Source organism: Diadema antillarum, unplaced genomic scaffold (genome assembly GCF_040938485.1).
Source record: "Diadema antillarum isolate AM-2024a unplaced genomic scaffold, OU_Dant_1.0 seq00000709_RagTag, whole genome shotgun sequence".
In the NCBI taxonomy this organism is placed as follows: Eukaryota; Metazoa; Echinodermata; class Echinoidea; order Diadematoida; family Diadematidae; genus Diadema; species Diadema antillarum.
The window spans coordinates 368,955-441,043 of NW_027271613.1; the positions used below are offsets into that span (position 1 = coordinate 368,955).

General features: G+C 38.7%; 1 protein-coding gene and 3 long non-coding RNA genes across 4 annotated transcripts; all 4 read right to left on the reverse strand.

Annotated features, from left to right (window-relative positions):
- Positions 1 to 17,241: 17,241 nt before the first annotated feature.
- Positions 17,242 to 20,842, reverse strand: LOC139737850 (uncharacterized). Its single transcript, XM_071648523.1, has 4 exons — positions 20,643 to 20,842; positions 20,104 to 20,259; positions 18,850 to 19,017; positions 17,242 to 17,536 (listed from the first exon to the last, which is right to left on the reverse strand). The coding sequence occupies exons 2-4, from the start codon at positions 20,191 to 20,193 to the stop codon at positions 17,360 to 17,362; spliced, it is 435 nt and encodes a 144-aa protein (XP_071504624.1). The 5' UTR covers positions 20,194 to 20,259; positions 20,643 to 20,842; the 3' UTR covers positions 17,242 to 17,359.
- Positions 20,843 to 22,837: 1,995 nt separating this feature from the next.
- On the reverse strand, positions 22,838 to 28,696 carry LOC139737851 (uncharacterized). The gene is made up of 4 exons (XR_011711403.1): positions 28,672 to 28,696; positions 27,747 to 27,914; positions 27,180 to 27,332; positions 22,838 to 22,994 (listed from the first exon to the last, which is right to left on the reverse strand). It is a non-coding gene; the product is annotated as an uncharacterized lncRNA (long non-coding RNA).
- A 1,921-nt stretch (positions 28,697 to 30,617) lies between these two features.
- Positions 30,618 to 32,129, reverse strand: LOC139737852 (uncharacterized). Its single transcript, XR_011711404.1, has 3 exons — positions 32,105 to 32,129; positions 31,179 to 31,346; positions 30,618 to 30,764 (listed from the first exon to the last, which is right to left on the reverse strand). It is a non-coding gene; the product is annotated as an uncharacterized lncRNA (long non-coding RNA).
- A 1,909-nt stretch (positions 32,130 to 34,038) lies between these two features.
- On the reverse strand, positions 34,039 to 35,549 carry LOC139737853 (uncharacterized). The gene is made up of 3 exons (XR_011711405.1): positions 35,525 to 35,549; positions 34,600 to 34,767; positions 34,039 to 34,185 (listed from the first exon to the last, which is right to left on the reverse strand). It is a non-coding gene; the product is annotated as an uncharacterized lncRNA (long non-coding RNA).
- Between the last annotated feature and the right edge of the window lie 36,540 nt (positions 35,550 to 72,089).

Sequence of the window (72,089 nt, forward strand, 5' to 3'; positions counted from 1 at the left end):
AATTGTTTACTATGCGCTTGTTTTTAAAGGCGATCATTTTAAACCGAAACGTCTCAAAGAGGAGGGGCAAATCCATTCATTTTGTACAAGAGAGAGAGACAGAGACGCATCGAACCGTGCGGCAACGCATCGATAATTCATTGCTGTGCAAAATCCCGTTTTTCCAGGATAATTCGTGATCTCGGAAAAGAAGGAGTGTGCCACACTGAAGGTATGTTACAAATGCACCTTACAATGTACATCACTTTTTGTCCTAAATGCAAAGATTTCCAGAGTGCATGCATAAGCATTTTATCATGTTGATATGGAAACATTACAAGGATACAAAAACGTTAGTAATAAGAGAAATATGAAAACGCGCTATAATTCATTATTTTCTTTTTCGACAGTGCTATCATTACATAAAAGGGGTCTCCGAAATACATCTAGGATATATCATTAATCCATGTACATACATATTTTTTTTTTTTGTGCGTGTCTCGAAATGAAAGAGGAAATCGTATAATCAACTACAAAGGCTTTACATCATCGCCTAATCTCATTCGAGTTATGAAATCTTTATCGACAACAGTGTTGTAAAAAAAACATACAAAATCAAGCATTTCTTTTCCGTCATTGTCTCTTGTCATCTCGACGATAATACACTGGTAATGGCCTGCTATGTTGACTGCCCTTAGCTCAAGTGTCTCAAGGTTTGGCTTGGTGCAGATGCTCTTGGCGTAGGCCTGTGATGCAGCAGGCGAGATACTAGGCCCTACAATGTGGCGTACTTTAAGCCCAGCTATAATTATATGCATGATCGTTAAAGAGTGAAAATAATGCGAAATCGTACGTGAAGAGCACAAAGTTGTGATTGCATGATTGACTGTTTTCATCCTGAAGTCAAATACCACAAGATCCCCTTATCCAAATCGTTTAGTAAGTCACGGATTTGTTTCAGTTATGCAGTATCGTAGGAGGTACGTGTATGTATCCCATGCGTGTGTTTGCGTTTATCATAACGTATGGTCATGATCGAACTCCAGATTCTGCATGTTTGACATGGTATAAGATGAGTTTGGAGTAGGCCTTGGCTGCACGAGACCGGGATCTTTGATGTAACTCGACGTTTTCATAACTTGACTTTTTCCACCCATAACTTCAGTACGCACAGATGAAACTGCCGCAATAAAGTCTTCCGTTAAACTTTGCACTTTAATATTCATGCATAGTGAAATTTCTCTACTATGCAAAACAAATATCTGCTCTTTGGTCATTTTTTAGTTATTATCCTGGAGAAAAAAGAAAACAATTGACGCTTTGTAAGATACCATTGCTCTTGATGCTGATTCGGCGAGAGCGAAGTAGAAATCTTCTGTGATCCTGGCATCCTCTAGCTCCAGAGTGTTGAGGTTTGGCATGGTGCAGGTGATTTCTGCAAAGGCCCTTGATGCAGCAACAGGAGTTGTCGATAATTCTATTGATAGCTATGTAGCATCACAAGAGGATGTAGAAATATCCGAACAGTGAAAGTATTAGCATTCTGTTATTTAAGGGCAGGGATATCATGTACACATAAAACATCTAAAAAGCAATCATAAATCATTCCTAAAATATCTGGAACTGTTTGATAAAGATTATAAACCCCGTAAGATACTAGCACATTATTTCCTCGGTTCACTGTCCGTACAAAATTTTTCCCCTAATCCATAGGAAACGAATTCCGATGTCAGTTGCTTTGTACCCTTTCAATCAAACTGAGTTGAATGATTTCTGAGACACATTCCCCTACTCTCCTGAAGGACAAAGTGATGTAAAATTGGAGAAGCACAAACAAACAAACAAACAAACAAACAAACAAACAAACTTGAAATACTGATCCATGTCCCGCCTCCGAAGGAGAAGAATAAGCCTGAAGCCTGTAGGATCTGATACATGCCCGCTCAAGAGTCTTGAAATGTGGCGTTGCGCAGATGAACTGGACTAAGGCCTGCCATGTCGCAGTCGAGATGTCGGATCCTTCTAGTTGACACAGTGATAGGAACCGCGCAGAACAGTAGCGTGGAATCTCCCAAGTCTAAATACACCAAAAAAATGTTATAAGTACACTTAATATGCCATAATAATTGTCAGAATTTTGCTCTTTCCGAGCACTATTCAAGTCAATATCATACACAATAAATAGGGCCTACAGTGTATATACATGTACTCTGCCCTCGTGAAATTCTATGTTACTATTGATCAAGATGAATTAAAACTGCACCTTGACTAATCAATGATTGTGCATTTGGTAATATTCCCATTTCATTTTGATTCCTTTGATAACGTGAACTATTAGTTAGTATACATTACAATGGAAAAGATAAATAAATACGTCGCGTGAACTTAGTTGTACAAATGTGACCCGCGACAACGGTTTCAGGCAAAAGTCGCAAGAGCAAATTCCCTCCTAGGAGGGGTACAAAGATTTTGACCATTATTTTTGTCGATTTAGTTTTTTTGCAGAAATCGAATCTTTGGTATGTTTTCTACATCTACATTAAATTTCATAGCATAAGACTAAGTTTTTCCTATCGAAAATGGAATTTTAAGCACCCTATGTTGGATCGCACTCGTCAGTTTCGAGCTTCTTTCGAATGCCGCGCCAATATCCCCAGTGTTGCTACGGCGCACGGTCTCGCATGCGATTGGCTGGTGCGTCGCATACATTTACATAATTCGGCTTTCGGAGACACCAGTTGCAGCGTGTGGGGAATGCTTTGTCCACGCGTGCACGATTACATGCTCCATTGTTCTTGCTATAGTGGTTTATACGCTCGCTCGCTCGCTCTGTAGTGCGTGCTCTTCGTGTGGCTTTCTGTCCAAACTATTCTACCGCAATGTTCGACAACGGAAGTGAAACAAAAATCGTGTAGCATGACATAATCGTGTGAAAAGAAAACTAAATATTCTCAAATGTGTCTACTTGTACATGTAGTAAAGATTATGACAGCAGACTGACTCAATGGAAGGCAGATAAGAGGAAAGGAGCAGTCACATGTGACCAATTATATTCAAATACTACACGTCAAAATCGCACCAAACTAACGAGTTGTGTTTTTTTTTTTATTTAAGCATGACCCTTGCCAGCACTAGCAATTCTGCTTTCAAAAGGGTCGCCAATGATAAAGACAAATTAACCACAATGAAAACGCGATTTGTAAATGTGTGGATTCGCCACCGCTCCTGTTACATATGCACATTGCACAGTCATGGCGTGTGGATGCCATTGCGTATACGTGCACCATACACGTCATGTACATGTACACCATACGTGCAATTATCGTATTCGCCATCTTGAAAGATGTACTGGTAAACAAACCCGAGCGAAACGCATTGTTTTTCGGCTCCATACGCTGAGCTCCGAGGAAGGTGCCCGGGAAATTTGACTCTCTCAGGGAGCCAATCAGAAGGCGATGTGGTTGCTAAAGGCGGGGCTTAACATCGATTGGCACCATCGTACGGATGGGTGATTCTCCCCTCGCATCGCCGCTCGGACATTGTCCTTGAGAAAGAGGTGAATCTTCAAAGCCTGTTTTCTCGCAATTTTGTGGGGCTAACAACTTAAAAAGTGCATTTTATTTCTCTTTCTATGCCCACTTATGGTGCCGAAGAATACAAGTGTTTTATATCAATGCAAAGCTTAGGAAATGAGCAATGTGATTCAGTGAAAAAATGAATTTTCAAAATTCCCGACTTTTGCCTGAAACCGTTGTCGCCGGTCACAAATGCACATTAAAGGGGCATTCCAGACGATTTTCATAATTTCACATCATGTAGTATATAAATCAAAAGCTCCATGTATAAATTTGTGTAATTTATTGTGGTTCTTGAGCAGAGAAACAATACTTTGACAAAAATTAAACAAATTACAATGAACAAGGATGATGACACAGGGGGCTCACATATATCATAAATGTAGCAGGATTCCATTACACTACCGCTTGCCTGCGAGTTCACCTGTGTATAATCTATGCATGCCTTCTTTTGTTCTACTTACTTGAGCCCCAACTCATGCATTCTTATGGTGACCGTGCCATGTCATCATTCTTGTTTATTGCTATTTGTTATAATTTAGAAAATATATATATTTTTTATTACAAAACTTTTTTTTGGTATTTGTATGGTTTATTGATTTTCATGATAACATACAATACAAATTACCAATTATGATGAACATATGGAACAAAAATATAAATGCGTTTTATGTCTTATTGATGATGTTATTTTAATTGTTATTTATATTTCGAAAATATTCTTATTCGTTATCTATATTATAATAAAATCTGAGTTACAGTTGTTAAAATGTAAAAATCTGAAAATCATCCAGAGATCTCCTTAATAAACGAAATTGCACTCACAAAAACAGCAGAATACTACATACCGAGTTGATCATGATGGTTGTAACAACAATCTACCAGTCATGCATCTTTAAGGATACTTGATTTTCGTGAGCGACTTTGTTGAGAAGAAAACTATAATTTTCAGTGGTATAAAAATTGTTCATATCATTATTGCATTTATAATTATCATTTTAATTGTGTTATCATTATCATATCCCAGGTTATGCAATGCATTGTGAAATAATTCAATTTTTATGGTTTAAATGGTATTGAAGTCAGCAATGTGGATAATAATGTGAGCAATAATCTTATGTTTCCCCCTCAATTTTATATCACTTCCGCTTGATGTTGTGTCGGTATCATATTCTTTACTTTAAGTTCTCATGCTTTTGGGCATTGAAATTATTTTCGCACAATCTACATTATTACTTCCTTGCCCCCTCTTCTCCATCTTGCCATGATATTCTCTATACCCGTACATATCTCCTTACCTTTTGTGCAATACTCTCACAAATCCCACTTTTTTTTTTGATGCTCAGGTCTGATGTGTATAATTTCTTCTTTTTTTCACGCACGCTTATACTATCAGTGTCATTTTTATTTCATTCTTATGTGTCTGATGTAAAGCAATTGTCGAGCCTTCGAGCTGCTTGATTGTTATTTTATTCCTGTGTTATATTTGAATTGAGTAATCATTGTACGATGTTGCTATGTATGCTATATGCAATAATCAGCAATCAACTTTTGGGTCATTACATCAATGCCCTACCCCTTCGCAGTAATATGTGACTGTCACCGAGACCATCCTATTGTGAAACAGGATGTTACTGTTCTATAGAATGTTGATAACATTCCAATTTTTGTTTTTCTTGGAGAAGTAATTGGTAAGCAGCCTTATCATATCTTTTTTTCTTGATTTGAATGTACAATATTGGACGTGTACTGAACATTTCCTTGTAAAGTAACTAACATCAAGCAAACACACATAAAAAATAACATACCATTGGTCTTGATGCCGATGTTGTGAGGGAGACAGAGATACTGTCTGCTATGATGACGCCCTCCAGCTCCAGATCCCAGAGGTTTGGCATGGTGGAGATACTCTGAGTGTAGGCCTGTAATACAGTAGCCGAGATAGAAGGTCCTCCACAGTGTCTGATTGACTCCAGCTATTGTAGAATTGTAGGTAATATCAAACAGGTTTTGATTATGAATTAATTCGTCTTCTTAGTCGGAAGGAAGCTGACATAGCCAGCACGAGATACCCACAAAATACATAAAATGCATAGATGCAATTCATATACCAACATAGTCCAGCTACAGATTCTGCGTTAGTTTGGAGTAGGCTTTGGCTGTACCGGTCAAACACTACTTGCACTGATGTAAAGTCATAGAAGGTTTTAAAATCAATGAAAAAAAATATAGGTGAAAACAAAATCAAGTATGAAACGTGACATTGTCTCTCAAGTCTTTGCGAAATCTATGTACAAAAAAGTTCAACTCAAAGCGAAACGGTATCCCTTACGGAAAAGTCCTGTGGTACTCCTGTGGTAATTACCACAGGACGGTACCACAGGACAGTACCACAGGAAAGTACCACAGGACAGTACCACAGGAATTGTCCTGTGGTATTTTGGGACATACCACAGGACAGTACCACAGGAATTCCTGTGGTATTTTGGGACGTACCACAGGGCAGTACCACAGGAAAGTACCACAGGACCGGTACCACAGAACAGTACCACAGGACAGTACCACAGGAATTCCTGTGGTATTTTGGGACGTACCACAGGGCAGTACCACAGGAATTCCTGTGGTATTTTGGGACGTACCACAGGGCAGTACCACAGGACTAGTACCACAGAACAGTACCACAGGAACTGTCCTGTGGTATTTTGGGACAGTACCACAGGACAGTACCACAGGTCGATCATTACCACACAGCATTACCACGGGGCAGTACCACACAGCATTTCCATGGTACCACAGGAGAGTACCACACAGGACAGATCGAAAAAAAAAATCTGGGAGACTTTTAGCCACATTTCACGGAATATTCCTGATAGGTGAGTGATGGATTTCAGGACAAACATGGCCCTACTTAATAACCTGTCCTACTCCTAACATATAACCACAAACGAGAGTCTAATGGCCAAGTGCCAATCTAGTCCTATAATAGATCTATATAGTCATATTCTATTCCTAGGTAGCCATCGACCCTATCAGTACATATATGGGTCAGAATTTTGAACGATGTATAATTGAGCCAAAACAAGGCAAAATTTAAAAAGTAGGAAATTCTCCAAATTATCCATCTTACCTGAAAGCGTATAACTCAAGCTTTAATATGAACCCAATTATACTAGGATATTCCCACAGGAACACGTTTTTATTCACCGCTGAAGTTTACCATGTCCAGAGCAGCGAACGTCCGTGAGGAATAGTACAGCACATACACTTGAATACCATTTAACATAGTTTTCAAAGATCTGATTCAGTTCAAAATCCTAACAAAATATCTTAAGGGACATGTGTACGTGCTTGCAGAATATTAAGCTTGTACTCTTAACTTGTACGTAATGGTAGACAACTGATGATTTAACTAAATTCGTCGTTTCTGTTGAAATATTGCTCTTCCGCTAAACACTTTCTCCACTTTACGCGCATTTTACAGAAACTCAATATTTTGTACCTCTTATTTCACTATCCCATACTTCAATCCCCACTCCCAAATAATAACATACCTTTTTAAGATGTATCTGATCGAGGCAGTCTCTATAACCCAACGAACATAGCATAGTTTTCATCACGGAGGTTCGCAAGTAGCTCACGGACGTTCGGAACAAACAAGATGCAGCTCTTTTGAGTTGGAAACGCATTCTACTCACAACAAACAGCAATTTCATGTCGAGAACAAACTCCTCTGCAAAATCCAGAACAGATATTACCAATTCTCAATTATATAAGCTTGTTTATCTTCTCATACTGAGGAATCAAAGAAAACAATTTTTCCATCTCTCGTAAATGAACGTACAAACGTACGTGTAATCTCAGTGACGTATTCCATCCTTGAGAACGAATATATTTATCAAAATTTCGTTATCATGAAGTAAAGATTCAGGTCCTAAATTTGTTACCTAAAGTCTACAATGCAAAGTTTGCTTATAACGAACATGGTCACAGCTAAAATTATGACAAAGAATCAACATAGAAAGACAACAGAAATGTGCTCCGTTATAGAAATACGAAGTTTAGCTGGGGAGGGCAAACGAATACGTTGGGAAGAAATCCCTCTATGTTTGCTCCTTGTGTTACACACAGTTACCGAGGAGAATTTGTATTATTATATTAGTCAGAAATGATAATAGGTTCAATACTGCGAAGTTTCGTCATAACAAGACACAATAAGTCCATATTACTTGGATGGATGTTTGTGACTTCGATATTATACAATATGGTTTCTTATAACAAACATTTTGTAGCGCGTCATTTCGGAGGCTCGTTATTCATACAGTTTGTCAATACGAAAATTGATAGAGTTCGTATAATTATGAAGCTTTTTTTATTCGGTAAATGATAGGAATCTCCGAAGGTTAATCGAAAGGTTTATTCATTGGAACATGACAAATCATGTTCGCTTATCCAAATGTGGAGAAACAAGTTAACAACTAAAATCCTCCAAATTTCAAAACCTCATAATAACCGTTTTCACCTAAACGAATATCAGGCCCTTTCCACTTTTAGAAGAACGGACCTAAAATAATGATCCTTAATATTTATTTTTCGGACTAACAAACTTTCGGAATAAGAAATTTTTTGATAACAAACCTCCTTAATTAACTACAACCTTTATTTTCCCATTTTCGGAATAACAAACCTTTGGACATCGGAAAAACGGATCTTAGGAAGAGCGAACGTATCAAAGTGCAACCTTAAACCTATTTTAAATCATTACTTTTTTTAACATGTGTTTTCAAAGTAAGCACAAAAGCACAAACAAAATGACGATCTTTCTGTCTCTTAAATGTAAAATGAAAAACAAAATCTTGGAAAGAATTACAAATGAACATTGCTTTTCATTGATGAGTATAAAACAACACCATGTGATGATAAGCGGAGGATTTGTTTGTTTTCATCAGACAATAATTGTATACTGCATTATTTTTGTTCGCTTGTGACGGCATTTCGATGAATAAAAAAACATCAACAAACAAACAAACAAAAACTTCTCCAGAGGAATTTGGTACAACGGGAGTGCACTGGCAATTCTTTTCTCTTTGTGTTGGAGCTCGATCCCTTCTCTGTTTCTCAGTCATTTTTATTCAACTGCTTCCACGTCCTTTTGAAACTTTTCCATTTTTTATTCAACACATGCCCATTACAGACTTCTTCCGTCATTATCCTGCATGTGATTACGTAGCACTTTTTGGATTTGTTTTGGCTTGTTTTGTTTTGTTTCTGTTTTCTGTTTGGTCGCAGCATGTCCAGGCTATCGAGGGAATGAGATAAAAATCGTCATGAAGAGAAAAATAAGAATGAATTAAGGCATTTAATATCATGACAGTTACAGCGAACGTCCGTTATGGAGGCCAAAACTGGATGTGTTCTGTTTGAGACGGCAGCTACCATACTCAAAAGATAAACACTTGGTGCACCTGTCACTAAAAAGTGGCACTGATCCTCTTTCTCCTACTATGTAATCCATTGACTTATTCTACCAACGAACATCCGTGACCAAAACGTTTTCCTTTTGTTATTACAAGTAAATTGAGTGCTGAACATTATTCACTTTTGGGTATGAGCGGCTCGGTGATTTGGTAATATTTTCAACTAACATTAACTTTATTCGCAGTGATATATTTGTAATTATCAGCAATTTCCTTTCTCGGACAGAACGTCCGTGAGCGAAACTTTCAGAACCTGTAACAGTACAAATTGTCTCCAGATCCTCATTAGAAAGAAATCTAAATGCACAGAAATTACAGATTACGCAAAATTACATTTTCCTATAACTTTGTTTTCAGTGTTTAGCTGTTTTTGTATAATTAGAGGGAAAACAAGCGTAAAATTGTGAGTAAATTTTCAACTGTTTCTTCATCATGATCACATAACGCCTTAAAAATTCTGAAACTACTGCCCTAAACTCATTGGTTACTTTATAAAACTTTATTTGTGGCTATTGGAGCTAAAAGTTTTAAAGAATACGGGACACTTTCGGGACAAGTTATCCCTATCGAAGGGATTGCATACGTCACGGACGTTCGCTGGAATTGTCACGGACGTTCGTTCTACTGATAGGGTCATGTTCCCGGACGGATAACTAATCGGCAGAGAGTACCTAGCCTTCCTAACTCTTTCAAAAATTTTAAAAGGTATTGTCAATGCAAATTATAAGAAATTTGACATCCTTACAACATATGTATTGCTCAGAGGGGGATCAGGAGGTGAATTTTCAGAGAAAATATTAATTATTTGCATGGTTTTCGGTGAATTGCATGGTCAAAAACTGCGGACAAGCCTCAGTCCGCTCCAAAAATAACATACAGCTCCTCGGCTAGAGAGCCAAAAGTAAAATGCACCTTCGTCATCAAAGCAAGATGGTGTCCCACTCGAAAACGTTTTAATCATCACGGACGTTCTTTTTTTCTCGGAGGTTCGTCTAAAAATATAATTTCGGTTCCTATTTGACAAAGGATGGACAGAAACTCAAAACAAACATATTATCGTGTGGCTAGATCTTAGTTGATTACGACTCAGAACAATATCACCAATAGCGTTTATTGGGATACGATCTTTATTAGAAAATAGCGGAAGCACGTCCGTGACGAAAATTGAGTATAATTTTGCATAAAAGAATATTACGTCCCATGTACAGCCAGCAGACGTACAATTTTTGCAGGATATGTGCCATAGGTGGAACACCAAATTTTCGTATACATTACAGTTGGGACAACAAAGTAGAATTTGCAGCAGCGATAGAAATAAAAGCACCACGGACGTTCGTCTGTTTGGGACTTTGATATTTCAATTGTTCTCTGTGATTTTATACGTGCTCATAAAGTTCTTATAATTTTGTGGTTCATACCCATGATATGTCAGATCCAGAACATAGTCAGATATTAGATGCCACGTACGCTTAAAAATGCACATCATTAGTTTGAAAAACAGAAATTATTGTGAAAATAGCGTTTTTACCGTATTTTTACGCTTTAAGTCCTTGTCAAATGAAAAATATCAGGCAAAAGTCAACCAAACCATATATTTCCTGAAAGGAAATTTACCAATCTTTGAGATGACATGAAAAAATCTGGTTTCTTAGATCATCCTGCCGTGTTGTAAGGGAAAGAATGTCATAAGGTGCGAAAATTGGCATTTGTACATCGTTCAAAATTCTCACCCATATATATGGCCGTCTATCCGTAAAGCATTAAGGCATGGTTACTAACTCGATTATACTTTATTATCAAGATATGAAATTACACTTTCATAACAATATCTATGATATTGGGAATAACATAACATAATTAGACAATCTTTCATAAAGTTCAAAGTAACTTCCATCATTAATACTTTGATTTTTTAAGACATATATGTATTTTCTAAAATCTAGAGTGCTTTTTATGAATATTCATGAGCTATGTAAAAATTTGTACCACAGGAGTACCACAGGAGTACCACAGGAGTACCACAGAAGTCCTTATGAAATTTCTCATGCTTTACATCAGCACTTTCACTAAATAGGTAATACTGTAGGAGTATAGGACAGGATAAGTAATGGCAAATCAATTGTTATAATTCACAGCATAACTCATCTATCAATTAATTGAGGAATATTAATATGTGCTTTTTTGTTTGTATTTTTGTTATAAATTTCAGTTGATTCTGCCTTACAATTTTCCTGTGTGGTACTCCTGTGTGGTACTGCTGTTTGATATTCTCCTGATGTGATAGTCCTCTGGTACAAAATGTTAAGAAAAAAAAGAATATGCTGTAGCATTTTTCTGTGGTACTTACGAATTTAATTTGCTGTGTGGTACTTCTGTGTGGAATAGCACCATATTATGATTTTCCTGTGGGATTTTGGACAGTTCCTGTGGTACACTCATGTGGTATACATCGAAAATTACCACAGGAATTCCTGTCGTACTGTCCTGTGGTACGTTCCAAAATTCCACAGGACAATTCGTGTGGTACTGTCCTGTGGTACGTCCCAAAATACCACAGGACAAGTCATGTGGTACTGTCCTGTGGTACTATCCTGTGGTACTTTCCTGTGGTATTGTCCTGTGGTACTGCCCTGTGGTACGTCCCAAAATACCACAGGACAAGTCATGTGGTACTGTCCTGTGGTACTATTCTGTGGTACTGTCCTGTGGTACATCCCCAAATACCACAGGACAAGTCGTGTGGTACTGTCCTGTGGTACTATCCTGTGGTACTGCCCTGTAGTACGTCCCAAAATACCACAGGACAAGTCGTGTGGTACTGTCCTGTGGTACTATCCTGTGGTACTTTCCTGTGGTACTGCCCTGTGGTACTGTCCTGTGGTACGTCCCAAAATACCACAGGACAAGTCGTGAGGTACTGTCCTGTGGTAATATCCTGTGGTACTGTCCTGTGGTATGTCCCAAAATACCACAGGACAATTCCTGTGGTACTGTCCTGTGGTATGTCCCAAAATACCACAGGACAATTCCTGTGGTACTGTCCTGTGGTATGTCCCAAAATACCACAGGACAAGTCGTGTGGTACTGTCCTGTGGTACTTTCCTGTGGTACTGCCCTGTGGTACTGTCCTGTGGTACGTCCCAAAATACCACAGGACAAGTCGTGAGGTACTGTCCTGTGGTAATATCATGTGGTACTGTCCTGTGGTACTGTCCTGTGGTATGTCCAAAAATACCACAGGACAATTCCTGTGGTACTGTCCTGTGGTATGTCCCAAAATATCACAGGACAAGTCGTGTGGTACTGTCCTGTGGTACTTTCCTGTGGTACTGCCCTGTGGTACTGTCCTGTGGTACGTCCCAAAATACCACAGGACGAGTCGTGTGGTACTCTCCTGTGGTACTATCCTTTGGTACTCTCCTGTGGTACTATCCTTTGGTACTTTCCTGTGGTACTATCCTGTGGTACTTTTCTGTGGTACTGTCCTGTGGTACTGTCCTGTGGTACTGTCCTGTGGTACGTCCCAAAATACCACAGGACAAGTCGTGTGGTACTGTCCTGTGGTACTATCCTGTGGTACTTTTCTGTGGTACTGTCCTGTGGTACTGTCCTGTGGTACTGCCCTGTGGTACTGTCATGTGGTACGTCCCAAAATACCACAGGACAAGTCGTGAGGTACTGTCCTGTGGTACTATCCTGTGGTACTGTCCTGTGGTACATCCCAAAATACCACAGGACAATTCCTGTGGTACTGTCCTGTGGTACTATCCTGTGGAATTCCTGTTGTACTCTCCTGTGGTACGTCCCAAAAGACAATTCATGTGGTACTGTCCTGTGGTACTGTTGTGTGGTATACGTCCCAAAATACCACAGGGACAATTTGTGTGTATACTGTCTTGTAGTACTGTCCTGTGGAACTTTCCTGTGGTAATGTCCTGTGGTACATTCCTGTGGTAATGTCCTGTGGTACTGCCCTGTGGTACATCCCAGAGTACCACACGAGCCTGTGACACAGTACCACACAGTTCCTGTGTTAACATATATTTGTGTGGTACATTGTGTGGTACCAACCAGTACCACAGGGAGTACCACATGAGCCTGTAAAACAGTACCACACAGTTCCTGTGGTAACATTTATTTATGTGGTACATTGTGTGGTACTGACAAGTATATACAGGGAGTACCCTACAAGCCTGTGGTACAGTACCACACAATTCCTGTGGTAACATTACAAGTGTGTGGTACATTGTGTGGTACCGACAAGTACCACAGGGAGTACCACAGGACTTTTTTGTTAGGGATTATTTGCGATCTCCATTATTCAGAGCGGAACTGATTGCTGGCAGTGGAACCTATACCAACCAAGAATGGGGTTATAACTATTGGACACTTTTGAGGCATTTGATAATCGGCTATTTGAATTTCGAAGCAATATCCACTACCTTCATTACTTAACACAATTATGTGACATGCAGACTGCTGGTGAATAAGTAATAACGCAAAAGAAAGTTGCGTGGTTAACATTTTTACATTTACGATATGATTATGGGGTTATGCCAGTTGCTCCTATTCAAGTTTCAATAGAGATTAACATTGGAATAACTCTTTAGTGTACCAGTAAACCCCATCCATTTATGCCGTCATTTTATAGAAACCTTCGGTTTAGGTTCGAATGATTAGAATCCTTCTGTATTAATGACAACTTTATAATCTCATTCGTTTTCCATTCTATTCAAATCGGTCAACGTGAATCTCTCCTCTTTGACCCACTATGGTATACGATAGTACACTGACAAAATAAAGAAAACAAACTAAAGTACCCTTGCTCCAGATGCTGATGCCTTGAGGGCGAGAAAGAAATTATCCGCTATTTTGACCTCCTCTAGCTCCAGAGTCGTAAGGTTTGGCATGGTGCAAATACTCTTGGCATAGGCTTCTGATGCAGCAGCCGATATGCCAGGTCCTTCATAGTGTTTGATTGATTCCAGCTGTGCAGTACAGAAAGAGGGAGAGAAATAAATGAAATTATAAGGGAAGACTACACTGTCAGTGTGAATATACCTCGATGTTATCATCCCTTCTCCCCCCCCCCCCCCACACACACACAGACAAACACGAACAACAACAAACACACAAAGAAAGAGTTCATACTATGGAATAAGGATCCCGACCGATCGGCATGGAGACTTTTGACAATTTTCATTCTAAAGACATCATGTAACATTGTGATCACGTAACTGTAAAATTGAAGAAAACAACAACCAAAACCACGAGTAAAAATCCATGAATTCAGATTCTTAATTCTTGGCATGTAAAAGGCACCTCTTTACACAAACATTAGCCGCACCCAGAGATAGATCATGAAATGAACACTTATGGATTTTAACTGTGGAGCGAAGGGGCGGGGAGGGAGATATGTGAAATAGAGATGAAAATGGGTGCTGTTCGTTATTCCGAAAGTTCGCTATTCCGAAGGCTCGTTAATCCGAAACACGCAAATTCCCCATACCTAGTGGTTCGTTAATCCGAAAATGAAAAAGGGTTCGTTAATTCGTATATTTGTGGCGTTATTCCGAAGGTTCGTTGAAATTCGGAATAACGAACCTTCGGAAATAACGAGCTGTAACCATGAAAACACCCATCCCTTCAGTAAGTAGATAAGATGACACTGCCTCAATAATCTCTTCCGTTTAATTTTGCACATAAATTCTTCCATAGGTTTCTGTAAAAAAAAAGACAAAGAGAAATTAATCCTATGAAATAAACCACTACCATCCACATTTGGTCAGAATAGTAGATGCATCATTTACCTAAGGAATGACGCCTAATGGTATAAAAGAAAGGCCACTATTTTTGATTCATGGGATGTATGAAACTATGACAGCATCGACTGATCGATTTTCATAAGGACTTACCACCATCATCTTTGCTTTGTAGAATAGATGTGACATTAGCAGTGGTAACGTAGCAATTGCACCTATATAATGACATTATCCAACACGTTGATTTATATGTGCTAAGATTTCTACGGGATAATTATTGAGACACTATGCCAGTATGCCATCGAACAAATCGACTTTCGTATAAGTTCACGAAGGAGCCGTTGCTTTATACCTCAGCATGTTACAACTTTAATTATTGAAAATCTCAGTTTCTCTTTCAACGACTTGTTATTATTTTTGTGTTTTAATTACAGGCAACTGTTTCATGCATTGTGTAGTTTAAAATTGGGGAAATCAAATATTTGCTCCGCTCTTGGTTATTATCCTGGAGAAAAAAAGAAAAGAAAAAACATTTTAAGATACCCTTGCCCCTGATGCTGATGCCTTGAGGGAAAGAAAGAAATTGTCGGCTATGTTGACTTCCTCTAGCTCCAGAGTCTTAAGGTTTGGCATGGTGCAAATACTCTTGGCATAGGCCTCTGATGCAGTAGCCGATATGCCAGGTCCTTCATAGTGTTTGATTGATTCCAGCTGTGCAGTACAGAAAGAGGATGAAAAATAAGATAAAATAGTAAGGGAAGACTCTACTGTCAGTGTGGATATAATACCTCGATGTTTTCATCCCTTCTCCCCCTCCCACACACATAAACACGAACAACAACAAACACACAAAGAATACATACTATGGAATAAGGATCCCGACCGATCGGCATGGAGAGTTTTAACAATTGTCATTCTAAAGACATCATGTAACATTGTGGTCACATAACTGTAAGTTTGAAGAAAACAACAAACTAAACCTCAAGTAAAAATCTATGAATTCAGATCCTTAATGCTTGGCATGTAAAAGACGTCTCTTTACACAAACCTACGCGGCACCAAGAGGTAGAGCATGAAGTGAACACTTATGGATTTTAGCTGTGGAGCGAGGGGGAGGGGGGTGATGTGAAACATAAATGGAAACACCCATCTCTTAAGTAAGTGATAAGATGACATTCCATTCAATTTTGCACATAAAATCTTCACCAAGTTTCTGTAAAAAAAACAGAGAAATTTAATCCTATTGCACAAACATCTATACCATAAACATTGGTCAAAGTAGTATTATGTATATAACGAGTGACGCCTAAAGGTATAAAGGAAAGGCGGTTATTTGTGTCCGATGGGATGTATGAAACTATGACATTATCGACTGATCGACTTTCATACGGACTAACCACCATCACCATTGCTTTGTTGAATTGATGTGACATTTAGAGGGGTAATAATGAAGCAATGACTCTTATGCAAGTGGTTGATCTATGTGGTGGGATTTTTACGGGATAGTAATGTGAGCCTATGCCAGTGGAAGCACCCAATCGATTTTCATTAGAGCTTACCATGGAAATCATTGTCCATGATAGATTAAGTATTATAGAATGGGTTCAAGAATGTAGCCAATTGGAAGCGCTGAAATGAGTCACGTGTGCGTGCATTATTTTCTTCAGGTAAGCACTAAGAAGAGTCTTCTCTTCCACCTCCCTGGCCTGACGTACGTCACAATGTTTTACACTAGCAGTGCGCACGCAATCAGTTGTTACAAGTGCGTCACGCGCTACTATACGCGCTGTCAATCATGTAAACAACTTTTAGTTCGGGCCGCGGGCTGCCACAACAGCCGGCGGCCTTTCTTGTGCATAACAGTACGTGGCGTACGTATACTCTTATACGTACGTACGTACAGTACTTATAGTGTGCGGGATTTCCGAGTGCGACGTGCGTAAATGTTTGGGACGAACATCTTCGGACATCTTGACTTTTGAGCGAGTGCTACATGTAGCTGACTGGTATTGACCCACAAAGGTATGTGAATAATGCTGTTAGTTTTCGACCCATTTTATAAAACTAATGATGCACAGGATTATTTCGTGGCGTTAGTGAAGGTGCGGCTGACTCTCGAGTATTGACAGCGGTTGCAAACATTGATGCACTCGGCTGCGCCTCGTGCATGTCGCACCATTGTCAATACTCTCGAGCGCGCCGCACCTTCACTAACACACTCTATCCTGTGCATCATTAGTATAATAACGCAAAAGAAAGTTGCGTGGTTAACATTTTTACATTTACGATATGATTATAATCATATGGGGTTATGCCAGTTGCTCCTATTCAAGTTTCAATAGAGATTAACATTGGAATAACTCTTTAGTGTACCAGTAAACCCCATCCATTTATGCCTTCATTTTATAGAAACCTTTGGTTTAGGTTCGAATGATTAGAATCCTTCTGTATTAATGACAACTTTATAATCTCATTCGTTTTCCATTCTATTCAAATCGGTCAACGTGAATCTCTCCTCTTTGACCCACTATGGTATACGATAGTACACTGACAAAATAAAGAAAACAAACTAAAGTACCCTTGCTCCAGATGCTGATGCCTTGAGGGCGAGAAAGAAATCGTCCGCTATTTTGACCTCCTCTAGCTCCAGAGTCGTAAGGTTTGGCATGGTGCAAATACTCTTGGCATAGGCTTCTGATGCAGCAGCCGATATGCCAGGTCCTTCATAGTGTTTGATTGATTCCAGCTGTGCAGTACAGAAAGAGGGAGAGAAATAAATGAAATTATAAGGGAAGACTATACTGTCAGTGTGAATATACCTCGATGTTATTATCCCTTCTCTCCCCCCCCCCCCCCCACACAGACAAACACGAACAACAACAAACACACAAAGAAAGAGTTCATACTATGGAATAAGGATCCCGACCGATCGGCATGGAGACTTTTAACAATTGTCATTCTAAAGACATCATGTAACACTGTGGTCACATAACTGTATGTTTGAAAAAAACAACAACCTAAACCACGAGTAAAAATCCATGAATTCAGATTCTTAATTCTTGGCATGTAAAAGGCACCTCTTTACACAAACATTAGCCGCATCCAGAGGTAGATTATGAAATGAACACTTATGGATTTTAGCTGTGGAGCGAAGGGGCGGGGAGGGAGATATGTGAAATAGAGATGAAAATGGGTGCTGTTCGTTCTTCCGAAAGTTCGCTATTCCGAAGGTTCGTTAATCCGAAACACGCAAATTCCCTATACCTAGTGATTCGTTAATCCGAAAATGAAAAAGGGTTCGCTAATTCGTACATTTGTGGCGTTATTCCGAAGGTTCGTTGAAATTCGGAATAACGAATCTTCGGAATAACGAGCTGTAACCATAAAAACACCCATCCCTTCAGTAAGTAGATAAGATGACACTGCTTCAATAATCTCTTCCGTTTAATTTTGCACATAAATTCTTCCATAGGTTTCTGTAAAAAAAAAGACAAAGAGAAATTAATCCTATGAAATAAACCACTACCATCCACATTTGGTCAGAATAGTAGATGCATCATTTACCTAAGGAATGACGCCTAATGGTATAAAAGAAAGGCCACTATTTTTGATTCATGGGATGTATGAAACTATGACAGCATCGACTGATCGATTTTCACAAGGACTTACCACCATCATCTTTGCTTTGTAGAATAGATGTGACATTAGCAGTGGTAACGTAGCAATTGCACCTATATAATGACATTATCCAACACGTTGATTTATATGTGCTAAGATTTCTACGGGATAATTATTGAGACACTATGCCAAAATGTCATCGAACAAATCGACTTTCGTATAAGTTCACGGAGGAACCGTTGCTTTATACCTCAGCATGTTACAACTTTAATTATTGAAACTCTTAGTTTCTCTTTCAACGACTTGTTATTATTTCTTTGTTTTAATTACAGGCAACCGTTTCATGCATTGTGTAGTTTAAAATTGGGGAAATCAAATATTTGCTCCGCTCTGGGTTATTATCCTGGAGAAAAAAAGAAAAGAAAAAACATTTTAAGATACCCTTGCCCCTGATGCTGATGCCTTGAGGGCAAGAAAGAAATCGTCCGCTATTTTGACCTCCTCTAGCTCCAGAGTCTTAAGGTTTGGCATGGTGCAAATACTCTTGGCATAGGCTTCTGATGCAGCAGCCGATATGCCAGGTCCTCCATAGTGTTTGATTGATTCCAGCTGTGCAGTACAGAAAGAGGATGAAAAATAAGATAAAATAGTAAGGGAAGACTCTACTGTCAGTGTGGATATAATACCTCGATGTTTTCATCCCTTCTCCCCCTCCCACACACATAAACACGAACAACAACAAACACACAAAGAATACATACTATGGAATAAGGATCCCGACCGATCGGCATGGAGAGTTTTAACAATTGTCATTCTAAAGACATCATGTAACAATGTGGTCACATAACTGTATGTTTGAAAAAAAAAACAACAAACTAAACCTCAAGTAAAAATCTATGAATTCAGATTCGTAATGCTTGGCATGTAAAAGACGTCTCTTTACACAAACCTACGCGGCACCAAGAGGTAGAGCATGAAGTGAACACTTATGGATTTTAGCTGTGGAGCGAGGGGGAGGGGGGTGATGTGAAACATAAATGGAAACACCCATCTCTTAAGTAAGTGATAAGATGACATTCCATTCAATTTTGCACATAAAATCTTCACCAAGTTTCTGTAAAAAAAAAACAGAGAAATTTAATCCTATTGCACAAACATCTATACCATAAACATTGGTCAAAGTAGTATTATGTATATAACGAGTGACGCCTAAAGGTATAAAGGAAAGGCGGTTATTTGTGTCCGATGGGATGTATGTAACTATGACATTATCGACTGATCGACTTTCATACGGACTAACCACCATCACCATTGCTTTGTTGAATTGATGTGACATTTAGAGGGGTAATAATGAAGCAATGACTCTTATGCAAGTGGTTGATCTATGTGGTGGGATTTTTACGGGATAGTAATGTGAGCCTATGCCAGTGGAAGCACCCAATCGATTTTCATTAGAGCTTACCATGGAAATCATTGTCCATGATAGATTAAACCTCAGCATGATATGGATTTAGTCATTGAAACTCGTTTCTCTTTCAATGACTGATTTTTAGTTTTTCTTCCTTTTTTACAGTCAACCTTATTCACGCATTATGCAATGTCCCTACTATGCAAAACAAATATTTGCTCTTTGGTCCACTTTCAGTTACTATCCTGGACAAAAAAGTTACAATTTTATAACGCATTGTAAGATACCATTGTTCCTGATGCTGATTCGGCGAGAGCGAGGTAGAAATCGTCTGTGATCCTGGCATCCTCTAGCTCCAGAGTGTTGAGGTTTGGCATGGTGCAGATAATTTCTGCAAAGGCTCTTGATGCAACAACCGGAGTTGTCGATAATTCTATTGAAAGCTATGTAGCATCACAAGAGGATGTAGAAGTATACGAACAGTGAAAGTATTAGTATTCTGTTATCAAAAAAAAAAAAATCATGTTCACTTAAAATATCTAAAGAGAAATCATAAATCTTTCCTAAAATATCTGGAACTCTTTGATAAAGATAATAAATCCCGAAATATAGTAGCACTTTATTTCTTCGCTTGACTGTCCATACAAAATTTGTCACCTAATTCATAAGAAACGAATTCTGATGTCAATTGCTGAACACGCTTTAAATCAAACTGAGTTGAATGATTTCTGAAACGCATTCCCCTACTCTCCTGAAGGACAAAGTGATGTAAAATTGGAGAAGCACAAACAAATAGACAGACAAAGAAACAAACAAACAAACAAACTTGAAATACTGATCCATGTCCCGCCTCCGAAGGAGAAGAATAAGCCTGAAGCCTGTAGGATCTGATACATGCCCGCTCAAGAGTTTTGAAATGTGGCGTCGCGCAGATGAACTGGACTAAGGCCTGCCATGTCGCAGTCGAGATGTCGGATCCTTCTAGTTGACACAGTGATAGGAACCATGCAGAACAGTAGCGTGGAATCTCCCAAGTCTAAATACACAAAACAAATGTTATAAGTACACTTAATTTGCCATAATAATTGTCAGAATTTTGCTTTTTCAGAGCACTATTCAAGTCAATATCATACACAATAAATAGGGCCTATAAACATGTACTCTACCCTCGTGAAATTCTGTTACTATTGATCAAGATGAATTAAAACTGCATCTTGACTAATCAATAATTATGCATTTGGTAATATTCCCATTTCACTTTGATTCCTTGGATAACGTGAACTATTAGTTAGTATACATTATACAATGGAAAAGATACATAAATACGTCGCGTGAACTTAGCTGTACAAAAGCACATTAAAGGGGCATTCCAGACGATTTTCATAATTTCACATCATGTAGTATATAAATCAAAAGCTCCATGTATAAATTTGTGTAATTTATTTTGGTTCTTGAGCAGAGAAACAATACTTTGACAAAAATTAAACAAATTACAATGAACAAGGATGATGACACAGGGGGCTCACATATATCATAAATGTAGCAGGATTCCATTACAATACCGCTTGCCTGCGAGTTCACCTGTGTATAATCTATGCATGCCTTCTTCTTTTGTTCTGCTTACTTGAGCCCCAACTCATGCATTCTTATGGTGACCGTGCCATTCTTGTTTCATTCATTCTTGTTTACTGCTATTTGGTATAATTTCGAATATATATATATTTTTTATTGCAACAACTTTTTTTTTGGTATTTGTATGGTTTATTGATTTTCATGATAACATACAATACAAATTACCAATTATGATGAACATAAGGAACAAAAATATAAATGCGTTTTATGTCTTATTGATGATGTTATTTTAACTGTTCTTTATATTTCGAAAATATTCTTATTCGTTATCTATATTATAATAAAATCTGAGTTACAGTTGTTAAAATGTAAAAATCTGAAAATCATCCAGAGATCTCCTTAATAAACGAAATTGCACTCACAAAAACAGCAGAATACTACATACCGAGTTGATCATGATGGCTGTAACAACAATCTACCAGTAATGGATCTTTAAGGATACTTGATTTTCGTGTGCGACTTTGTTGAGGAGAAAACTATAATTTTCAGTGGTATGAATATTGTTCATATTATTGTTGTATTTATAATTATCATTTTAATTGTGTTATCATTATCATATCCCAGGTTATGCAATGCATTGTGAAATAATTCAATTTTTATGGTTTAAATGGTATTGAAGTCAGCAATGTGGATAATAATGTGAGCAATAATCTTATGTTTCCCCCTCAATTTTATATCACTTCCGCTTGATGTTGTGTCGATATCATATTCTTTACTTTTAGTTCTCATGCTTTTGGGCATTGAAATTATTTTCGCACAATCTACATTATTACTTCCTTGCCCGCTCTTCTCCATCTTGCCATGATATTCTCTATACCCGTACATATCTCCTTACCTTTTGTGCAATACTCTCACAAATCCCACTTTTTTTTTTTGGGTGCTCAGGTCTGATGTGTATAATTTCTTCTTTTTTTTCACGCATGCTTATACTATCAGTGTCAATTTTATTTCATTCTTATGTGTCTGATGTAAAGCAATTGTCGAGCCTTCGAGCTGCTTGATTGTTATTTTATTCCTATGTTATATTTGCACCAAAAAAAAAAATAACACATTGAATTGAGTAATCATTGTACGATGTTGCTATGTATGCTATATGCAATAATCAGCAATCAACTTTTGGGTCATTACATCAATGCCCTACCCCTTCGCAGTAATATGTGACTGTCACCGAGACCATCCTATTGTGAAACAGGATGTTACTGTTCTATAGAATGTTGATAACATTCCAATTTTTGTTTTTCTTGGAGAAGTAATTGGTAAGCAGCTTTATCATATCTTTTTTTCCTAGATTTGAATGTACAAACTATATTGGACGTGTACTGAACATTTCCTTGTAAAGTAACTAACATCAAGCAAACACACATAAAAAATAACATACCATTGGTCCTGATGCCGATGTTGTCAGGGAGACAGAGATACTGTCTGCTATGATGACGCCCTCCAGCTCCAGATCCCAAAGGTTTGGCATGGTGGAGATACTCTGAGTGTAGGCCTGTAATGCAGCAGCCGAGATGGAAGGTCCTCCACAGTGTCTGATTGACTCCAGCTATTGTAGAATTGTTGGTAATATCAAACAGGTTTTGATTATGAATTAATTCGTCTTCTTAGTCGGAAGGAAGCTGACATAGCCAGCACGAGATACCCACAAAATACATAAAATGCATAGATGCAATTCATATACCAACATAGTCCAGCTACAGATTCTGCGTTAGTTTGGAGTAGGCTTTGGCTGTACCGGTCAAACACTACTTGCACTGATGTAAAGTCATAGAAGGTTTTAAAATCAATGAAAAAAAATATAGGGGAAAAAAAAATCAAGTATGAAACGTGACATTGTCTCTCAAGTCTTTGCGAAATCTATGTACAAAAAGTTCAACTCAAAGCGAAACGCTATTTATTGCGATCTCCATTATTCAGAGCGGAACTGATTGCTGGCAGTGGAACCTATACCAACCAAGAATGGGGTTATAACTATTGGACACTTTTGAGGCATTTGATAATCGGCTATTTGAATTTCGAAGCAATATCCACTACCTTCATTACTTAACACAAATATGTGACATGCAGACTGCTGGTGAATAAGTAATAACGCAAAAGAAAGTTGCGTGGTTAACATTTTTACATTTACGATATGATTATAATCATATGGGGTTATGCCAGTTGCTCCTATTCAAGTTTCAATAGAGATTAACATTGGAATAACTCTTTAGTGTACCAGTAAACCCCATCCATTTATGCCTTCATTTTATAGAAACCTTTGGTTTAGGTTCGAATGATTAGAATCCTTCTGTATTAATGACAACTTTATAATCTCATTCGTTTTCCATTCTATTCAAATCGGTCAACGTGAATCTCTCCTCTTTGACCCACTATGGTATACGATAGTACACTGACAAAATAAAGAAAACAAACTAAAGTACCCTTGCTCCAGATGCTGATGCCTTGAGGGCGAGAAAGAAATCGTCCGCTATTTTGACCTCCTCTAGCTCCAGAGTCTTAAGGTTTGGCATGGTGCAAATACTCTTGGCATAGGCTTCTGATGCAGCAGCCGATATGCCAGGTCCTTCATAGTGTTTGATTGATTCCAGCTGTGCAGTACAGAAAGAGGGTGAGAAATAAATGAAATTATAAGGGAAGACTATACTGTCAGTGTGAATATACCTCGATGTTATCATCCCTTCTCTCCTTCCCCCACACAGACAAACACGAACAACAACAAACACACAAAGAAAGAGTTCATACTATGGAATAAGGATCCCGACACACACACACACACTTTACAGGGATCAATGTCCCACTCTTTTCCATGCAAAGTGGGAGGGAAGTGGCAGTACCTCTCCGGTCACCTGAAACTTTGCTCTAAGTGTCCTTATGGCATTTGGGCGAAACCCCTAGTCTCCTGGCCACCTCCTTAACCAGCACCCCAGCTTCAAGGGAACCTGTAGCTCTCCCTCCTTCAAAATTTTGCAGACGCGACACGATCTAAAATTGCCATAAGCACATTAATGTGATCACCCAATTTTGAATTAAATAGCACATGCACCAACATTTTCACATTGAAAAGGCCTATTGTTTAAAAAGTATGCATAACATCTGTTTAATAGGGAAGTACATTGTACCTGAACAATTTCTTGAGAATTACATTTCAATTTTAAAAGGTCATTTGCTAACTTGCATAGGAAATGTACGCAATATGCTTCACATAATCACAAGTGCAACTTTTTCCCCATGGATTTTGACATAAAATGCCTTTTTTCACACCTGTAATAATATCTGCAGGTGGCAATGATATGCTATCAATGTTATGAGTAATAAAATTCCATATCCATTCCCGTTTGAATTATGAAAATCGGTAGAACACTTTTTGAGATATATGCAAATATGCTATATTAACAGTGGATGTCGCATGATGCCGGCTCGTGGTAGTAGGCAAGAATAGGGTCTTTGATACCATCGGACCCTGCTCTTGCCCGACATGCACCCCCGCACACACACCTTCCCTCCCGTTATAACATAACTCTCACCCCATCACTTGCAGACAACCACAAAACAACCCAAGAAACACACACACGTCTGCCTAGTAGATAACTACATTATTAAGTTCAGTTACATGTTTATTCTTTGTATTAATTTCATTGTATAATATGCCTGTATGTAAACGCATTATTATATGTGACCCTGCACCACAAAACAAACAAAAAGTCGCCAGATATGGATTTTTAGTGAAGACCATACTCAGAAAGAGCAGATTTTAAGCTTTAAAATATGTATAACTAAAATCAAATGGACTCTCCTAACCTATCTAAATATTTGAAAGAAAGCACAAACTCAAGAAAAGTGTGAACTGAGAAAAGAGGCTCTCAAATACAGTGTCTATTCAAGCGTTCAATCTTTACCAAGCCGTGCTGACTGCGCAATGAATGGGACAAAAAAACAGGAAGTAAACCACCTGAGTAACAACAATGAAGGGATTATCAGATTAAACTGAAATTAAGCATACCTCATTAACATACTATTTTGTTCATATTTAATGCCAATTTTCAAATCAGTAGCATTGCTCTGTCAAAAGTTATTAGAGTTGAAAGTCAAGAGTGTGTATAAAGTTTCTCAGAAATGAAAAGGGGACTCTAAAGACACACCTAATCACACTATTCTACAAAACAAAACAAAACAAATGTTCGAGATAAAACTGCTGAAAAAACACACTTTCCTGCCCGTTTTATGATCCCAAAGCATAATGTAAATGAAGACTTGCTCTTTTAAAAAATGTGAAAAAGTCAAGATCGGCTAGGTTGACCCACTGCACTATATTTTCAGTCCTCACACAAAATCAGTGTGTGCGACTTTTTGTTCGTTTTGTGATGCACGGTCACATATGTTTACTGACAGTGATATATTATTAAATGTCTTGTAATTGCTTAATATGTTGCTAAGTATGCTCTCAAGCTGTTACTCATGCTGAAACTGTTCTCAATGTACATATTTTATGTTCATGACTCCATTATGATCTGTAATGCTCATAACATCTATTCCATTTTGGTACAGTTTATATCTATAAAGAGACAACAAAGCTGAAGAAGACCTAAGGTCGAAAGCTTCTACCATCAGTCGGCATCGTGCGTCATCTTCTGTCCTCGTTATTGTCTCGATTATACTCTTCCAAAGATGACAGAGGCTTACGGTAAAAGTATCAACATTATCCCACTACCATATATATATATATATATATATATATATATATGTATATATATATATGTATTATATATATATATATATATATGACGAGTTTTATCGCAAAACGAGCTTACTCCATTCTCATTAAGTTGAGACATTTGTGATTAAAGCTGCCCCAAAACAAGAAAGTAATAAGAAAATACAGGATATCTTTAATTATAACTCCTAGAATATTCCTAGTAATGTCACAAGCGAGGTATTACTGGAAATGATTAATCTAGCTTTGTCTGACGATGGACTTACTTTGAAATGATTAAAAATGCGCTTGGCTGATTTTGCAATACAACTCTCCATATATATATATATATATATATATATATATATATATATATATATTCATCCCTCTGACACACCACACACAACAAGCATATCCCAATGCCTTAAAAGGTCTCATCAAGCCCTTAACAAAGGCTGCTTACACATTCGAAAGCTTGGGAAATAAAGGCCATAGTGAACACTACTGCAACGTCTGCGCGTCATTCCTCCGTCACACATATACCCAAAGATAATGCAGCATCCACAACGTACGAGGCCAAGCCCGCTTCAATATATATATATATATATATATATATATATATATATATATATATATATATTTCACTAATCACATAATAATCCTTCCTGACACACATACAAACTTACCAATTACATAATTATGCATGAGAAATTGGACAGCTTGCAATACTCCTCATTATGAAACTCATTTATATGGGAAAATTGTGTTGCTTTGCCCGCACCACCCAATCGATTTTCGCATATCACGGAAATCATTGCTTTGTTATTACAAATTAAACCTCAGCTGCCATAGCTTTAGTCATTGAAACACTTAGTTTCTCCTGGAATGACGGATTTCCTTTTTTTCATTAGAGTCAACCATATCATGTATTGGGAAGTTTCCTTACTTATGGAAAACGAATATCTGCTCTTTGGTCCATTCTCCAAAATTATCCGAGAAAAATACAACAACAACGACAACAATAAATGCATCATACGATACCTTTGCTCGTGGTGCTGATTCGACGAGAGCGAGGTAGAAATCGTCTGTGATCCTGGCATCCTCTAGCTCCAGAGTGTTGAGGTTTGGCATGGTGCAGATTATTTCTGCAAAGGCTCTTGATGCAGTAACCGAAATTGTAGATGATATTTCTAGCTATACAGCATCACAGGAGGACGTAAAAGTATACGTAAAATTAGAGTATTAGTATTCAAATTGATGAAAAACACTGTGCATCTTTTTCTTTATCCATTCCCATCCATCAATGTCCATATTTTTTTAATAATGGATATCATGTAGCATTACAAAATGAACAAGAAAATCATAGATTTCTCCTAAAATAGCTGGATCTCTTTGACAAAGATTATTTTCCTCAAAAGGTATTGTTACGTTATTTTTTTTGGTAGACTGTCTACACAATAATGCAATGCCACAATATGATGTCACATGTTGCACTTTCAATCAAACTGAGTTGACTGATTTCTGTGACATTTATCTCAATCTACTGAAAGACAAAGTGACGTTAAATTGTAGGAACATAGGGAAATAAAGAAAAAAATGTTGTGATACCGAAATTCTTTCCGCATTCCAGCCTGATGAAGTAGAATCAGCATGAAACCCGTCGAGTTCGATATATACCCGCTTAAAAGTCTGAAAATGTGGTATTGCGCAGATGAATTGGACGAAGGCCTGCCATGTCGCAGCAGGGTTGTCAGATCCTCTCAGTTCCTTTTTGCCCTGTGCAAAATCGTACGACGAGGAGTATCCATATTATCCTTGTAATGCACAAAGCAGTGTTTTAAGTGCACCTTCTTTGCCATAACAAATGGCATAATTTCCCCTTTTCCGAGCACTATATGGAAGTCAAAAAATTATAAGGCACACTCTGACCTCGGGCACTAACTATGTCACTGCAGATCGAGATAAAATGAAACCGCATTTTTGGCTAATATTGCAGTTGACGGTATCTTTAATCGACTATGTTGCATTAAACAACATGCATTAGTTATAAACATGATACTTTTTAATAGATACCCTTTACATATACATGATGCGAACTTAAGTTCTGCGAACGCATATCAAAACGAGATTCCACTCAGGAAAACAACCAAAAGAATACATACAGTACATGAAGTTCCATCTGTCATTCCATGGCCGCGTAGCAACAAACTAAAAGTCATGGATCTATAAGGACAAACTTTAATACTGTTTTTTTTAATGTTGATAACATTTCGACACCTTTTTTTATCATAGTTTTTTTTTAATCGTACAAATATCTGACATGTCTGGTGTTTCCCTGTAAACTAACACCAAGCAAACACACACACAAACACAAACACAGACACAGACACACAGACACAGACACACACACTCACACATACAAAATGGTTTACCCAGGGTTCATCATATTCTGTATACAGGGAGACACAGATATCGCCTGCTATGATGACATTCTCCAGCTCCAGATCCCGAAGGTTTGGCATGGTGGAGATACTCTGAGCGTAGGCCTGTAATGCAGCAGCCGAGATGGGAGGTCCTCCACAGTGTCTGATTGATTCCAGCTATTGTAGAATTGAAGGTAATATCATACAGGTTTTGATGATGATTGCGATTTCATATGCTCATAGAAGCTGAGATACCCCTATTATATTTATATATACATATACATATCACGTATACATATATGTATATGTATAGTAAAACACACACACACACACACACACACACACACACACACATCTAATGTACATATACTAGTATATATTTTTATTAACACAACCCTTGCCGGCACCGAGAGGTAAATCATGAAAACAAGACTTATGGATTGTAGCTGTGGAGAGAAGAGGAGGGGGACGATGTAAAACACAGACGAAAACACCCATCACTTCAGTAAGTAGATACGATGACATTGCCTCAATAAAGTTTTCCATGTAATTTTACACATAAAATCTTCACTATTTTTTCTATCCTACTAAAGAAACCACTACCATCCACATTTGTAATATCAGTACATGTATCATCTAGGGAGTGACACCTAAAGGTATATAGGATTATGGGGTTATGCCAGCATATCCTTTTCAATTTTCAGTAGACATTAATATTGGAATCTTTGTTTTGTGTACTTGGGAAACCCCACCCATTTAATCCTTCATTTCATAAAAGAAAAATTCGATTTCTGATCGAATAATTACAATCCTTCTGTATTAAAGAAAACTTTGAAATTCCATTCATTTTCGATTCAATTCAAAACGGTCAACATGAATCTCTCCTCTATGGCCCACTATACGATATTACACTTGAATATAGCAAATGCAAATTAAGATACCCTTGCTTCTGATGCTGATGTCTTGAGGGCAAGAAAGAAACCGTATATATATATATATATATATATATATATTATATATATATATATATATATATATATGTATATATATATATATATATATATGTATAATATATATATATATATATATATATATATATATATGACGAGTTTTATCGCAAAACAAGCTTACTCCATTCTCATTAAGTTGAGACATTTGTGATTAAAGCTGCCCCAAAACAAGAAAGTAATAAGAAAATACAGGATATCTTTAATTATAACTCCTAGAATATTCCTAGTAATGTCACAAGCGAGGTATTACTGGAAATGATTAATCTAGCTTTGTCTGACGATGGACTTACTTTGAAATGATTAAAAATGCGCTTGGCTGATTTTGCAATACAACTCTCCATATATATATATATATATATATATATATATATATATATTCATCCCTCTGACACACCACACACAACAAGCATATCCCAATGCCTTAAAAGGTCTCATCAAGCCCTTAACAAAGGCTGCTTACACATTCGAAAGCTTGGGAAATAAAGGCCATAGTGAACACTACTGCAACGTCTGCGCGTCATTCCTCCGTCACACATATACCCAAAGATAATGCAGCATCCACAACGTACGAGGCCAAGCCCGCTTCAATATATATATATATATTTATATATATATATATATATATATATATATATATATTTCACTAATCACATAATAATCCTTCCTGACACACATACAAACTTACCAAGTACATAATTATGCATGAGAAATTGGACAGCTTGCAATACTCCTCATCATGAAACTCATTTATATGGGAAAATTGTGTTGCTTTGCCCGCACCACCCAATCGATTTTCGCATATCACGGAAATCATTGCTTTGTTATTACAAATTAAACCTCAGCTGCCATAGCTTTAGTCATTGAAACACTTAGTTTCTCCTGGAATGACGGATTTCCTTTTTTTCATTAGAGTCAACCATATCATGTATTGGGAAGTTTCCTTACTTATGGAAAACGAATATCTGCTCTTTGGTCCATTCTCCAAAATTATCCGAGAAAAATACAACAACAACGACAACAATAAATGCATCATACGATACCTTTGCTCGTGGTGCTGATTCGACGAGAGCGAGGTAGAAATCGTCTGTGATCCTGGCATCCTCTAGCTCCAGAGTGTTGAGGTTTGGCATGGTGCAGATTATTTCTGCAAAGGCTCTTGATGCAGTAACCGAAATTGTAGATGATATTTCTAGCTATACAGCATCACAGGAGGACGTAAAAGTATACGTAAAATTAGAGTATTAGTATTCAAATTGATGAAAAACACTGTGCATCTTTTTCTTTATCCATTCCCATCCATCAATGTCCATATTTTTTTAATAATGGATATCATGTAGCATTACAAAATGAACAAGAAAATCATAGATTTCTCCTAAAATAGCTGGATCTCTTTGACAAAGATTATTTTCCTCAAAAGGTATTGTTACGTTATTTTTTTTGGTAGACTGTCTACACAATAATGCAATGCCACAATATGATGTCACATGTTGCACTTTCAATCAAACTGAGTTGACTGATTTCTGTGACATTTATCTCAATCTACTGAAAGACAAAGTGACGTTAAATTGTAGGAACATAGGGAAATAAAGAAAAAAATGTTGTGATACCGAAATTCTTTCCGCATTCCAGCCTGATGAAGTAGAATCAGCATGAAACCCGTCGAGTTCGATATATACCCGCTTAAAAGTCTGAAAATGTGGTATTGCGCAGATGAATTGGACGAAGGCCTGCCATGTCGCAGCAGGGTTGTCAGATCCTCTCAGTTCCTTTTTGCCCTGTGCAAAATCGTACGACGAGGAGTATCCATATTATCCTTGTAATGCACAAAGCAGTGTTTTAAGTGCACCTTCTTTGCCATAACAAATGGCATAATTTCCCCTTTTCCGAGCACTATATGGAAGTCAAAAAATTATAAGGCACACTCTGACCTCGGGCACTAACTATGTCACTGCAGATCGAGATAAAATGAAACCGCATTTTTGGCTAATATTGCAGTTGACGGTATCTTTAATCGACTATGTTGCATTAAACAACATGCATTAGTTATAAACATGATACTTTTTAATAGATACCCTTTACATATACATGATGCGAACTTAAGTTCTGCGAACGCATATCAAAACGAGATTCCACTCAGGAAAACAACCAAAAGAATACATACAGTACATGAAGTTCCATCTGTCATTCCATGGCCGCGTAGCAACAAACTAAAAGTCATGGATCTATAAGGACAAACTTTAATACTGTTTTTTTTTAATGTTGATAACATTTCGACACCTTTTTTTATCATAGTTTTTTTTTAATCGTACAAATATCTGACATGTCTGGTGTTTCCCTGTAAACTAACACCAAGCAAACACACACACAAACACAAACACAGACACAGACACACAGACACAGACACACACACTCACACATACAAAATGGTTTACCCAGGGTTCATCATATTCTGTATACAGGGAGACACAGATATCGCCTGCTATGATGACATTCTCCAGCTCCAGATCCCGAAGGTTTGGCATGGTGGAGATACTCTGAGCGTAGGCCTGTAATGCAGCAGCCGAGATGGGAGGTCCTCCACAGTGTCTGATTGATTCCAGCTATTGTAGAATTGAAGGTAATATCATACAGGTTTTGATGATGATTGCGATTTCATATGCTCATAGAAGCTGAGATACCCCTATTATATTTATATATACATATACATATCACGTATACATATATGTATATGTATAGTAAAACACACACACACACACACACACACACACACACACACATCTAATGTACATATACTAGTATATATTTTTATTAACACAACCCTTGCCGGCACCGAGAGGTAAATCATGAAAACAAGACTTATGGATTGTAGCTGTGGAGAGAAGAGGAGGGGGACGATGTAAAACACAGACGAAAACACCCATCACTTCAGTAAGTAGATACGATGACATTGCCTCAATAAAGTTTTCCATGTAATTTTACACATAAAATCTTCACTATTTTTTCTATCCTACTAAAGAAACCACTACCATCCACATTTGTAATATCAGTACATGTATCATCTAGGGAGTGACACCTAAAGGTATATAGGATTATGGGGTTATGCCAGCATATCCTTTTCAATTTTCAGTAGACATTAATATTGGAATCTTTGTTTTGTGTACTTGGGAAACCCCACCCATTTAATCCTTCATTTCATAAAAGAAAAATTCGATTTCTGATCGAATAATTACAATCCTTCTGTATTAAAGAAAACTTTGAAATTCCATTCATTTTCGATTCAATTCAAAACGGTCAACATGAATCTCTCCTCTATGGCCCACTATACGATATTACACTTGAATATAGCAAATGCAAATTAAGATACCCTTGCTTCTGATGCTGATGTCTTGAGGGCAAGAAAGAAACCGTATATATATATATATATATATATATATATATTATATATATATATATATATATATATATGTATATATATATATATGTATAATATATATATATATATATATATATATATATGACGAGTTTTATCGCAAAACAAGCTTACTCCATTCTCATTAAGTTGAGACATTTGTGATTAAAGCTGCCCCAAAACAAGAAAGTAATAAGAAAATACAGGATATCTTTAATTATAACTCCTAGAATATTCCTAGTAATGTCACAAGCGAGGTATTACTGGAAATGATTAATCTAGCTTTGTCTGACGATGGACTTACTTTGAAATGATTAAAAATGCGCTTGGCTGATTTTGCAATACAACTCTCCATATATATATATATATATATATATATATATATATATATTCATCCCTCTGACACACCACACACAACAAGCATATCCCAATGCCTTAAAAGGTCTCATCAAGCCCTTAACAAAGGCTGCTTACACATTCGAAAGCTTGGGAAATAAAGGCCATAGTGAACACTACTGCAACGTCTGCGCGTCATTCCTCCGTCACACATATACCCAAAGATAATGCAGCATCCACAACGTACGAGGCCAAGCCCGCTTCAATATATATATATATATATATATATATATATATATATATATATATATATATTTCACTAATCACATAATAATCCTTCCTGACACACATACAAACTTACCAAGTACATAATTATGCATGAGAAATTGGACAGCTTGCAATACTCCTCATTATGAAACTCATTTATATGGGAAAATTGTGTTGCTTTGCCCGCACCACCCAATCGATTTTCGCATATCACGGAAATCATTGCTTTGTTATTACAAATTAAACCTCAGCTGCCATAGCTTTAGTCATTGAAACACTTAGTTTCTCCTGGAATGACGGATTTCCTTTTTTTCATTAGAGTCAACCATATCATGTATTGGGAAGTTTCCTTACTTATGGAAAACGAATATCTGCTCTTTGGTCCATTCTCCAAAATTATCCGAGAAAAATACAACAACAACGACAACAATAAATGCATCATACGATACCTTTGCTCGTGGTGCTGATTCGACGAGAGCGAGGTAGAAATCGTCTGTGATCCTGGCATCCTCTAGCTCCAGAGTGTTGAGGTTTGGCATGGTGCAGATTATTTCTGCAAAGGCTCTTGATGCAGTAACCGAAATTGTAGATGATATTTCTAGCTATACAGCATCACAGGAGGACGTAAAAGTATACGTAAAATTAGAGTATTAGTATTCAAATTGATGAAAAACACTGTGCATCTTTTTCTTTATCCATTCCCATCCATCAATGTCCATATTTTTTTAATAATGGATATCATGTAGCATTACAAAATGAACAAGAAAATCATAGATTTCTCCTAAAATAGCTGGATCTCTTTGACAAAGATTATTTTCCTCAAAAGGTATTGTTACGTTATTTTTTTTGGTAGACTGTCTACACAATAATGCAATGCCACAATATGATGTCACATGTTGCACTTTCAATCAAACTGAGTTGACTGATTTCTGTGACATTTATCTCAATCTACTGAAAGACAAAGTGACGTTAAATTGTAGGAACATAGGGAAATAAAGAAAAAAATGTTGTGATACCGAAATTCTTTCCGCATTCCAGCCTGATGAAGTAGAATCAGCATGAAACCCGTCGAGTTCGATATATACCCGCTTAAAAGTCTGAAAATGTGGTATTGCGCAGATGAATTGGACGAAGGCCTGCCATGTCGCAGCAGGGTTGTCAGATCCTCTCAGTTCCTTTTTGCCCTGTGCAAAATCGTACGACGAGGAGTATCCATATTATCCTTGTAATGCACAAAGCAGTGTTTTAAGTGCACCTTCTTTGCCATAACAAATGGCATAATTTCCCCTTTTCCGAGCACTATATGGAAGTCAAAAAATTATAAGGCACACTCTGACCTCGGGCACTAACTATGTCACTGCAGATCGAGATAAAATGAAACCGCATTTTTGGCTAATATTGCAGTTGACGGTATCTTTAATCGACTATGTTGCATTAAACAACATGCATTAGTTATAAACATGATACTTTTTAATAGATACCCTTTACATATACATGATGCGAACTTAAGTTCTGCGAACGCATATCAAAACGAGATTCCACTCAGGAAAACAACCAAAAGAATACATACAGTACATGAAGTTCCATCTGTCATTCCATGGCCGCGTAGCAACAAACTAAAAGTCATGGATCTATAAGGACAAACTTTAATACTGTTTTTTTTAATGTTGATAACATTTCGACACCTTTTTTTATCATAGTTTTTTTTTAATCGTACAAATATCTGACATGTCTGGTGTTTCCCTGTAAACTAACACCAAGCAAACACACACACAAACACAAACACAGACACAGACACACAGACACAGACACACACACTCACACATACAAAATGGTTTACCCAGGGTTCATCATATTCTGTATACAGGGAGACACAGATATCGCCTGCTATGATGACATTCTCCAGCTCCAGATCCCGAAGGTTTGGCATGGTGGAGATACTCTGAGCGTAGGCCTGTAATGCAGCAGCCGAGATGGGAGGTCCTCCACAGTGTCTGATTGATTCCAGCTATTGTAGAATCGTAGGTACATGCAATATGAAACAGGAATTAACTAGAATTATCACTTAAGGCAGGGCTCCACACTAACTTTTATTTTTGGTGGCCCAAAGGCGAACATCCGACCTTTTTTGGTGGCCCGATCAGGCCACTCAATCCTTCATTTCTGAAATTTTGGTGGCCCGAGGGGCGTTTTTGGTGGCCCTGGGCCACCGGGCCACCGTTAGTGTCGAGCCCTGCTTAAGGTGATTAATACCCACGCCCCTAGTGTTGCTTTATACTATGTGATGTCACGAGGGCAATGACGTTAATACCAAGTTTGTGCACTTGTCGAATTGAAAACAGAATAATTTTAGTTTACTGTACAATTTCAGAGTTGACACTGAGTTCCACAAGGTTTGGGTAAAAAGTGTGGTTACCATGGCAATGCATTGTCTGATACAAACGAAAGGGACATTTTGCATAACTACACTTAAAGACCATAATGCACACCAAATTTGACCTTCATAGCTTAAATGATTTATTTTGATACAAAAATGAGTGGTTACCATGGCAACACATTTTCCTTAAACAAACACATTGATGTCTTGCAAAACTACACTTCTAGATCATTATAAATTTGACTTTCATTCCTTGAATAATAGAAAAGTTATTCGATATGCAAGGTTTTGGTAAAATTGTGGCTACCATGGCAACGGTTTGTGTGACAGACACAAAAATTATGTGTTCCACATCTATACCTCAGTGCCATAATGCCTACCAAATCTGTTTTCAATTGCTTGAAAACTGAGGAAGAAGTTCACTCCACAGGGTTTTAAAAAAATGCGGTTACCATTGCAACGCGTTGTCCGATGCAAATACAAAAGATATTTTGCAAAACTACACTTAAAGAGCATCATACACACCAAATTTCACCTCCATAACTTAAATGGTTCAACTTAATACAATAATGAGTGGTTACCATGGCAACACATTTTTCTTACAGTAACACATTGGTGTCTTGCATAACTACACCTCCCGATCATCATTCATGCTAAATTTGACCTTAATTGCTTGAATGATGTTGAAGTTATTCAATCCACAAGGTTTTGGTAAAATTATGGTTACCATGGCAACGCTCTGTCCGACAAACACAAAAATTATGTGTTCCACATCTATGCCTCAAGGCCATAATGCCTACCAAATTTGATTTCAATTGCTTCAAAACTGTGGAAGTTGTTCACTCCACAAGATTTCGAAGAAAACATGCGGTTACCATGGCAACGCTTTGTCAAGTACAAACACAAAGAGTGTCTTGCATAACTACACCTATAGATCATCATAGATACCAATTTTGAAATTGATTGCTTAAATACTATGGAAGTTATTCAATCCACAAGGTTTTGGTAAAATTATGGTTACCATGGCAACGCATTGTCCGACAAAAAAAAAAAACATGTCTTGCACATATATACCTCAATATCATCATTTACCCTAAGTTTCATTTAAATTGCTTCAAAACTGTAGGAGTTCGCGACGCAAGATTTTGCAACAGACCGACCGACCGACCGGCTACCCGCCACCCGCCCGACACCCCGCCCGCCCGACCAACATCACGGTGATTCCTATATACCCCCTCCACACTATACGTGTGGCGGGGATATGATTATGAATTCGATTTAGTTTGTTAGTCATTAAGAAGCTAACGTGGTGAGCACGCTCTCTCTCTCTCTCTCTCTCTCTCTCTCTCTATATATATATATATATATAGACTTGGTGATTCTAGCCTTCTATGAAGAGTGCTCGATATCCTCAAAGGAAGAGTTTTAGACCGAAGTATTGGAACCAGTTCACTCGGTAGACAGCAGGTTCATCCGTATTTTATTGCTACTCGGACTTTCATGCCACCTCCATGAGGGGCAATCATCAGGCAATGATTAAATGCATCCCAGAAATGCATTTGGATTGAATCAACGCATTTTTAGCGCGTGATACCAAAACCAAAACAAAACAAAACAAACTATACACGCCTGGACCATAGTGACCAGTGCGCACTTAATCATATCCATATCAGGCAATGATTACAACGTTGGACAATGCATCGGCACCATAAGCTTGTGCGCTATAAACGTAGTTACCAGCGCGTACTGAATCACATTCATTATTACGCAATAATAATAATTACAATTGTTCAATGCACCGGATAGACTTGACGCGCTTTATAGCGCGTGACACTATTATACTAATGATGCACAGGATAGAGTGTGTTAGTGAAGGTGCGGCGCGCTCGAGAGTATTGACAATGGTGCGACATGCACGAGGCGCAGCCGAGTGCATGTTTGCAACCGTTGTCAATACTCGAGAGTGAGCCGCACCTTCACTAACGCCACGAAATAATCCTGTGCATCATTAGTTTTATAAAATGGGTCGAAAACTAACAGCATTATTCACGTACCTTTGTGGGTCAATACCAGTCAGCTACATGTAGCACTTGCTCAAAAGTCAAGATGTGTGAAGATGTTCGTCCCAAACATTTACGCACGTCGCACTCGGAAATCCCGCACACTAAGTACTGTACGTACGTACGCCACGTACTGTTATGCACAAGAAAGGCCGCCGGCTGTTGTGGCAGCCCGCGGCCCGAACTAGAAGTTGTTTACAGGATTGACAGCGCGTATAGTAGCGCGTGACGCACTTGTAACAACTGATTGAGTGCGCACTGCTAGTGTAAAACATTGTGACGTACGTCAGGCCAGGGAGGTGGAAGAGAGACTCTTCTTAGTGCTTACCTGAAGAAAATAATGCACGCACACGTGACTCATTTCAGCGCTTCCAATTGGCTACATTCTTGAACCCATTTTATAAAACAAAGTAACAATAGAGGCCAGTTCGTACTGAATCCCATTCATTATTACGTATGTCCAAAAGGAATGTCCTTGATTTGTTATTTTGTGCTTGTTGAACTGTTATGTTTAGTCATTCTGTTGCAGGGCCCCCTAGGATAACAGTGTTTAAACCACTGATGGGGCTACCCTGGGTAAGGAAAGCTGAATAAATAAATAAATAAATAGCATCTGGAAATTTGCATTGATGTAAAGAAAGCCCAGGTGTATACATGCATCAAATTAACCAAATATGCGATGAATTATCAAACAGTTATTAAACAGTTATTAAACAAATAAATTGCAATGAAGATAGTTCACAATTAGATGCAGAATAATACTGAAAGATGGATTATTGCAGAAATCCTTCAGTAACAGGAGGTCACGACGATTTCAATCTAAGACTTGAAATTACAGATGTAGAATTTATTTTCATGGCGGCACTTCGACACAAGTTCTGGTCTCTTGTTTAGTAGCGTTTGCTTACTTGCGTTCATGATAAGAAGCTTCTCGGTGAGACATAGGTCGCACCTCTTTGACTCGCTGGTGTACGGGAAGACATGGCTGGCGATGGACCATTCGATGGTATACGGTGTGCTGTTCTGGTTCAGGTTCCAGATGAATTTGGAAAGCTCCGTGCTGTTCTTGTACCTCTCGTGCCGGAAGGATTGGAGGTGGTTGTTGTACCTGAGCTTGAAGGGGGGCTCAGTGACGCCGATGTAGGTCATTCTTTCGTCTGGAGTTATGACCTCCGCGTTGTAGATGAAATTGGTTGCAAGACAGTTCCCTTGGAGTGGACAGATGTCCTTGTTCCGGCAGTTGCACGTTTTCCTGTTAGATTTCTTGTCATCTTTCATGGTTTTGCGAGTTGTGATTTTTGATGATGCTGCCGACATTCGGCACACAACTGTAACTTACTTTTTGTGTGTTTCTGCTGAATATCCGGTGAAGCTTCGATGTTTTGGGGAAGTGCTTATCCACCAGCATCAGGAATGTGTGGCCGATGTTTGTTCTCACGTTCATACTGTACGGGGGGTTGAACCACATGATATTGCGCTTTCTGTTTCTCTTTTTAGGTTTGGGTCGATCTTTGGTGTAAGCCAAGCTTTCGGAGGTGTACCCACTGGCCTGTTGAGGATATATAGGCCCACAAGTTCACAGACTTCAGCTCCGTCAGGCCGAGTTTCTGAAACGTTGCCGTCATATTCTTCCTAATGCGGTCAGCCTCACTGCCGGAGATATTTTTGAAGACTGCCAAACCATCATCTCTGTAGAGGCCAATATTCCCTCGGCCGTACTCATTGGACAGGCTGTTGAGGATATATAGGCCCACAAGCTCACAGACTTCAGCTCCGTCAGGCCGAGTTTTTGAAACGTTGCCGTCATATTCTTCCTAAAACATAAAGGAGAAGGAGAAATAGAAGCATACGTTCGTCAGCTTCGACGTAGTCAACTTCTACCCATCAATCTCTGAGCAGCTGCTGAAAAAGACTATTGACTTCGCAAGGGAATACACAAATATCTCCGCTAGAGACTACAAGATCATCATGCACGCGAGGAAGTCCACCCTCTTTGACAAGGACCTTCCTTGGAGGAAAAAGGATAATGAGAGCCTGTTCGACGTCACAATGGGGAGCTTTGACGGAGCTGAAGTCTGTGAGCTTGTGGGCCTATATATCCTCAACAGCCTGTCCAATGAGTAAGGCCGAGGGAATTTTGGCCTCTACAGAGATGATGGTTTGGCAGTCTTCAAAAATATCTCCGGCAGTGAGGCTGACCGCATTAGGAAGAATATGACGGCAACGTTTCAGAAACTCGGCCTGAAAATCACCATCAGCTGCAATCTTAAGATCGTGAACTTCCTCGACATCACCCTCAACTTGAATAACGGCAAGTACTACCCATACCGTAAGCCCAACGACAATCCGATGTACATCCACAGGCAATCTAACCATCCGCCATCGATAATCAAGGGCCTGCCAGCTTCTATGGGCAGACGCATTTCAGACATCTCCTGTGACGAGGAGACCTTCAAGAAAGCCACGCCGATGTATGACAACGCCCTGAAGGGCAGTGGGTACACCTCCGATAGCTTGGCTTACACCAAAGATCCACCCAAACCTATACAGAGAAACAGAAAGCGCAATATCATCTGGTTCAACCCCCCCCCCCCCCGTACAGTATGAACGTGAGAACAAACATCGGCCACACATTCCTGATGCTGGTGGATAAGCACTTCCCCAAAACATCGAAGCTTCACCGGATATTCAGCAGAAACACACAAAAAGTAAGTTACAGTTGTATACCGAATGTCGGCAGCATCATCAAAAATCACAACTCGCAAACCATGAAAGATGACAAGAAATCTAGCAGGAAAACGTGCAACTGCCGGAACAAGGACCTCTGTCCACTCCAAGGGAACTGTCTTGCAACCAATCTCATCTACAACGCGGAGGTCATAACCCCAGACGAAAGAATGACCTACATCGGCGTCACTGAGCCCCCCTTCAAGCTCAGGTACAACAACCACCTCCAATCCTTCCGGCACGAGAGGTACAAGAACAGCACGGAGCTTTCCAAATTCATCTGGAACCTGAACCAGAACAGCACACCGTATACCATCGAATGGTCCATCGCCAGCCATGTCTTCCCGTACACCAGCGAGTCAAAGAGGTGCGACCTATGTCTCACCGAGAAGCTTCTTATCATGAACGCAAGTAAGCAAACGCTACTAAACAAGAGACCAGAACTTGTGTCGAAGTGCCGCCATGAAAATAAATGCTACATCTGTGATTTCAAGTCTTAGATTGAAATCGTCGTGACCTCCTGTTTACTGAAGGATTTCTGCAATAATCCATCTTTCAGTATTATTCTGCATCTAATTGTGAACTATCTTCATCGCAATTTATTTGTTTAATAACTGTTTAATAACTGTTTGATAATTCATCGCATATTTGGTTAATTTGACGCATGTATACACCTGGGCTTTCTTTACATCAATGCAAATTTCCAGATGCTATTTATTTATCTATTTATTTATTTAAAACAAATAAAGACAGAATAAACTGACCAGAAAGAATATAAATTATTAGTGGAAAAGTGAGCAAAGAAAATGGGATTCCATCGGGATTCGAACCCGAGACCTCCGGATTGCTAGACCGGTGCTCTACCGACTGAGCTATAGAAAGCCCTAGTGCAGTGTTCGTCCCAGAAACCCTTAATTCTCAATGCTCGGGTGGTCAGAAGCTATAGCAGTGTGTTTGTGTGTGACACACACGCACACACTTGAACCTGGCATAAACCCGAAGGATAATTCAACTTGGGGATAAATGCGAGGGATCACCGAAGTGATGCAGCTTTTTGAGTTTGTAACAAATAAAGACAGAATAAACTGACCAGAAAGAATATAAATTATTAGTGGAAAAGTGAGCAAAGAAAATGGGATTCCATCGGGATTCGAACCCGAGACCTCCGGATTGCTAGACCGGTGCTCTACCGACTGAGCTATAGAAAGCCCTAGTGCAGTGTTCGTCCCAGAAACCCTTAATTCTCAATGCTCGGGTGGTCAGAAGCTATAGCAGTGTGTTTGTGTGTGACACACACGCACACACTTGAACCTGGCATAAACCCGAAGGATAATTCAACTTGGGGATAAATGCGAGGGATCACCGAAGTGATGCAGCTTTTTGAGTTTGTAACAAATAAAAACAGAATAAACTGACCAGAAAGAATATAAATTATTAGTGGAAAAGTGAGCAAAGAAAATGGGATTCCATCGGGATTCGAACCCGAGACCTCCGGATTGCTAGACCGGTGCTCTACCGACTGAGCTATAGAAAGCCCTAGTGCAGTGTTCGTCCCAGAAACCCTTAATTCTCAATGCTCGGGTGGTCAGAAGCTATAGCAGTGTGTTTGTGTGTGACACACACGCACACACTTGAACCTGGCATAAACCCGAAGGATAATTCAACTTGGGGATAAATGCGAGGGATCACCGAAGTGATGCAGCTTTTTGAGTTTGTAACAAATAAAGACAGAATAAACTGACCAGAAAGAATATAAATTATTAGTGGAAAAGTGAGCAAAGAAAATGGGATTCCATCGGGATTCGAACCCGAGACCTCCGGATTGCTAGACCGGTGCTCTACCGACTGAGCTATAGAAAGCCCTAGTGCAGTGTTCGTCCCAGAAACCCTTAATTCTCAATGCTCGGGTGGTCAGAAGCTATAGCAGTGTGTTTGTGTGTGACACACACGCACACACTTGAACCTGGCATAAACCCGAAGGATAATTCAACTTGGGGATAAATGCGAGGGATCACCGAAGTGATGCAGCTTTTTGAGTTTGTAACAAATAAAGACAGAATAAACTGACCAGAAAGAATATAAATTATTAGTGGAAAAGTGAGCAAAGAAAATGGGATTCCATCGGGATTCGAACCCGAGACCTCCGGATTGCTAGACCGGTGCTCTACCGACTGAGCTATAGAAAGCCCTAGTGCAGTGTTCGTCCCAGAAACCCTTAATTCTCAATGCTCGGGTGGTCAGAAGCTATAGCAGTGTGTTTGTGTGTGACACACACGCACACACTTGAACCTGGCATAAACCCGAAGGATAATTCAACTTGGGGATAAATGCGAGGGATCACCGAAGTGATGCAGCTTTTTGAGTTTGTAACAAATAAAAACAGAATAAACTGACCAGAAAGAATATAAATTATTAGTGGAAAAGTGAGCAAAGAAAATGGGATTCCATCGGGATTCGAACCCGAGACCTCCGGATTGCTAGACCGGTGCTCTACCGACTGAGCTATAGAAAGCCCTAGTGCAGTGTTCGTCCCAGAAACCCTTAATTCTCAATGCTCGGGTGGTCAGAAGCTATAGCAGTGTGTTTGTGTGTGACACACACGCACACACTTGAACCTGGCATAAACCCGAAGGATAATTCAACTTGGGGATAAATGCGAGGGATCACCGAAGTGATGCAGCTTTTTGAGTTTGTAACAAATAAAGACAGAATAAACTGACCAGAAAGAATATAAATTATTAGTGGAAAAGTGAGCAAAGAAAATGGGATTCCATCGGGATTCGAACCCGAGACCTCCGGATTGCTATATAGACCGGTGCTCTACCGACTGAGCTATAGAAAGCCCTAGTGCAGTGTTCGTCCCAGAAACCCTTAATTCTCAATGCTCGGGTGGTCAGAAGCTATAGCAGTGTGTTTGTGTGTGACACACACGCACACACTTGAACCTGGCATAAACCCGAAGGATAATTCAACTTGGGGATAAATGCGAGGGATCACCGAAGTGATGCAGCTTTTTGAGTTTGTAACAAATAAAGACAGAATAAACTGACCAGAAAGAATATAAATTATTAGTGGAAAAGTGAGCAAAGAAAATGGGATTCCATCGGGATTCGAACCCGAGACCTCCGGATTGCTAGACCGGTGCTCTACCGACTGAGCTATAGAAAGCCCTAGTGCAGTGTTCGTCCCAGAAACCCTTAATTCTCAATGCTCGGGTGGTCAGAAGCTATAGCAGTGTGTTTGTGTGTGACACACACGCACACACTTGAACCTGGCATAAACCCGAAGGATAATTCAACTTGGGGATAAATGCGAGGGATCACCGAAGTGATGCAGCTTTTTGAGTTTGTAACAAATAAAGACAGAATAAACTGACCAGAAAGAATATAAATTATTAGTGGAAAAGTGAGCAAAGAAAATGGGATTCCATCGGGATTCGAACCCGAGACCTCCGGATTGCTAGACCGGTGCTCTACCGACTGAGCTATAGAAAGCCCTAGTGCAGTGTTCGTCCCAGAAACCCTTAATTCTCAATGCTCGGGTGGTCAGAAGCTATAGCAGTGTGTTTGTGTGTGACACACACGCACACACTTGAACCTGGCATAAACCCGAAGGATAATTCAACTTGGGGATAAATGCGAGGGATCACCGAAGTGATGCAGCTTTTTGAGTTTGTAACAAATAAAGACAGAATAAACTGACCAGAAAGAATATAAATTATTAGTGGAAAAGTGAGCAAAGAAAATGGGATTCCATCGGGATTCGAACCCGAGACCTCCGGATTGCTAGACCGGTGCTCTACCGACTGAGCTATAGAAAGCCCTAGTGCAGTGTTCGTCCCAGAAACCCTTAATTCTCAATGCTCGGGTGGTCAGAAGCTATAGCAGTGTGTTTGTGTGTGACACACACGCACACACTTGAACCTGGCATAAACCCGAAGGATAATTCAACTTGGGGATAAATGCGAGGGATCACCGAAGTGATGCAGCTTTTTGAGTTTGTAACAAATAAAGACAGAATAAACTGACCAGAAAGAATATAAATTATTAGTGGAAAAGTGAGCAAAGAAAATGGGATTCCATCGGGATTCGAACCCGAGACCTCCGGATTGCTAGACCGGTGCTCTACCGACTGAGCTATAGAAAGCCCTAGTGCAGTGTTCGTCCCAGAAACCCTTAATTCTCAATGCTCGGGTGGTCAGAAGCTATAGCAGTGTGTTTGTGTGTGACACACACGCACACACTTGAACCTGGCATAAACCCGAAGGATAATTCAACTTGGGGATAAATGCGAGGGATCACCGAAGTGATGCAGCTTTTTGAGTTTGTAACAAATAAAGACAGAATAAACTGACCAGAAAGAATATAAATTATTAGTGGAAAAGTGAGCAAAGAAAATGGGATTCCATCGGGATTCGAACCCGAGACCTCCGGATTGCTAGACCGGTGCTCTACCGACTGAGCTATAGAAAGCCCTAGTGCAGTGTTCGTCCCAGAAACCCTTAATTCTCAATGCTCGGGTGGTCAGAAGCTATAGCAGTGTGTTTGTGTGTGACACACACGCACACACTTGAACCTGGCATAAACCCGAAGGATAATTCAACTTGGGGATAAATGCGAGGGATCACCGAAGTGATGCAGCTTTTTGAGTTTGTAACAAATAAAGACAGAATAAACTGACCAGAAAGAATATAAATTATTAGTGGAAAAGTGAGCAAAGAAAATGGGATTCCATCGGGATTCGAACCCGAGACCTCCGGATTGCTAGACCGGTGCTCTACCGACTGAGCTATAGAAAGCCCTAGTGCAGTGTTCGTCCCAGAAACCCTTAATTCTCAATGCTCGGGTGGTCAGAAGCTATAGCAGTGTGTTTGTGTGTGACACACACGCACACACTTGAACCTGGCATAAACCCGAAGGATAATTCAACTTGGGGATAAATGCGAGGGATCACCGAAGTGATGCAGCTTTTTGAGTTTGTAACAAATAAAGACAGAATAAACTGACCAGAAAGAATATAAATTATTAGTGGAAAAGTGAGCAAAGAAAATGGGATTCCATCGGGATTCGAACCCGAGACCTCCGGATTGCTAGACCGGTGCTCTACCGACTGAGCTATAGAAAGCCCTAGTGCAGTGTTCGTCCCAGAAACCCTTAATTCTCAATGCTCGGGTGGTCAGAAGCTATAGCAGTGTGTTTGTGTGTGACACACACGCACACACTTGAACCTGGCATAAACCCGAAGGATAATTCAACTTGGGGATAAATGCGAGGGATCACCGAAGTGATGCAGCTTTTTGAGTTTGTAACAAATAAAGACAGAATAAACTGACCAGAAAGAATATAAATTATTAGTGGAAAAGTGAGCAAAGAAAATGGGATTCCATCGGGATTCGAACCCGAGACCTCCGAATTGGAATCCCATTTTCTTTGCTCACTTTTCCACTAATAATTTATATTCTTTCTGGTCAGTTTATTCTGTCTTTATTTGTTACAAACTCAAAAAGCTGCATCACTTCGGTGATCCCTCGCATTTATCCCCAAGTTGAATTATCCTTCGGGTTTATGCCAGGTTCAAGTGTGTGCGTGTGTGTCACACACAAACACACTGCTATAGCTTCTGACCACCCGAGCATTGAGAATTAAGGGTTTCTGGGACGAACACTGCACTAGGGCTTTCTATAGCTCAGTCGGTAGAGCACCGGTCTATATAGCAATCCGGAGGTCTCGGGTTCGAATCCCGATGGAATCCCATTTTCTTTGCTCACTTTTCCACTAATAATTTATATTCTTTCTGGTCAGTTTATTCTGTCTTTATTTGTTACAAACTCAAAAAGCTGCATCACTTCGGTGATCCCTCGCATTTATCCCCAAGTTGAATTATCCTTCGGGTTTATGCCAGGTTCAAGTGTGTGCGTGTGTGTCACACACAAACACACTGCTATAGCTTCTGACCACCCGAGCATTGAGAATTAAGGGTTTCTGGGACGAACACTGCACTAGGGCTTTCTATAGCTCAGTCGGTAGAGCACCGGTCTAGCAATCCGGAGGTCTCGGGTTCGAATCCCGATGGAATCCCATTTTCTTTGCTCACTTTTCCACTAATAATTTATATTCTTTCTGGTCAGTTTATTCTGTCTTTATTTGTTACAAACTCAAAAAGCTGCATCACTTCGGTGATCCCTCGCATTTATCCCCAAGTTGAATTATCCTTCGGGTTTATGCCAGGTTCAAGTGTGTGCGTGTGTGTCACACACAAACACACTGCTATAGCTTCTGACCACCCGAGCATTGAGAATTAAGGGTTTCTGGGACGAACACTGCACTAGGGCTTTCTATAGCTCAGTCGGTAGAGCACCGGTCTAGCAATCCGGAGGTCTCGGGTTCGAATCCCGATGGAATCCCATTTTCTTTGCTCACTTTTCCACTAATAATTTATATTCTTTCTGGTCAGTTTATTCTGTCTTTATTTGTTACAAACTCAAAAAGCTGCATCACTTCGGTGATCCCTCGCATTTATCCCCAAGTTGAATTATCCTTCGGGTTTATGCCAGGTTCAAGTGTGTGCGTGTGTGTCACACACAAACACACTGCTATAGCTTCTGACCACCCGAGCATTGAGAATTAAGGGTTTCTGGGACGAACACTGCACTAGGGCTTTCTATAGCTCAGTCGGTAGAGCACCGGTCTAGCAATCCGGAGGTCTCGGGTTCGAATCCCGATGGAATCCCATTTTCTTTGCTCACTTTTCCACTAATAATTTATATTCTTTCTGGTCAGTTTATTCTGTCTTTATTTGTTACAAACTCAAAAAGCTGCATCACTTCGGTGATCCCTCGCATTTATCCCCAAGTTGAATTATCCTTCGGGTTTATGCCAGGTTCAAGTGTGTGCGTGTGTGTCACACACAAACACACTGCTATAGCTTCTGACCACCCGAGCATTGAGAATTAAGGGTTTCTGGGACGAACACTGCACTAGGGCTTTCTATAGCTCAGTCGGTAGAGCACCGGTCTATATAGCAATCCGGAGGTCTCGGGTTCGAATCCCGATGGAATCCCATTTTCTTTGCTCACTTTTCCACTAATAATTTATATTCTTTCTGGTCAGTTTATTCTGTCTTTATTTGTTACAAACTCAAAAAGCTGCATCACTTCGGTGATCCCTCGCATTTATCCCCAAGTTGAATTATCCTTCGGGTTTATGCCAGGTTCAAGTGTGTGCGTGTGTGTCACACACAAACACACTGCTATAGCTTCTGACCACCCGAGCATTGAGAATTAAGGGTTTCTGGGACGAACACTGCACTAGGGCTTTCTATAGCTCAGTCGGTAGAGCACCGGTCTAGCAATCCGGAGGTCTCGGGTTCGAATCCCGATGGAATCCCATTTTCTTTGCTCACTTTTCCACTAATAATTTATATTCTTTCTGGTCAGTTTATTCTGTCTTTATTTGTTACAAACTCAAAAAGCTGCATCACTTCGGTGATCCCTCGCATTTATCCCCAAGTTGAATTATCCTTCGGGTTTATGCCAGGTTCAAGTGTGTGCGTGTGTGTCACACACAAACACACTGCTATAGCTTCTGACCACCCGAGCATTGAGAATTAAGGGTTTCTGGGACGAACACTGCACTAGGGCTTTCTATAGCTCAGTCGGTAGAGCACCGGTCTAGCAATCCGGAGGTCTCGGGTTCGAATCCCGATGGAATCCCATTTTCTTTGCTCACTTTTCCACTAATAATTTATATTCTTTCTGGTCAGTTTATTCTGTCTTTATTTGTTACAAACTCAAAAAGCTGCATCACTTCGGTGATCCCTCGCATTTATCCCCAAGTTGAATTATCCTTCGGGTTTATGCCAGGTTCAAGTGTGTGCGTGTGTGTCACACACAAACACACTGCTATAGCTTCTGACCACCCGAGCATTGAGAATTAAGGGTTTCTGGGACGAACACTGCACTAGGGCTTTCTATAGCTCAGTCGGTAGAGCACCGGTCTATATAGCAATCCGGAGGTCTCGGGTTCGAATCCCGATGGAATCCCATTTTCTTTGCTCACTTTTCCACTAATAATTTATATTCTTTCTGGTCAGTTTATTCTGTCTTTATTTGTTACAAACTCAAAAAGCTGCATCACTTCGGTGATCCCTCGCATTTATCCCCAAGTTGAATTATCCTTCGGGTTTATGCCAGGTTCAAGTGTGTGCGTGTGTGTCACACACAAACACACTGCTATAGCTTCTGACCACCCGAGCATTGAGAATTAAGGGTTTCTGGGACGAACACTGCACTAGGGCTTTCTATAGCTCAGTCGGTAGAGCACCGGTCTAGCAATCCGGAGGTCTCGGGTTCGAATCCCGATGGAATCCCATTTTCTTTGCTCACTTTTCCACTAATAATTTATATTCTTTCTGGTCAGTTTATTCTGTCTTTATTTGTTACAAACTCAAAAAGCTGCATCACTTCGGTGATCCCTCGCATTTATCCCCAAGTTGAATTATCCTTCGGGTTTATGCCAGGTTCAAGTGTGTGCGTGTGTGTCACACACAAACACACTGCTATAGCTTCTGACCACCCGAGCATTGAGAATTAAGGGTTTCTGGGACGAACACTGCACTAGGGCTTTCTATAGCTCAGTCGGTAGAGCACCGGTCTAGCAATCCGGAGGTCTCGGGTTCGAATCCCGATGGAATCCCATTTTCTTTGCTCACTTTTCCACTAATAATTTATATTCTTTCTGGTCAGTTTATTCTGTCTTTATTTATTTATTTATTCAGCTTTCTTTACCCAGGGTAGCCCCATCAGTGGTTTAAACACTGTTATCCTAGGGGGCCCTGCAACAGAATGACTAAATATAACAGTTCAACAAGCACAAAATAACAAATCAAGGACATTCCTTTTGGACATACGTAATATTGAATGTGATTCAGTACGCAATGGCCTCTATTGTTACTTTGTTATAGTGTCACGCGCTATAAAGCGCGTCAAGTCTATCCGATGCATTGAACAATTGTAATTATTATTATTGCGTAATAATGAATGTGATTCAGTACGCGCTGGTAACTATGTTTATAGCGCACAAGCTTACGGTGCCGATGCACTGTCCAACGGTTTAATCATTGGCTGATATACGTAATAATGGATATGATTAAGTGCGCACTGGTCACTTTGGTCCAGGCGCGTATAGTTTGTTTTGTTTTGTTTTTGTTTTGGTATCACGCGCTAAGAATGCGTTGATTCAATCCAAATGCATTTCTGGGATGTATTTAATCATTACCTGATGATTGCCCCTCATGGAGGTGGCATGAAACTCCGAGTAGCAATAAAATACGGATGAACCTGCTGTCAACCGAGTGAACTTGTTCCAATACTTCTGTCTATATATATATATATATATATATATATATATATATATAATATATATATATATATATATATATATATATAGATAGATATATATATATATGAAAAGTTTGCTCGCAAAAACCGATAAGTCCATTTTTGAAGATTTTGAAGTAAGGTCACTGTCATAAAGTACAAAATGATACCTTTTAAATGATATATTGGTCACTACATATAAAGGTAAATTTTTGAAGTTATGGTCAAAAGAAGCAAAAATTTTATTATTATTCTCTTTATTTTTTCTTGACCTTTAATCGCAAATATCTCCATTTGGCAAATATGGACTTATCGTTCTTTGCGAACAAAGTCTTCATATATACATACATACATAGACTCAACCAAAAAAAGTAAGTTCCCCCTAGCATTTTTCGATTTATCTCAAAAAATATTTTACCAATTTTCATGATTCAAACGGTAATGGATAGGGAACATTATCACTCATAACATGAATGAGATATCATTGCCACCAGATATCATTATTGGTGTGAAAAATGCATTTCATGTCAAAATAAATGGGGAAAAATTGCACATTAGTGATTTGCATTGACTTTTACACAAAATATTAATAATCAAACATGATCTTTGACCTCTCCAGTAACCTGAAACTTTGCTCTAAGTTTCCTTATGTCATTGGGAGAAACCCCTAGTCTCCTGGCCACCTCCTTAAACCAGAACCCCAGCTTCAAGGGAACCTGTAGCTCTCCCTCTTTCAAAATTTTTGCAGACGCGACACGATCTAAAATTGCCATAAGCACATTAATGTGATCACCCAGATTTGAATTAAAAAGTACATGAACCAACATTTTCATATTGAAAAGACCTATTGTTTAAAAAGTATGCATATCATCTGTTTAATAGGGAAGTACATTGTACCTGAACAATTTCCTGAGAATTGCGTTACAATTTTAAAAGGTCATATGCTAACTTGCATAGGAAATGTACGCAATATGCTTCACATGATCTTAAGTGCAACTTTTTCCCCATGCATTTTGACATAAAATGCCTTTTTTTCACACCTGTAATAATATCTGCAGGTGGCAATGATATGCTATCCATGTTATGAGTAATAAAATTCCATATCCATTCCCGTTTGAATTATGAAAATCGGTAGAATACTTTTGAGATATATGCAAATATGCTAGGGGGAACTCACTGTTTATTGGTTGAGTGTAGGATATATATATATATAAATACAGTGTACGTATATGTGATTATATACATATTTTATGTGACCAGCTAGGGTTAGGGTTAGGGTTAAGGTTAGGATTAGGGTTAGGTTAGGGTTAGGGTTAGGGTTAGGATTAGGGTTAGGTTAGGGTTAGGGTTAACCCCCGCGGGGGAGGACAGTTTTCACAAAATTGCATGACATTATTCCCTTAGTTTCCTACTTTACTGTCATATATAGCACAAGTCATAAAAGTACTCAGTTGCGGAGATATCAATGATTTAATTAGCGCATGCCAAGTGGTTGAGGATATCAGTTTCGATAAAAATTTCTTTGAAGTTATGCTTCCGACACTGTAATGATCAAGGGGGGGGGGGGGGTAAGACAGTTTTCACCGCTTGACAGTAAAAGGTATGCTCTTAGCAACCTCCGCGATGTTCATTCAAGCTTAGCGCCGACGGTCTACGCACGACCAATCAGTAATCAGGATGCCACGCACTGACCAATAAGATCACTTCCTCGTTGCTAGGAGCGCAGTCTAGCTGCAGCGCTAAATACAAATCTTTGAACACGTTTATGTAACGTTGAAAGTCAGAAAATCATGGCCCAGAAAAACGCTGATTTCTTGCCTTTCCTTTGATCACTTAGCTTCGAAATTTCGGCGGATGATAAACAAAACATTAGAGTACAGAATTATGCCGAAAACAGAAATCCGATTGTTTTGACTAGTTTTGATGATGTAACTTCAAACTCGATTTTCTCTGATCCGCCATCAGCTACTTTAGGATCCTTTTGTTGTAGCAGGTCACATATCGTCGATGTTTTCACGAACCGACGCTATTTCGTTTTTGAGCGAAAATGCAATTCTGAGAATATCGCGTTTAAAGATCTCACAAGTTTTAAACAACGTTTTCAATAACTTTTCCTGTCTTGTGTGTGAAAATTTTGACAGGGTGATGAGAGTGGAAGTTGTTCTTCCTATCCATAGTGTAATTTTAGTGTGAATCCAAAAAAATTACGATATTTCTGTCTTCAAACTCACTGCGTCGGTTCGTAAATCCATCGTTTCTTGCGCGCACCATAGGTTATGTACTTAAGCGCGGGTCTCACGAACCGACGTAAGTTGTATTACGCCGGTTCGTGAGACCCGCGCTGTAGGGCCTGCACAATAGGTAACGTGCAATACGCGTGTATTTACGAACCGTCGCTATTTCATTTTCGTGTGTGTTTACATACAAATACTATTAGGGCTATACCTGCTTATCAACAATAACCTTACTAATTGAAATTAATTGTCATGTAATGATTGTTGTGATGATTACAATACATTTAGTGATAATTAAGATGATAATACAAGCCAGTTTCTCTTAATTGTTCTAAAAAGCGTGTTGTCATTGTTTTCATCTTCATTTAGTATTGTTATTAGAGCTGTCGTTGATCGTTCCAAAGATTTCTTTGCCCCCCTTTTTTGTGGATATATCATTTTACACTTTTGCATGTGGACATCTATCATTTGGTAAAACATGTACTCGGTATACTGTGTTTCATATTTTTTACTTTTTACTGTTTTTTTAAACTTTTTTAACTTACTTTTTTATTTTTTCACATTATTTTTAATTCAAATTCAGTTCACTTCTTTCATAATAATTATGAATGTTTGTTCTAAGATGAAGGATACCGCTAAAAATTGGGAAAAAGACGTGCCATTCAGTAATAATTACTTGCATTTACTCATCTTTCATACTCATGCACTCTGTTATTTGTGACTTTTACTTTGTCACAATTTTTATCGGTGTCATTGATGTCATTTGGCTCGCATGCGAATTCACTCATAATTCCTCATTTTCCATCTTTCTCTATCCTGCTCAACAGATTCTCTGATAGCTGCACTTGATATGAAAACATAAAACTCATCCTGCATGCACTCTTCGAAACTGATAAACTCCTAAAAATACAAAAATATCAACACTATCAGAATTTCAAGCTTCATTTTAAATTTATAATAATGGTCATGTTTTGTTATGCCTTTTGCAGCAATATATTGAAGAGGTACATTATGTAATCGAAGAAACATAGGTACTTAATAAAATATCAAATTTGAATTATTCAGAGATGAGTAGTGACAATGGGAAGGATAACAATTGTGGAAGAGCTCCATAAATCAATAAATATCTAATGGCAAATGGAGATGGAATCAAGATTCAAGAATATGTGTAATTCTAGTTCATTATTATATCAGTTCTTGTGTGTTCACAAAAAGAGGAACACAGTTCGAACATGCACACCAAATCTTACATCGTACATTTACATCTATAGAGTGCGGACGGAACATATACAAGAGAAAGAATAACATTCTCAAATTAACATATGTATATGAACACACAAAGATGTTGCTGCATATGCATGAAGCTTGAGAGTGCTGCAACACCCATATGCTCAGATAAAAACTTGATGTATATCATACAAAAGAGAAGATGTACTGCATGTACATGTAGTTACACTATTCACAGGACAGTAGAGAAAAAGCAAGAGAGAGAGAGAGAAGGAAATGGGTGTCTAAAATAGGTCGATGTAAGGAGTGCCAAGCCAATTAAGTCTCTAATAGAAGTCATACATATATAAGGAAACAAATTAATCACAACATAAATGATCGTGCTCCTGTTAACCAATAATTAGCATCTAAAAATGTGTGTAGAAAGCCCATAATATCAGCCTTTCGCCCCGTAGGCTTGTTACATATGAGAAAAGAGAAATTTTGGCCGACCCCCCCCCCCTCCCTGTGAATCCTTAATCCACCAGTACTCTAAACACATTCTGAGAATGTGTCTTAGTACATGTACACTGTACTAGCAAATTCACAAGAGGGGTGGGGAAATTCGGCCAAAATGTGTGTGGCTAAAATAATTAAAAAGAAAGGTCATCAGCAAAACTACGGGGTGGATGCAGACGAATTTTCATGTGATGACTAAAAAAAATGCAGCTAAAGGGAAAAAAAAAGGACGGTGGAGAGTGACCGAAGCTAATTTGACTCCTCCCCCCCCCCACCAAAAAACAAACAAGCAAACAAACACCACTGTTTTACAGCACCTTCAAAGGACTCTTAATTTTTTGTTTTTTAAAAACAAACGTCTCGAAGTAAAGAATTCCATATTGTAGGCGAAATGTAGACCGATACAGTGTATAAAGTGTCCATCCCAAGCTATTAAAGAAAAAAAACCAGATATGAATATCATTTATAGTAAGATTTTCAGTGTGTTTAATCATCTTTAGTTGAGTTGCAAATGGCATGTACATATTTAATAAGAGCAGTAAACTTCGAAGCGCTCCCAAGCCCTTCTATATTTAATTATTCATGTGTAAAGGTAGTGCCAGGGCACTCCGGTGGTCTAGTGGTTATGACGCTGGTCTAGTAATCCAGAGGTCGTGGGTTCGAATCCCGCTTGGGCTGCCTGTGATTTTTTTTTTTCACAGCAGCCTACAAACTGCACACTGCAGTTGCGTGCGTTACTACGGATGGAGACAAATTAATAATCTATTATTTTAATATACAATGTTTGACATCCTATTTGCAATCACTTTCTTTAATTGTAAATTTAGAGACATAATGAATTATTATTAAAAGAAATCATATTTCTGTATTTTGTTGTGAGTTTGCATGGGAACATACACGTATCATAATTTACAGTTTTAGTTAAATAAAGAACATCTTATAACAGAACTGTCTAGTGATGGTTGAATAATTATGTCAATTTGTTATAAGTCTTATCAGTTACATGGAGTGCATGTTCCCATGTTTATAAGAATCATACGTGACACATTCAGAGTGGGTTGAAGACAACAAAATAATAAATAAAAGAATAAAGGAGAATAGAACTTAATCTGATTACAGCATCATCTAATATTGCCAATGTGCACTTAGAAATCTATCAAGATTTATCACAAGGTTATGATTACCACACAAAACCTTCAAGATTTATTATCATGAAATACATACCAATGAACACTTAAAAAAATCTAACATTCCATATCCACATGAAGCTTTCCTTGATATAAATGTCTCTCTGTAGTGTTATTAAAGTGTAGCAAAATTGTAATTACGACATCACAGAATGGAATGCATTGTTTTCACCTTCAATCTTAGAATCTCCTTTCATGTTTCCACTTTACAATCACATTGCACTGTAGATATACCGTCCTTATGTCGTCGCCCTTCATCGCCCTTCATCATTACTGTACTCATTATCTTTTCTTCATTTTTTTTCAAATGTAACTTCTAGGGGAAAAGGTGGAAAAGCAGCATCTGAATGTGCTGTATTTTCTCAACACTGTAATTAAATTAATGCATTACATGAATTTCATTCGTGTATGTTCTTTATCAGTTAAGAGAAATCTGATAATCTAATAGCTGATAAAAATCAAGACCGTCGATGAGTTATATGACCACCTATACTAAACACACATTTTATATTACCTTTGTGACATTGTATAAGTAAAAGGTGTCATTTACAAAAATGAATATAAATCTAGTGTTCAAAATTGTATGTCACTATGCAATTTCAAGCCCTGGTACTTGACATCATGCACGTATAGAATAACACAGCATACCCACAGGTAAAGCACTGTTGGTAGGGATGTCAGAATTTCATGCCATTGTATCAAAATAACTTTGCATTCAGACTAGTTGTCAAACACTTATTAGCTGTGAAGCTATTTATGTAAGAAATAGGCCATACTACAAAGTGTCTGTACTTTATTCTGGGGACAATTTATGGCTCAAACTCAACTCCCTAGCAGTAACGCACGGTACCGGTAACTAACAGTAAATGCAGTACGTGGGACTACATGAGAGTCGCGTAATTTCTCCAGTTTCTCCGCCGTTTATCCTTTGCTCCTGTCGACTGCTTTTAATTCACGATCCTTCTTCTGGGATGGTTTGTTTTATCAGTGAGTTCTCCTTCATTTTCCTACATTGCTTGATCGAAATGTGATGAGTTTTTCAATATATTGGTCAGATATGCGTGGCGATTTTAACAGAAAGCCAAAAAGCCACAAGCCAACTTCTATTGTTTACAGACTAAAGTCAGTAGACAATGATAGAGTGTCAAGCCAATGCTGCTCTCAGATTGGTCAATTTCCCGATGATGTCATTCGAGTGGATGTAGTACCTTTTGCAACCCAACTAAAATGGATGTAGAACCTTTTGCAACCGAACTGATTTTTAAATGTAATTTTTAAACACTTTCTGGTTGGAAATTCAGCTTTTCGTTAGTATAGGTGTAAAGAGGTCCTAAAAATGAGTACATCAAGACAAAAAAGTGGATTTTGATGGAAAATGGATGTAGTACCTTTTGCAACTGAGCTCTTCATATATCCCCCCCCCCCCACAATCTCTCTCATTTTTCGCCACTGATTTGGCAGAGACTGGTTGACTTACAACTCCTGTTTGCGTTCTTCTTAACTCTATGAAAGAGACTCTCTCCCGGCCTCCCCCTTCTCCTCCAAGTTAATAACAGAAATTTCTCATTGCGCAGATAAAAAAAAAAATGAAGTCCTTTGTACTACTTTCTTCTCAATACAAATTCTACCTGTTTGTTTGCCATGCATACTGCTGCACCAAACTCCTAACAAGATCTGGATATCTTCACTCTTCTTGCTCTGGTCTGAAGACTTTTGGGCTTGTGCATTCCAGCTTTGGTTCTTGAATAAACTTGCCTATGAAATATTACAATTTAAATTATCTTAGACAATTATAAACATATAAGAGCAGCCAAACTGTTTACTCAACACTATTGGTCTCAATGGATACACCCCTTTGTTCTGGAGGAGTGATTTTTAAGGAGTGAGAAAACGTCTTTATGTGAAATCATACAATCACACAAACATTTTGTTCAGACTTCGCTCAAAGTCTAGTAAAGAATTTTCGGCCATTTTTTTTTTCTTTCTCAGCAAAACTGTAAACAATCATGAACACTGAAAGATTGGAATACAAAATGTTTATGTTATTATATGATAAAGGTAATACATGTGTAGATATAAAACTATGTCACATGGACCTACAAAAAATAACTTTGCAGCAAACAAAGGGATTACTAAGACGGTGTGATTGTTATCTGGGTAAACAACAAACACAAATCTAAACGACTCTTGCTGCTCTTGAATTATATAGAAGGTTGCGTCATATCCCTTACTCCCTGCTCTTTTGACCAATCTTCTGAGTTTAGCACACTCCCCGTAATGAGCTGTATTAGATTTAGGGTTGTAATCACAGTAAGCGTTAAAATGTATTAGATTTAATAGGGTTGACATGGATTACATTTAGGATTGTTATTACATTTAGCGTTAAAATGTATTACATTTAGGGTTGTTATTACATTTAGGGTTAAGGTGTATAACATTTAGGGTCGATATTACATTTAGCGTTGATATTACAGTTAGGGGTGATACAACTCCCCCTCCTCATCCTGCATGAGTCACAATCTCTCTATCTTATTTTCCGCTGCTGACACACACAGACCAGAGGGGTGATTGCCCTCTGTCGGTCTTCTGCATTACAAACGCGTGGTATATTATGCTTTTTATATAATATACAGATAAACAACCACACATTGACATCGATTTGATGGCAGAGTCTTACTGCACGGGGGGCTATCACATGAAAAATGTATCATTATCAACAAAAACGTAGTAAAAGACGACAATTTGAGGACCGGAACGATGAATCAAATGTAGGCCCTGGCCTGTGAACATAGTATTACTGAATTCATGATATGATGCAAAACAATTGAATTGTATCAATAATACCTTGATGATCATTTTAGGGAATGATGGATGTGTAAGTCTCTCATAATTATATATAATTATTCGTATTTTGAACATTGTTCTAAAAAAATTTAGCAGTAGTATGCATTCCATCTGAATATCAGCTCAAAACTAATGTTCCAATTCCCTGTGTATTTCTGCGCTAAATGAACCCTCAAATTCACAGTGGAATTCTGCGCAAAACTTTCGCTCGAACTCCCTGTATATTTCTGCGCTAAACTAATGCTTTACTTCACAGTTGAATCCTAGCGCAAAACTAACGCTCGAATTCCCTTTGTATTTCATGGCTGAAGTAACTTTTTAATTCACAGTTGAATTCTATCGCAAAAATAACGCTCGAATTCCCTTTGTATTTCTGCGCTTAACTAATGCTCGAATTCGCAGTGATTTTCTGCACTGAACGGACGCTCGAACTCCATGAGTATTTCATTCGTGATATCAGAAATTAATTTCAAATGTAAAAAAGGCTTGCCATTCGTGCAACATCTCTCGTCTTCATTATTTTCTCAATTATATTCTTCCCAAGACGACAGAAAAATTCGGTAAAAATGTCAGTATCATCCCTCTATATGACAAAAGTAACAAAAAGTCTCATGTCCCACCTGATTTTATTCGAAGACTCAAAATGAGTGAAACAGGTCAACCTAGTCAATCTTGAGTTTTTTATGTTTTGTGAAAGAGCAATCCTTATTCTACGTTATTTTGAGGTTTCGAAACATAAAACAAATAAGATATTATGTTTTTGGCAGTTTTTCTACAATACTGTTTGTAGAACAGCATGGTTACGTGTGCCTTAGAGGCCCTTTTTGATTTGTTAAAACCCCTGCACGCACTTTTTACTTTCAACTCTAATAACTTTGGAAACATACGCTACTGCTTTGAAAGTTGGTGTTAGACATGAATGCAATACTTGATATGGCATGCTCAGTTGCATTTTCGATTGCACTTGCATTCATTGGCTTGGCATAGAGATCAAGCGCTCGAATAGACCGTATAATCCTTCATAGCCTCTTTTCTCAGCACCCTCTTTAACTACAAAAAATAACAATAGCGACGACATTGGAAAAGGAAACGCTTATATGCTGACAAGTCCAATCTTGATAGATGCAGGACTTTTAGTGTGGTCATATTGAATGTGGCTTTGCAGCATGTTTAGTAGAAGAAAAAGATCGATGATTCTAAAGAGTAATACGTACAAAGGTTAAAAAAAATGCCTTAGTGTATTCTAAAGGTAAATACGGTGACTCTGATTCTCAAGTCTTCGGTTCAGCTCTGCACACAAAACTTCACGAACTTAATGTAAAAGAATTGACCCATAAAAGAAGAAAAAAACAACAACAACTATATCATTCTGATTGGGGTACCATTGACTGTAATGATACTTTTACAAGGAAAAGGGGTTATTCGTGTTTTGGACTAGTGAACACCACAATGGCTAAATTCAATTGCTCCACTATCAATTTTGTCTAATGTCCAGTGGTCCAATCCTCGCTTGGCCTAATGCATCTCAATTTAACAAAATTCTACGAGCCCCTCCCCCTCCCCCTCGACGTTTCGCGCGATGTTTCGCCATCGCTAAAAGCTATCTCAGGATTCGCAGCGATGTTTCATTATTTTTTTTTTCGAGTCTCTCCCATCTTCTGACACTGCAACTGTGCTTAATAGCAAATTTCATAAAGGCATGATTATCGGGGATTTTATTGCTTAAAATCAATTGAGTATATGAATATAAGAACGACCCAAGTCCATGGAAGACCATTTCGAGTAAACTAAAAAAAACTTCATATTTTTTTTTGTCCAATAATATTCTATTTAACTGTGATGGGAAGGCAACATTGTATATACAAATTAGAACATATATTATTATGACAATTAACATTAACATTAATTGTGGAGACGCCATTTTGTGTGATGGACTTGGGTCGTTCTTTGATTCATATGGACTTGGGTCGTTCTTTGATTCATATACATGATATTCTGCTATAGAGATGAGAGAAGGACGAGAGAGGGCGCTATAATATGAATGTAAGAATGACCCAAGTCCTTCATTCTTACATTCATATAAGATTTAACTCATTTATTTCAGGCACTTCCGGGGGTAATTAGGACTTATCATTTACACACAAGATGAGTCCTTGCATAAGCTACAATTTCCCATGTCAAACTGAATTTGGCGAAAAATTGGACTTGGGTCGTTCTTATATTCATATACTCAATTGACAGCATATTTTCATGCTCAGAACAATGTCGAGGACAAATTGCATCGAAACAATAATGAAAAAGTATTAAAAATACATAAGAAAAGAAAACAACAATAACATACTTAAGATATTTTTCTGATGGCACCACCTTTTTTCTCTTGCATGACCTACGGACACTAAAAAGAATATTTACACACAAAAATGTGCCTTTTTTGAGCTTTATTGAGTGATTCATATTAAAAAGTCTGATTTCATGCATTATTATGCATAGATTAGCATAATTTAGAATATTCTATATATCCTTTTTTGAAAAATCAACATCACAGTGTTTTCGAGTACATCAGGGGCAATGTGTTTGCCAATTTTCGTCGCGATCGCGCGTCCGATATCTAAAAGGGGGCCTGGAAGCTCAATCATCTATAATAGCCCGGCCTAGTTAGGGTTTAAGCAATGTCAAATGGAAGGTACTCTATAACAGACGAATTACTGGGCATAAAGTTACGACAAAATACACAGGTGGAAATGCAGGGTCCATCTTCATAGGCACATGCCTCCAGATGACCACATGTTGCACGTAGATACTATTGTAATAAGTAGATTTCATACAAGAGAGAGGATGGCTCATTATGTTCTAAATAATATGTAATTTTCTCATGATACGATGTACATGCATGCAGGTTGTAACTCACATACAGGACATAGATCTATTTTGTTTTTGTTACATGGATCAAAAGCCACATGGTAACTTGATGGCATGCTAACAGGAAGTTTAATTGCCCACAATACAATAACATACATGATACGGTAATAGTCTAAAGTAATGATTGTGTCAACCCAAATGATCATGAAGTGAGTGTATTACTATACACTCAGTGACCTTTGTACACCACCTCCAAAGAACAAGAGCTAGTGCGTAGCGAGATTTATCGAAGGGGTTGGGGGCACCCAAAATGAATCGATAAGATTACCCAATAATCAAATTGATGTTGTGTTTATTCTGCAGGTCTACACCTGGTGATAGCAATGATAATGATACTCTATAAAAATATCGAGTGAAAGTATTCACTCTAAAAGGAGTGAATACAAAAAAGAGTGGATTTAGAGTGAAATTCGAGTGCATTTTGAGTGAAAATGTTCATTTTCAATCGTTTAGAGTGACCTCAGGGATTACTCCAAAATCTTAGAGTGATTCCAGAGGTCACTCCAAAACGAGTGAAAATGAACATTGTAACACAAAATTCCCTTTTTTTGTATTCACTCCTTTAAGAGTGAATATTTTCACCTATTTTACAGAGTAATGATCACACTTATTGATTCTATTGTCATCAAATATAACGCAATCATTAATTATCTTGCAGCATAAACTAAACTTAGTGCGCGAGCAAGCAGATATATGGAGAGATGGCACCATTCAATAATCAGAAGGTTTTCTGATACAAGCCCCCAGATCTTATAGCAGTACTTTCGATTACAGTATTTATAACTGTTGCCATTATACTGCTATTACAAATACTTTAATCGAATGGATATCAGGGAAAGCATATAGTATGTGCCATTAATCATATTTTTTGAGAAAAAGTAATTTTCCCATGTTTTGTTTTGTTTTTCGCGCGGAGGTAAAACACGTCCCAATGACAGTAACCCCGTGATGTACGATAATTTTCTTCAAAATGATAATTCTTCCAACACTGTACCAATACCAGTACTTGAGCACACATAAACACACACATGGTATATCATAATATTATATGGGATCATGCTAATGGTTACATTATAATGGTTACGCCGACATGTTCGAGCATCAGATTCTGCATGTTTGACATGGTAATCTCTATGAGGCGAGTTTGGAGTACAGGCCTTGTCTGAACCTCCCGCGACTTGGATCCTCTATGTGACTTACTACCATATGCAGCTATGCAAAGTCATACAGGGTTTTAAACATGAAAAAAAAAATAAATGTGAAAAAAAAATCGAACGTACATGAGGTGACATTGAATCTCACAAGTCTTCTTTTTAGGACTTCAAACAAAATGAATGTTTACTAAATCTTTGTTTAAAATCCCTCGTATTAAAAAACGAAACGCTGTCATTTATTATTAAAGTGTACCTAGAGCGGTACTAACTGCAGCGGTTGGCACCTATAACAGCCAAAAGGGTGATATCCTTATTTCAATTGGACATTTTTAGGCACTTGAAGATGGACTATTTGAATTCAGAGGTAATATCCACTAACATCATAACGTAATTCGATTATTGTGATGTGCAAGGCGGCAGTGGATTTGTAATGACACAAAATCATGTTAGAAGTGTAAATAACATTTCTAAACTTTATACAGAATGATTGTGAGGCTTTATATGCCAGTTCGCCTATTCAATTTCAGTAGAGCTTATCATGGAAAACATTTGTGTGTGTGTGTATGTGTGTGTGTGTGTGTGTGTGAGTGTTTGTATGTGTGTGTGTGTACCATGTAAACCTCACAATTTTTACATCTTTATTTCAAAAAGCAAATCTCGGCTTCTGTTGGAATAACTGAAATCTGTCTTTTTGTTACAGACAACCTTATTATTCCATTCACTTTCCGTTTTATTGAAATCGGTCAACATAAATCCCCCCTTTTGGTCCACTATACGATATTACACTGGAGAATAACGAATATCAAGTAGGATACCCTTGCTCCCGATGCTGATGCCTTGAGGGCGAAAAAGAAATCGTCTGTGATGCCGACTTCCTCTAGGTCCAGAGTCTTAAGGTTTGGCATGGTGCAAATATTCTTGGCATAGACTTCTGATGCCATAGCCGAGATGCCGGGTCCTCCATGATGTGTGATTGATTCCAGCTATGAAGCACAGTGTCCTGAACTTTGTCCTCCCAACGGATGTGAAGAAGGTTGCGGAGACATCACATATGGAAGTGGTTGATTCACCTCTCATGTCTCCGGTACAAAGTCCAAGTTTCGCAGCTATAGAGAAAAGACAACCTGAAGATCTACCTAAAAGACTTCTCCATCAACATCGAGTCTTGGGAGACACTTACCGCAGATCGCCCTTCCTGGCGCCATGCTATTGCTGTAGGGGCCCGCAGAGCAGAGGACCAGCGTGTCAAGCAGGCAGAGCACAAACGCCAGATGCCAAAAGCTAGAGCAGCGGGCCAACCTCAACAGCTTAGCACCTACCCACTTCTGCCCTACCTGTGGGAGAGGCTTTCTTGCCCAGATTGGCCTCATCAGCCACCTCCGGACCCATCGAGCCAATTGATGTCATTGGTCATCCTCGAGAACGAGGGACGAACACACACACATGAAGCACAATAAGAGGTTGAGAAATATATATTGTAATATAATATATAATAAATAATATTTTTTCCCCTCCAATTCGTCGTGCCGAGGACCTAATTCCGCGGATTGAGGTGTATTGCCCCCCCCCAACAGAAATAAGGAACTTATACTTCTGTATTTTAGAGAAACACATGAAGAGTTTGTTCGCAAAAACCGATAAGTCCATTTTTGAAGATTTTGAAGTACGGTCTCTGTTATAAAGTACAAAATGATACCTTTTAAATGACATATTAGTCACTACATATAAAGCTACATTTTGAAGTTATGGTCAAAAGAAGCAAATATTTTCTAATTATTCTCTTTATTTTTCTTGACTTTTAATCGCAAATATCTCCATATGACAAATATGGACTTATCGGTTTTTGCGAACAAACTCATCACATATTCATATTGCTATTTGATATATCTTATTTTATCTTATTGGATTTTTTTTTTTTGGTACGTGCACATGGCGCCGGTGTGCGCAGTATGGGCTTGTATCCATGCTAGTATGAGGTGACTATTGCCGATCATCCCCCCCCCCCCTCCCCCTCGGTATGGATTTAAATCGGAGAAAAACGAATATCAAAAGTGAAATACCCTCGATCTCGATGCTGATTCCCTGAGGGCGAGAAAGAAATGGTCCGCTATGTTGACTTCCTTTAGATCCAGAGTCGTAAGGTTTGGTATGGTGCAAATACTCTTGGCATAGGCTTCTGATGCCATAGCCGAGATGCCGGGTCCTCCATGATGTGTGATTGATTCCAGCTATGAAGCACAATAAGAGGTTGAGAAATTGAAGGGGTCGGTGTAATGTAGTGCTAACCCACACAATAGTTATTTTGAGATAATCGCTGTTGAATGTTTGGAAATTCCATACATTGTACATTAATAAGACATGAATGCATGCATTTTTTACCATCTTATTGGTTGAATTCAAATATGATATTTTCACGGAGGTTAGAGTGAAGGATAAGGATTATGAAAATGCATGTAACTCAATTTTGACAGACGTGTGGGTTAGCACTATATTGCACCGACCCCTTCAATTATATTGTAATATAATATGTAATAAATAATATTGTTTTTCACCCAAACTCGTTGTGCCGAGGGCCTAATCCCGCGGGATGAGGTGTATTGCCCCCCCCCCCCCCCCCCCCACCCCCAACAGAAATAAGGAACTTATATTTCTGTATTTTAGAGAAACACATTATTCATATTGCCATTTGATATATTTTATTTTATTTTATTGGATTTTTTCTACGTGCATATGGCGCCCGTGTGCGCAGTATGGGCTTGTATCCATGCTAGTATGAGGTGACTATTGCCGATCATCCCCCCCCCCCCTCGGTATGGATTTAAATCGGAGAAAAACGAATATCAAAAGTGAAATACCCTCGATCTCGACGCTGATTCCCTGAGGGCGAGAAAGAAATGGTCCGCTATGTTGACTTCCTTTAGATCCAGAGTCGTAAGGTTTGGTATGGTGCAAATACTCTTGGCATAGGCTTCTGATGCCATAGCCGAGATGCCGGGTCCTCCATGATGTGTGATTGATTCCAGCTATGAAGCACAATAAGAGGTTGAGAAAATGAAGGGGTCGGTGTAATGTAGTGCTAACCCACACAATAGTTATTTTGAGATAATCGCTGTTGAATGTTTGGAAATTCCATACATTGTACATTAATAAGACATGAATGCATGCATTTTTTACCATCTTATTGGTTGAATTCAAATATGATTATTTTCACGGAGGTTAGAGTGAAGGATAAGGATTATGAAAATGCATGTAACTCAATTTTGACAGAAGTGTTGGTTAGCACTATACAAGTATTGCACCGACCCCTTCAATTATATTGTAATATATATAATAAATGATATTTTTTTTTACCCAAATTCGTTGTGCCGAGGGCCAAATCCCGCGGGATGAGGTGTATTGCCCCCCCCCCCCCCCAACAGAAATAAGGAACTTATACTTCTGTATTTTAGAGAAACACTTTTTATTCATATTGCTATTTGATATATTTCATTTTATTGGATTTTTTGTACGTGCATATGGCGCCGGTCTGCGCAGTATGGGCTTGTATTCATGCTAGTATGAGGTGACTATTGCCGATCATCCCCCCCTCCCCCTCGGTATGGATTTAAATCGGAGAAAAACGAATATCAAAAGTGAAATACCCTTGATCTCGATGCTGATTCCCTGAGGGCGAGAAAGAAATGGTCCGCTATGTTGACTTCCTTTAGATCCAGAGTCGTAAGGTTTGGTATGGTGCAAATACTCTTGGCATAGGCTTCTGATGCCATAGCCGAGATGCCGGGTCCTCCATGATGTGTGATTGATTCCAGCTATGAAGCACAATAAGAGGTTGAGAAATTATATTGTAATATAATATAATTATAATAAATAATATTGTTTTTTTACCCCAATTCGTTGTGCCGAGGGCCTAATACCGCGGGATGAGGTGTATTGCCCCCCCCCCCCCACCCCCAACAGAAATAAGGAACTTATACTTCTATATTTTAGAGAAACACATATTCATATTGCCATTTGATATATTTTATTTTACTGGATTTTATTGGATTTTTTTTGTACGTGCATATGGCGCCCGTGTGCGCAGTATGGGCTTGTATTCATGCTAGTATGAGGTGACTTTTGCCGATCATCCCCCCCCCCCTCCCCCTCGGTATGGATTTAAATTGGAGAAAAACGAATATCAAACGTGAAATACCCTTGATCTCGATGCTGATTCCCTGAGGGCGAGAAAGAAATGGTCCGCTATGTTGACTTCCTTTAGATCCAGAGTCGTAAGGTTTGGTATGGTGCAAATACTCTTGGCATAGGCTTCTGATGCCATAGCCGAGATGCCGGGTCCTCCATGATGTGTGATTGATTCCAGCTATGAAGCACAATAAGAGGTTGAGAAATTATATTGTAATACAATATATAATAAATAATGTTGTTTTTTACCCCAATTCGTTGTGCCGAGGGCCTAATCCCGCGGGATGAGGTGTATTGCCCCCCCCCCCCCCCCTCCGAACAGAAATAAGGAACTTATACTTCTGTATTTTAGAGAAGCGCATATTCACATTGCCTTTTTATATATTTCATTTCATTTTATTTTATTGGATTTTTTTGTTTTGTACGTGCATATGGCGCCGGTGTGCGCAGTATGGGCTTGTATTCATGCTAGTATGAGGTGACTATTGCCGATCATCCCCCCCCCCCCCCTCCCCCTCGGTATGGATTTAAATCGGAGAAAAACGAATATCAAAAGTAAAATACCCTTGATCTCGATGCTGATTCCCTGAGGGCGAGAAAGAAATGGTCCGCTATGTTGACTTCCTTTAGATCCAGAATCGTAAGGTTTGGTACGGTGCAAATACTCTTGGCATAGGCTTCTGATGCCATAGCCGAGATGTCTGGTCCTCCACGATGTGTGATTGATTCCAGCTATGAAGCACAATAAGAGGTTGAGAAATGATATCACGTTTCATTAGATAGACTGTGGAGTGGGAAAAAGTGATTATGACCCCCTTCCCCTACACACACACAAACACACACACACATACACTCACACAAATTCATTAATCACAAAGGTATTTATGCGATGTGGAAACTGTCCGTTCAGCACATAAGCTTTTATCAATATCCCTCGATCATTCTACAACTTTTTTTAAAGTAATGATAATATCAGAGTAATTTTGACAGAATAAAAAAAGTTGGTGCCTGGTATTCTGCCTCTTAGCTCAAAACTCTCTCTGTGTTCAAATTTCGAGTTCGAAGGAATAAATCACCAGCGTGATAGAAACATGTTAATGCGTATAGTGTGATAAAACACACGAAGTATAAATTATGAGTACAATTTCTTCCCTCTTGGAAAAAGATGCTAACATGCGTTATATGTTTCGAATAAGAGGTGCTTTTGGCTCAGGCCTTGGCTACACCTAAATGTAGAGCTTCTACTGTGGTTGTCCTGATTGTAGCTTTGCAACGTCTTACTGTAAGACTGTAGAAAGGTTAATGATATACTCTACATACGAAGGCAAGACAATGGGCACAAGTGTAAAGTTGTTAAGGCGACATTAACTCACAAGTATTTTGTTCAGCTCTGAATACAAAACTTCACTGTCTTCTTGTTAAAGAATTCCGGCATAAAAACAGCAAGAACTACCAAAATACTGTATAGTCTGAATTTGGGAACTATTAAGTAAGGAGTGATGCCTATACAACGAAAAACCGTTTATTACTCTTTCAATGAGACGTTTGTGAACAATGATATAGGCGTAGATGAGTTTTATAATTCATACCGACCTGCTTCATTACGTTATAAAATGTATGTGAGATGCAGAGTGGTAGTGAATTAATATTCAAATATTTGCAAGAGGTAGGGATGTATGTTAGGTGTACTGCTACTTTGCTACTTCGTGTAATTATCAGGGGGTATACTTCTCAGTTCGGCTTACACCACTAGACCCAAACTCATATGGTACATATGAATGATGTGATGGTTATAGGCCTACCCATTCGACAATATTCCAATTCCATCTTTTTCGATGCATTGATTAAGGAAATCAACAATTGAGCAAAATGATTTCTGAATAACATTTACATGTCGCCAGACTAATAAAGTTTCAAACAAGATTTATAAAAATGTATTTTCGGATCAATTTGGCAGAGCAATTGTCGGCCGAGCGGATGTCGCATTATCGGAGCAAATGTTGGCTGAGCATAACGTTATTGAACCCTTCCCTGCAGATTAACCGGTTTAATTTGATTGATCTTGACACATTCCAACATGAAACAATTATTGCATTGAGGATCTTATGCCATTCTTCGCAAGTACTGTCAGGTGACTCAGATTCAAGTCTTTGGGTATAAGGTTTGGCATGTCGAAACTACAAATATAAGTAGGCTCTCGCCTCCCTTTCTTGTTGAATCCCAGCGCTATTTCAAGACTAGTAACTTTAAAGTTCTAGGGTTTGACAATGAATAACAAGGAAAAGTTGTAATGGTCAATAATGCATTCCGGAATTCCGGATCACTGCATGACATTGTACTGATTGGTTGCTTTGGTACGGGTTCACGTCAGACATCGATACAATGGAAAAAAAAAGTACAAACGAACATCAGTGGAGTGGGAGAGCCTCCTCCCTAAAATTGCCCCCCCCCCCCCCCGGGTCTAGTTGTTCCGCTTCCTCCCTGAATCCTACGCGATATCATACAGTTTCAAAACCTCCCTTTAAAATCAACTTTGTGTACGGCAGGGATCGCAAAGTTCAATTGAGCACTTACCTAGGATAAACAAAATGCACGACATTCTCCCCTTATTCTCAATCAATATGATTTACATCGCATTTACGGAAACAATAATATTACGCTGATCATACGTATAAAAGATGCAACACGCAAATTTAACAAGAATGACATAACACAGGATTGTTTCTGACATGGAAGGAGAAGGAATAGGTGATAGATAAAGTTTGGTATTAATTATGTAAAATATCTAACCTGTGATTGTGGGGCAAAGAAAAACATTGTTGTGAAGAAGTCATCATCCAGCGTGGCATTTTCCATTTCCAGTGATATGAGGTTGGAGGGGAAGTTAATGCCTCGACCAGCAGCTTGAGATACAAATTCGACACTTTCATCCATGCTCGTGTCACCACAGTGATCTGAATGATTCGTTGACTTTTGATGGAAGCAATAAAGTAGACTATATTATTAAATATAATTTTTTTTTCCAGATAGTGTTTGAATGTAATAATGTTTAAAGGACGCACTCTTCAGACATACAAATATGACTCAAAACCGCCATGACTGTGGGTAACGCAGCACCAGGGTATTAAACGTTGTGCAGGTTATGTTGGCAATACTGTATAGGTATGGTCGTTTGAATGCCAAAACTATGGAGCTCCTGGTGATATCTAAATTCGCATAGCGACCTAAGGCGGCCCCTTCCTGTAAGTGTACACTTATACAATATTGTGTACATATATCAATAGAATCCATGGCTAAAAGAGTTGAAGTGCTACCTAAGTATTCTCTATGTTCATTATAATTACCTTCACACAAGCATGAGTATTCGGAGAAACATGTTTCTTTTTGACAGAAATAATCGCATGCAGAAACGAACATTTTTTTTAAGGGGGTCTGTGTTATGAGCTCATAAAAAAAATGCAGTGATCTGTAATATACAACAGGAGAACTTACCAGGTAACGACATGCTTTATACACGAAGATCCATCCACGATGTGTGTGTCCCCTACCAATCTTTAGTAACCTCTTTTTGTTTAGGAGAGGAATCATAGGCTCAAGAGCATCCTTATCGTGGCATTCAAATGCGACATCAACGAGTACATTATAGTGCCAGTAGTAATATTCGGTAAGATGTACACCAACCATCTCGCACAAGGAACCAAGAACAACCTTTCCGACTTCCTTATTCTGTGCTACGGTAAAGTAAAGGAGGTATTGAAACGATTCGTAGTCCGCTATCACCTTGCTATTTATTCGCTTAAACTCATCCTTGTTGATTTCATACAGCGATGACAAATGTACTCCTGCCAAAAATTCCTGAAATAACTTGTGGGGAATACGGTATTCGATCACACTCTTCGTCTCTCTTTTGTTATTTTCTCTCCAGGAAACAAACAGCTCCTTTCTGGTAAGGACTCCAATTTCACAGGCGATTTTCAGGTCATCTTCACTTGTCTCGAGGTCCGTTTCTTCAAATACAAGCTTGTTCTTAAGCAGACAATTCAGTGCGTCTTTGGCAAACATCTGCAAACAGACCTCACCTTGTTTTAATTTTTCCTGTTGCATCTTGTGATCTTCCTCCTTTCCAGCATAATGGACTTTGAGTTGGTTGATTAATTCTCCGAAGAGTTGAGCGAATGTCTCTAGTTCCTGAATTACCTTGCGGCTTCCTTCATTCTGCCAAATGTAACAAAGCATGCTGCAGAAAATAGGGTAAGGTAACATATTCTGTGCTACAAGACTGTCTTCGTCTGTCATTATCCTGATAAGACCGTCTCTTGCTTCCTTGTTGTCTGGGAAGAATTTTTCAATGTAAGAAATCACATCGTCTTTCTTGAAGCCCTCGATTTGAACAAATCTGTACCTCTTTTCCACTTTGGTACTGGATTTTATTTCCCTAGCTCTCCACGGTCTAGTGGTAACAACAACTGGGCAGGATTTGAACAGTTCACCTCTGATCACAGCTATGGTAGCATCATTTGAAGATTTTTTGCTGATATCCTCTCCGTACTCGTCAAGACCATCATAAAGAATCAGCACCTTTCGTTGGTTCCTTCGAATGTACTGGTCCAACCGAAATCCATCAAGTTCTAGTTCATCAGACACGTTGTGTAGGATGGTATCACCAAAGTACGTGTTTCTTTCGACTTCCCTGAGTGGAATAAGAAAAAGGAGCTCAATACCATCCAGGCATCTCCCCAATACCCAGTCTTGTGTGAGTTTAGCAAGGAAAGTTGTCTTGCCAACACCAGCTTCTCCAAATAATGCGATGCGATTTTTTTGCTCTCCATTTGTGCAAATTCTCTCTAAGGTTTTGATGAAATCATCGTAATCCATGTTTGTTTTGTCACCCGTTATGCCTTTTGAGAACATCGCCAGGTTTGTATATATGTCTTCCAGCTTCACTGATGACTGGTGATAAAGTGGAGAAGTGCGTACGTTGTTGTACATGCATTCATAAAACTTCCTTAGCTCTTTCTTCAATTTCAGAACTTCATCAGGAATAAAGTCTATCGTCTGTCCCTCTGAAGAACCGGCTACTGAATCTGAAAGAATGCAAGACTAATAAGAATAAGTCGATAAAAATCGAAATGCCCGCCCATAGTTACGTCATCACTTTCTCTTTGACCACAACGAGGGCTGACTAGTCTTATTACCAACCTAAAATAGATTACGAACTTCACACAAATTGACATAAGTTGTGACACCAGTTGTGTACGTTTGGGCTGCCCAGACGCACCTCCGTTGGTCCCCCATCAGCATGATCACGTTGACTATTGTAGTATAGGCCCTACTTTTGAGCAAAACCAAGCTCGGGGTCCAAAATGAATCAAAACAAAACATTGCATAAGAAATATGCGTTGGCATACGATCTGAACAGTCAACTGGAAGTTTTTTGGGATGGAAATCTGAACACCTATATAAACGTTTTTTTTTTTTTTAAATTTTGAGTTGGGTAACCTTTGGCGTTTGCCTGGGTAACCCAAGCGTACACGATTCCGTGTACAAGAATTAAAGGTATTAGCCCACATTTGCAAACCCACGAAAATCAAAACTGCATAAAACAGGTCCAATATAACTTCAAGTACAAGTTATAACAGTAACATACCTCACCTGTTGCTCTTTGTCTATACCATTCGATAAAAAGAGAGAAAATCATCGTTTTAAAATCAATTTTCAAAC

Coding starts and splice junctions, on each gene's coding strand:
- LOC139737850 (XM_071648523.1), bottom strand. CDS start 20,193: ATGCCAAACCTCAACACTCTGGAGCTAGAGGATGCCAGGATCACAGAC. Junction 19,018..20,103: donor AATCAGCATCAGGAACAATG/GTATCTTACAAT, acceptor TGTACTGCACAG/CTGGAATCAATCAAACACTA. Junction 17,537..18,849: donor CATCAGCATCAGGGGCAAGG/GTATCTTAAAAT, acceptor TGTACTGCACAG/CTGGAATCAATCAAACACTA.